Source organism: Tamandua tetradactyla, chromosome 18, assembly GCF_023851605.1.
Source record: "Tamandua tetradactyla isolate mTamTet1 chromosome 18, mTamTet1.pri, whole genome shotgun sequence".
Classification (NCBI taxonomy): domain Eukaryota; kingdom Metazoa; phylum Chordata; class Mammalia; order Pilosa; family Myrmecophagidae; genus Tamandua; species Tamandua tetradactyla.
In genome coordinates this window covers 54,101,671-54,173,759 of record NC_135344.1, presented here as the reverse complement: position 1 = coordinate 54,173,759, position 72,089 = coordinate 54,101,671, and the positions used below count along the sequence as shown (strand labels likewise).

The 72,089-nt window shown below is 33.8% G+C and overlaps 1 long non-coding RNA gene across 1 annotated transcript; it reads left to right on the top strand.

The window, feature by feature from the left end:
* The first annotated feature begins 52,025 nt into the window (after positions 1–52,025).
* On the top strand, positions 52,026–56,204 carry LOC143662654 (uncharacterized). The gene is made up of 3 exons (XR_013165518.1): positions 52,026–52,147; positions 53,432–53,562; positions 56,053–56,204. It is a non-coding gene; the product is annotated as an uncharacterized LOC143662654 (long non-coding RNA).
* Positions 56,205–72,089: the final 15,885 nt, after the last annotated feature.

Here is a 72,089-nt window from a genome sequence, read left to right as displayed (position 1 = left end):
AGGTGTGGTGGAAGAGAAAAGACAAAATCCTTTGAAATAAAAGAACTGAGATTTTTTAAAAATCAAATTCTTTGCATTTCTTTAAAATGTCCAAAAAGAAAAATGAAAAAGCAATCACTTTACCCTAAATATGTTTATTTAACATCATTAATTCAGGTGTCTTGCTTTCAAAGGTGTGTCAGAGAAGTCAGAGAAAGACCAAATGTACCAGTGGGTAAAAGAGGAAAAAACTAAGTGGGAGGCACTCACTAATTTTTGACAATCTGATAGATATACAACGGAATCTCATAGTTACTTTTAATAAGCAATCCCCTGCTTACTACTTAGATTGAGCAGTTTTTTTAATAGTTTTTTTTTTGCAATGTGTGCTCATTTTTTTTCTGTGAATTTCTTTCTTATTATCATTTTATTATTACTATTGAGTTGTTTGTCATTTTCCTTATTGATGCAACTTTATTTTGCATACTAATTCATTCCCTATTACATGAACATATACATCGGCATCTGTATGTAAAGATGAGGTGTAAAAAATGCATGGTATTTGTGACTGCAAATTTAGGATGATGAGTAGCCATGGGAAAGAAGAAAGGGAATTGGTTGGGGAAGGTTATAGCATCAACTCTATAACATTTTAATTTGTTAAAAACCTTTGAAGTAAATATGGCAAAATGATGAGATCCATCTAATTTGGGTGGCAAGTATACTGATGTAGATTTTCTTATTCCATTATCTTTTTTATTCATTTGAGGTAGCAAATAATAAAATTTTCTTAACAAAAATAGAACGGAGAATTATATTAGATATAGAATACTTTCATCTACTACATTTTCATTTTTATTTTGTAAAAAAGTGGAGCATTTTTATTCACCCATAATGGCAGTGGGATGGGGGTAGGGGTGATAGGGTAATTAAAAGAAAATGGTCTTGGAATAACTGGATAAATATTTCAAAAGCAAAATGACCCTAGATCTTATCTCAAACCATATCAAGAGATATTCCAATATGTATCATACACATAAAGGTAAAAGCTAAAATTATAAAGCTTTTAGAAGAAAAAGAAGGGGCATCTCCTCCCCAACTTGGCCACAATTTTTTGTGACAACGTAAAAATAGCTGGTTATAAAAATTTGATAAATCTGATTTTATCAAAATTTAAAATGCCAGTTAATCAAATAAAACTATTAAGAAAATGAAAGGGCAAGCCACAGACTTGGAGAAAATATTTGCAATACATATACCTGATAAAGCAGTTATATCCAGAATGTAAAAGAACTTTTACAAATCAGTGTTAAAAAATGATAACCTAATTGGGCGGGCCGCGGTGGCTCAGCGGGCAAAGTGCTTGCCTGCCATGCCGGAGGACCTCGGTTCGATTCCCGGCCCCAGCCCATGTAAAAAACAAGCAAAAACAAACAAAATACAATAAAACAAGAAAATGTTTAAAGATGTTTCCCTTTCTTCCTTCCTTCCATCCATCCTTCCTTCCTTCTCTCTGTCTTTCCTTCCCTTCCTCCCTCTCTCTTTAAAAAAAAAAAAAAAAAAAAAAAATGATAACCTAATTAAAAAGGGCAGAGTACTTGTACTAGTGACAAAATAAGATATATGAGTAACCAGTAAGTCTATGAAAAAGTTCTCAGCACTGTTAGTTACCAAAGGAATTAAGTTAAAGTAAAACCACAATAAGATACCATTTCATGTTAAAATTAAAAAAAGATTCACGACAGTAGATGTTGCTGAAGATTTGGAGCAACTGAAACTTTCTTACATTGCGCATGGGAATGCATGATATAACCACCTTGGAAGACTGTGGGAGTTTCTTTCTCATAAAGTTAGAAATGTAACTATTTTTATGACCCCAAAATTCTGTGTTAGTATTATAAGAGAAATTAAACAAGCTTCCACAAAAAAACTAATAAAAAATGTTTATAACAGCTTTACTAATAATAGCCTATCATTGGTAATCCATTAAGAGGTGAATGGATTAGCAAAATGTGATATATTCATAAAATGGACTTCTACTAAGCAAAAAAAAAGGGTTAAAGACCCGATGTGGGCGGGCCGCGGTGGCTCAGCGGGCAAAGTGCTTGCCTGCTATGCCGGAGGACCTCGGTTCGATTCCCGGCCCCAGCCCATGTAACAAAAACGGAGAAACAAAATACAATAAAACAAGAAAATGTTTAAAAGATGTTTCCCTTTCTTCCTCCCTTCCTTCCTTCTATCCTTCCTTCCTTCTCTCTGTCTTTCCTTTAAAAAAAAAAAAAAAAAAAAAAAAAAAGACCCGATGTACTCAACAACATGAGTAATTTTCCAAACATAATTTTGAGCGGAAAACCTTAGTCATGAAAGAGAAAATCAATCATGAGGGGTGGAGACTGATTCCAGCAAGGCTCGAAATACACTCAATTGAGAAGATACACTCAGATGAGAGATCACCAACAACAAGCAACACTGAGTAGCTCAGAAGTGATCATCCTTTGCAGGATGAGTTGTTTGATAATAAAGGGAATTGAAAGGATCCTGAAATGATGGGGGGCCACATGACAGAAGTTACCCAATGAAGTATGATGGGCAAAATTATCATAATATTCACTAAGATTGAAGTAGTAGCCTGGATACTGACCTATAGAAAGCCAAAGAGATAGGTCCTAAGGTCAATAGTCTTGCTATATCTACACAGTCAACAGAAATCATAGGTGGAGTGTAAGGGAAGATCATTCCCCACTAAAAGTCGTGATCTAGAATCCACAGGAAGAAGAACCTTTCAGTATCACGGGAAGGGTATGCAGCAATGATTTCCCTAATCTTTTCTCAAAGGGATCTTTGGTCATTTACTCTGGCAATCTTTTACTAGGTTAAGGGAAATACCCAGACATTTCAAGACCAGATGACTTAAGAGCCAAGTTAACGTTCACATCTGAAGACCTGAGGCATCATTTTAGTCCTGCTGTAAGCATAGGAGTATTTTAGTATATGAAGCTGTGGCTCCAGACTATCTTAGGATAAGTGCAGTTGATCCTTGCCCACATAGAAACCATTTCTCCAACCATGAGTATATAAATAGAATAAACACATTTGGTAGTTCACAGACCCCATTATTGATTCTTGGCTTGAAGGGTAAGAGTTGTTATCTTGAGGAAGGTCAAATGGTAGCCTCTGATTCTGCCTTACCCATCCCAGCCAAGATGTAAATCAAATACAGTATCACATCTCAGGGGAAATGGCAGATTTGTTCCATCCTAAAGATACAAAGGATGCAGTGGTACTGACTCCTACCACAAAAAAGAAGATGGTTCCTGGGTTTGATTCCCGGTACTTGTCCATGCAAAAAAACTGGACTGCTGATGTGCAGGCACCTGAATCTCTGGAGGGTTTATGTTCAACCTTTTGATGTTCATGTTAATTTCCTCTTATTCTTCTCATGAAATTAACATGATAATTGACTTAGAGGAACAATGTGATATTTTATGGCATGCCATGGTCCATGGTATTGTCATCTTCCCTTCCTCTCACCCTTTGGCCTCATTGGGATGGAGGGCTCCCTTATGAACATCTAACAGAGGAGATGGGCAAGTTGGTGTGTGATGCAAACACAAACATGACTGTTGCTGTGTTCTAGCCCCAATAAAAGTAGGCTTTTAGATAGTGGTGAGGGCAACAGGAAGTGGCTGAAGGCTTAAATATGAATGGACTCATGAGTAGAAGAGTGAATGTTATGACTTGTTGTTCAGGAACCTTTAAGGAGAAAGCCTGGAAGATCAAGGACAAAGAAGTTGCAGGATGAAGCATAAGAACTGACCTTTGGGAATGGGTATTAAATTAAAAAGGATCTTGGTATCAAATATTAATACCGACAAAGAGTGAGCAATATGGAAGAGACATAATCAAGTATGCAGAATGGCATGACAGTTGATATTAGTCAGCCTCTCTGCCAGCCCAGTTCTGGCACAAGGGGCTCATTAGGCAATAGTCTTGGTGAAAGGGTTAGAGGATATGTGAGGTGTAATAGCATGGACTCCCTCTAACCAAGTCTGATCCAGCTGCTGCTACTGCCAATTGTCCACACTGCCAGCAAAAGAGACCAATGTTGAACCCTGGATATGGCATCATCCCTCAAGGAGACCAAGCAGCCACACCATGACCAGTAATTTGCTCTGAACCTCTACTACCCTGGAAGGGTCAATGATTCACCTTGACTGGAATTGACAAATACTGTGGGTATAGGATAGTGTCTCCTGCCCACAGTGCCCTGCTCTACCACTATTGGTAGGCTTACAGGAAGTATAATACCCTGACATATCACCATGTATACCATCAAGTTGTACTTAAGAAATCCTCTTTCTGGCAAAGAAGTGTGGCAGAAGGCATACCAAAAGGAAGCACTGGTCTTTTCAGCTAACACACCATCCAGAAACTTCTGTACTGATGGAGTGATAGAACAGCTTTCTGAAGATACAATCCTAGGTGTCAATTTGAAGAAAAGACCTTATGAGGATGGGGTGTCATCAATGAATAGTGTAGGGTACTGTGTCCCCAGTAGGTGAAATATAAGGGTCTGAGAACAAGAAGTAAAAGTAGGAGTAGCTCTACTTACCATCACTCTTAGTGACCCACTTGAGGGAATTAAGCTTCCTCTCCACACAATTCTAGGTTCTGTAGTTAGAAATACTGGTTCCCAAAGAAGGAACCCTTCCAGCTAGAGACACAGCAAGTGTCCCATTAAATTTTTGCCTGTGGCTACCTCCTAGTCACTTCCCTCTTCTTTCATGGGGAGCATGGCAGTAAAGAAAAGGAGTGACCAGATCCTCTGATAACCTAAAAGCAATCTGCCATCCCCCATAGGGATAGAGACAAAAATATCGGGTGCCAGATGATCCACTTGAGTAGTCTTTGTAAATCCCTCATTCAATTTAAGTGGTCAGTGATCATGTGCCGCAGTCCCAATCTGCATGTGGTAATTTGACCATGGGCCCAGACTCCTCAGAATCAAAATGTGGATTTTGGTGGTTCATCAGGTCAGCCTAGATTGGAATACTTTCTAGTCGAGGGTGAGTGGAATCTGAAATGGGGTAGAGGAGGAAATACCACTTTCAAATTTGAGTTCAGCTGTAGCAGCAGAAAAATTGCACATCTCACAAACCTTCATTTTTTAAAAAAAGCATTCCATGGACAAGAAACCAATCTAAAGGGGGTTCTCCTGGATAGGCATAAACTGTTCTTATGAAGCGGGTAGATCCAAGCATCACAAGAGATGGATTGAAGTTGTTGTGCTCATGATCCGAATCTCCCTTCAAGATGTGGGCCCTCCATTCCCGCACTTCAGGGGGGTTGGCTGTGACAGCACAGAGCTGCATCTTTATGTGGAAGTTATTACCCATCAAAAAAAAATTTTCTATACAAGGTTACCCTTCATTACCTTGGCAGTTTGCTACCAGTGACTGGACAACACAGGAGGAAAGGGGCTGGTTTCCTTGCCTTGATTTGAAAGTTTCTGAAGGACCATCCCAGGTTCATAATTCCCTAGGAAAGAAAAACTGAAGCTATTTTTGCTTCTATACCACAATTTAATCTCACCTTGCACCCAATCTTGCTGTGCTTGCTCCCTCACTGTTATCTTTGCTGAAATAAATTCTCAGCAAACCTCCTGCACACAAACCTCAGTGCTTCAGAGCCTGTTTCTTGGGGAATTCTACCTATGACCAGGCTCCAGGATTTCAAAAATAAAGATAGAGGGGAATTATTTTTAGTTTTCATTTAAATTGTCAGCCTAATTCAATATGTAGGAGAAAAAGATGAAAATTCAGGGTAGAATCTATTCATAAATATGAACAGTGCTTCAGGATGTAGTATGACTGTACTTGACTTCTGAGGAATCTGGGCAAAATGGAACCTAGAAGTGTTCAGGATCCTTGAGTTTGATGTCTATTCATGAAGTTCAGGAAGGAGGATTAGTTCATTTTCATATAGTTAGGTTTACAAGCAATATACTAGCAATAAATGTTTTCATTTACTCAGCATCTACTAAGCTGTTCTTGTATGACAGCCACTGTGCTAAGCAAAATAATTCAGATAAGACACAATTCCCCAAAGCAAGGAATTTCTAAGTAATTGGGGACGTAGATAAGTAAACTAATAGCACTGAAATTGATGCTATAGTAGGCATGCATGCAGATTTTATGTGTACTGAGAAAAAAGTAAATGGGATGATGTGAGAGTCAGCTGAAGGCTTCTACCTGGGCAAGTCAAATTGAGTTGACCTTGGGAGGACAAGAAGAAATAATTAGGGCAGGGACAGGGGAAGTCAGACTTGAAGACATTTATATAGGACTGACAACATATTTCTGTGGCAGTTTGGATAATGAATTAGATATAATTTGGAATAGTTAATACAAGATACATTAAAAAATAAGGCTACAGAGGTTGGTAGTAGTATGTTGCGATGTTTCCTGGATATGAAGGAAATGGGCTTGGAGTCAAACTATCAGAGTTAAGAGGGTACTGTGAAAAAGTTAAAAATGGAGGAGTCACACGAAGAGACTTATGTTTTGAAGAGATCACTCTGAATGCAAGCTACTATGCTTCCTTCCTTCACTTTAAGCTAAAAAAAGTTATCTTCAAGGCTATACAATGGCATACAGAGCAGCCCTACCTCTTTTCTAAGATTTAAAATAACATGGTACAAATAATTCAGATCCATGTTGGTCAGGGTGATGCCCAAGGATATATGCAGAGTTGAGGGAACTACCAAGGAATGATGAAGCATCCATGGCTTTGCACCACTGAGAATCCATTAGTACAAATGAAATTGAATGGTTACTGAAATCTAGTTTCTCATAATTGAAACTGTGGCCAAAGAAATAAATTAAGCTTTAAATTACATTAAAATTTAATGGGAGGGGACATGATTAGGAATAAAAGTTTTAAAAAGGATCCCAGGGCAGAAAGGGGGACAGACAATTTTAAAAATTTTGATATAAACTGTCTTATTGGAACTTCCTAGGGGCCAAACTCAACAGGAAGTCAGAGTACAATGGAGTCTAAGTGATAAAAGCGATAGAAGTCAGTCCAGAGTTCAAAGGAACTAATGGCATCCACACAGATAAGGCTTAGGGCAAGCAGCAGGATGGAGAAGGTTGGAGAAAGCATGGGAAATGGAAACAGAGGCTATTCATCACCCTACATGATGAAGCACACTGTCCATACTTCCCTTTCTTCATCTCTTGTTATTTTTCTCTTTCCTTCCTCCTTCTCTCTTTCCCTTTGTTTTTCCTTTTTCTTTCCCTCCTTTCTTCCCTCCCTCCCTTCCTTTTTTTTTTCCTTCCTTTCTTTTTGAATCTGTAATCCTGGGGCAAATTATTTCAGAAGTTAAATTATATGGTACCTTGTGTAGAAAAGAATCTTAGAGGATTCAGTTGTTGCTACTCTTCCCCAGGGAGAATTTCTTCCTTCTTCTGTTAGGCAGATTGGATGGATGAGTGGCTGACAGTTCAGTCTGGAATTGTGCTGAGTTGGGACTGGATTGTAGCTTTGGTAAGACTCATTGTGGTGATTTGGAGCTACATACCCCAGAAGAAACATGTTGTTAAGCTTAATCCATTCCTATGGGTGTGAATTCTTGTAAATGGGACTTTTGATGAGGTTACTTCAGCCAAAAGGTGGCCCAACTCCATCAAGATGGATCTTAATCCTATTAACAAAGCTTTTTAGTGATGGTCACATAGAAAGGAAAGATCCACAGTGAGCAGCCAGAGCTAAATGTCAATGGAACCCAGAAGAGAAAGGAGAAGCCGTAAGAGGCTGCTCTGTTCATTGTCACATGACAGAAAAGCCAAGGATAAGTAAGGTTCTCCCTCAGCCAGCCACAGAACTGCACAGTCTTCTGGGAAAAAGAAGACATTGCCTCAATGACCTCTTGGTTTTGAACTTCTCCAAGCCTCAACCATGAGCCAATGAATTCCTGTCATTTAAGCAAAATCCATAGCATGCTATTTGACTTGGCAGGTAGGAACCTAAAAGTTGGCTCCTGTTTTTACATCACGGCTTACCCAGGTGTTTTAGTACTTCATCTTGAAAATATTACAGGTGATTTAAGTGCCCATTCAGAGGTTTCCAGCTTAGCTCTCTAACCTCTTACCTTACACAATTCAAAAAATTTGGTAAATATCTTGTGGCAGAAGCCAACTACATATTGAAATACACACCTCTCAACCTTGTACCAGTTTGAAAGGATTATGTACCCTAGAAAATCCATGTTTTAATTCTGATCCATCTTCTGGAGGCAGTCATTTGTTTTAATCCCTATTCAGCACTGTAAGTTGGAATTTTGATTAATATATCTCCACAGACATGTGACATGCCTAATTGTGGGTATTAAACTTTGATTAGAGGGAGATGTAACTCCATCCATTCCAGGTGGGTCTTGATTAATTTACTGGAATCCTTTAAAAGTAGAAACAATTTGGAGAGAGCTTACGCAGCCAGAGACCTTTGGAGATGATGAAGGAAAATGCCCCTTGGGGAGCTTCATGAAAAAAGAAGCCTGGAGAAAAATCTAGCAGATGTCACATATTCACCATGTGCCTTTCCAGTTAAACTTCATTGGCCTGTCTTGAGTGAAGGTAACCTCTTATTGGTGCCTTAATTTGGACATTTTTATAGACTTGCTTTAATTTGGACATTTTCATGGTTTAAGAACTGTAAACTTACAACTTAATAAATTCCCCCTTATAAAAACCATTCCATTTCTGGTATATCACATTCCGACAGCTTTCAAACTAGAACACACCATAGTGTATTTTTGTTTCCTGATCTTTTTGAGACTGAAGAAGATTATTTTGTCTTAAATAGGCATTTGGGTAAGCTATCAAGACTACTCCAGTGCACCAGAAGTCAGCAAAGGTCCATGTATTTGAGTCTCCTCAAATGTCAGTTCGATCGCTCCAGTTGTAAATGAGAATAAACAGCTTTTCAGGTTTCTTTTTCTCCCTACTTTCTGTGTATGCCAAACCTGAATCTTAGTTCAGGTTCATTTATCCAGAATCTGCAAATGTCCCCAGGGATAGAATCACTGGCAATCTTCAGCTCAGTTCGATTGATTCTCTCTTCTCTATAATTATAGTTCATCTAGCCTTCATTGCTTTCACAGTTCTTTGGTGCCTTTAAAAATTTTATTTCATTTTGTAATTTTATGGTTGTTTTCAAGATCTTGCAGTAAAAACGTTGGCCTTTCTAACCTACTATGGCACCAAATTTTTGATGTCAATAAAATTAACAGGCATTTTTTTCTCCTGGCATGATAATGATTTTACTTTAATCATTCATAGATATAAAAATGTAAAATGAAGAAAGGTATTATAAATTTAGTAATTCTTTTAGATAAATTTTAATTGTACTGATTACTCTGGAATTTATAAGCATTTGAAAAATACTCCCATACATAGTTTATATTACATTTTCAGACTGCTCATAAAACATTGTGCCATGTAGAGTCACAAAATTCATGCATGATCAGAGTTTATAGACTGACAAACATGGGATTAGGTGTTTTATCCAAACATACTCAAAATCACTAGCCTGGACAGGAATTTATCAAATTCTGCCAACTCTAAATCCAGACCCTTAAATCCTGCAGGCTCCTAGTTTTAAGGTGAACTCATGAGCAAATTAAATATTGGTATATGTCTTCTGTAAAAAAGCATATTTTAGGTCTGTAAAATTTTGGTTTTGTAACATACTTTTATATAAACTGGATCACACCATATTAGCTGTTATATGGCATTATCATTAATATTAAGAAATGTTTGCTTATTTTTAAAAATGACAATGATGCAAGACAAGATGGTTCTTGAAAGAGCAATTTGTGCATGTTCTACAAGTAATCCAATAAGTAAGTAATCCAGGTTTTTTGTCCATCCATGGCTCAAAGGATTTTTGTTGTTAGGCTGAAGCACTAGTTGCTCATGATCTATTATCTAGACTTTGTTTTCTGGATGTCTGATTTCTGAATGGGGTAATACTAAAGGAGACTGATTGAGGGCATCAAAGATGAGAGTAGAAACAGATGGAGTTTGGTGGATCCTACTCCTGGGTGAATCATAAAGAAATGGTTAGACCTGTAAGAAGAGTGGCTGTTGACCCAAGGCAGAGGTATTTCGAAGCCCGAGGACACCTATCATCATAGTGATGTACTTTTAAGTGAACCATTAAGTGAACTCGTGGGCTTAGAAAAAGAGGATGTCACAGAAGAGTCAATGATCAGAGGCTTTCCTCTAGCTCTCCAAAATCAAATTGTCCTAGATTCTTTCCTAGGGAAGTAGAAAGAACTACAGTAAAAAAAAGACTGTAGATGGATGGATCTGGGTGGATTTTCTTGCAGACCTGTTGGATAGGCTCTTTAGAGATACATTTAAGTGTATTTTAAAAATTGACAGGTTTGCTTCTCCGGTTTTGTGACTCCAAATTTTACACGCAAAGATATATAAAATAAAGAGTCAAAATCAACATTAATGCCGGAGGCCTTAGTTCAATTCCCAGTGCCTACCCATGCAAAAGAAACAAAAAACAAAAACAAAACAAAATAAACAAACAAAAAAACTCATTAAACAAATCAATTTGTTGGTGATAATATGGAAGTAAAACCATCGACCTTGATTTGATACTTGGACTCCAAATCAAACCCTTTCCCCAAGAAAATTGCAGAAACAAATGTCAGAATCCTGAACCAAACATTAATCAGCCATAATTTAAAACATTTGGAGTATTTTATGTATGCACACATGGCTAATGAAGCGTTATTCAATTCTTTAGGCACTTTGTAATGATAACTGTGGAAATTTATTAAAAAGAGTTTCTGAATTGGCCTAGTGAAGAGCTGAATGAGAGGAAAATGGTTCAACGTCTGCTTTAGAATGAAAAGGCAGTATCAGATATGAGCATCTTTCTAAATGAAAGCCTTTGAGGGGAGTTTGAGAGGGCTTGAGAGGCGTCATTCACATGGCTTTCAAGCGAGGTGAGGACCCTGCTTCTTCCCAGCACATGATACTCCCTCGTTGAAAACTTTTACATTACTCAGTGTAATGGAAGTTCCTGAAGAATAAATATTCCCAAAGAAAGAAAAGAGGATCGAGGAGGCTTCTTACAGAAATTATTTGCAAAAATAAGTCTCATTGTGAAATGTAAGGATTAATGTCTTAATCCCAACTTTATGAACTCATATTAAGAGGCTTTGCTATGCCAAATCAGTGGTAAATAATGAATGAACTGATTCACCCATTATTGAATATCATTCTTAAAGGTCCGATTTAGCAAAATAAAGATGGCCTTTATGCTTGCAAATGATGGTAAGTTTTGGATCAGGGGTCCATTTTTATAAAAAAAGGTCCTTTTTTATTTTTTCCAGATTGCTACATGTCCATTAGGTTTTATATTTAGTGTTATCCAACCCATGAAATTTATTTTAGAGTATCTGCTCAGGAAATAAAACACATAAAAGGCTTTGTGAATTTGTTTCTTTACAATTTCCCGTGAAAAGACAGATGTATTGCAACACAGGTAATATCTCAGTGCATCTACACCAGTGGTCAAAATTGATGGCCTGGGAGTTATATATTCAAAAGAAGCACTTTGTTTACTCTGTAGTGCTTTGCTTTCCTTTTCAATATTTAGTTTTTTTTTTATAAATATTTAAAAATTGAGAAATTGTCTAGCAAAATCCCGACTACTGGATTTTTGTGGGGAAAATTAGATGTGATAATACTGGACCAGCACTCCCACCTGACAAACCTTAAATTAAAAGGCAGCTATTGCTGTTAAATGGACAACTCTGCAATTCATGCCAATTTTTAGATGCTGTATATTCATGTTTGTGCTGTTGTTTTTCTTATAATAGGATTGAGGAAAAAGTGATCTATTATAATTTATCCCTATCAAAACTGGGAAAATAAAAGCTTATCTCAGAGAGCAATTTTCAAGAAAAATATTGGAGAATATATTTTATGAAAAAATAATATAATTTGTTCAATATAGAAGAATCTTCCTGCTTTAAAATATATTGCAAAGATATATAATGAAATGTAATACATGGTTGAGAATGGAAATCAACATAAGAGGGCTGATGAAAAACTTAATGAACTGTTAAAGAACTGAATTTCATCAGGGTTCATTTTTCTCTTTTTTTTTGTTTCTGAGGACTTGTATGTAAGTCACATGCTATTATAAAATGGGTTATTTATTATATAAAATTATCCTTCAGGTGTTAAAGCCTTTGCTGATTTAATTGATAATTGAGGATCTATTCAACTTAGCACAGAGTAAGCACTGCAATCATTTGCAAGCGTAAATCTATCTCAAAATATTGTCACTCAACTTGTTATAGGTGTGGCTGGATAGTGATAGAACAAGATGTTAGGGAAAAAAAACATTCCAGTGAAAATCTTCACATTTCTGCCCTGTAGTGAATACATAGTAAACATTTAGGGCATGGAACTTTTGAGAAGTATGATCTCAAGCAATGAGTTATTTTTTGTCCGTTGATAATCTTTAATTATAAATAGGTTAAAATGAATAAGCAAGGATACAGATATTACTCTGATATTTAGTGAGTAACAACATGGATGTGAAAATTAAAATCAGTGTGGCAATGTTTTCCAAGGTTATGGTGCTTAAATTGGAAACTCCTTTGCCCTCAGAAAACCCTTTAAGACAAAAAATTAAAATGGAATGGATTAGGTCTTGGCAGTTGATATAAACTGAATAATCAAACAATTATTCATTATTCTTCTTGTTTAATTAGCTGCACAATAGAATGATTTGCAGTAATATGTGGAGTTTGGATGAGTTGGCCTTGACCAGAATAAAGAAATCAGCTGCTTTATATTATTCAAGGAAAAGCATTCACCTTATCTCTTCATCAAATATTTGCTCAGAAATTTAGACTTTTTGGTTAATATAATTTAATTTTGGATACATTTTAGCCAGATTAGCATGTTAGTTATAAAATTCCATGATTCCTAGTTAAAATGTATCTTTGAAAAAATCATTTAATAAGAAATATAGAAATCATTTTGTTTGCTAAAATCTGCCTCCAGAAATAGCAATGATGGCCCAACTACATTCCAATATCCTGGATCTCAAGATTAAAATCCAATAAAGGTTTTTCTCATTTCTGACTTTGTGAAAATTAATGTACATTGTTTAATTAGCCTTTCATAATTAATACTGACAGTTTGGATAAAGAGCTAGAAATAGAAGTCATTAATATGTAGCATAATGGAGTCCCGAAACTAAATATGACAAAATTAAAATAGAGTGCTACAACTATTTCTAGAGTAGTTGAATATATATACACACTCACAGAAAATACCTGTGTTTGTGGACAGCTGCTTCTCATTATGAAAACAGATAACACTCCAAATTTAAAAAAAATTAAAGATGAATTCTTAAATCTACCCATACAAATTATTGCAAGTAACAATGATATGATTTCTAGGTACAAAAGGAAAGATGTTAGCACTCCAATTCCCACTTAAGAATGAAAACTTGAAAATGAATAATTAACTATAGTTTTTTTCTATGTTGAATTTGAGCACAAAATTCCATTGCATTCATATTTTGTTATATTATGAATCTTTCATGACTCTTTTTGTTGTGCTATTCTATTCAATTCTGTATAATGCAATTTTACTGAATGTAATAAATTAATCAATTCAATTACTATTTAATAATAGTTCCCAAACAGTTATACATTTGTGTTTGGCTTTATATGTTACTTTTTAGTGTAAAATAAACCACTCTAAAGCAATGACTTATAAAACTAACTAATTTTTTCATGTGAGCATAGGTCGTAGGAGGTTAAGGTTGGTCTTGGTTATTTGCAACTGGATTTTCACTTATGTATTTGCAGGATGACTATACACTATGTGCCACTCAGTCTTATCCTTGGATAAGCATAGAAATCTGGGCTATAACAGAGGTCACCTTGGTTATAACAGAGACATAGGAGGTAAGTCTCAATGTACAAACTCACTGCCATCAGTATCTGCTTCTATTATGTCTTGTTAACCTTCCATTGGCCAAAGCAAGTCAAGTGACCAAGCCCATAGTCAAATGTTAGGTAAGTTCAGCCTAACCATGTGGGAAAGCACACAAATAATACAGCTTTTTTTTTTTTTGTCTGCTGTATGGTGGGGTCATATTTCATTATTTTTCCATGTGAGTATCCCGTTATTGTAGCACCATTCAGTGAATTTTGTTTGTTTGTTTTGTTTGGGGGAAGTGCTTGGACTGGCAATTGAACTTGGGTCTCCCGTATGGCAGGCAAGAGTTCTACCACTGAACTATCCTTGAATTTCCTATCTAATTCAAATTTTGAATGCATTTTTTCTTTTTTTAACATGTGCAGGCACCGGGAAGTGAACCCGGGTCTCTGGCATGGCAGGTGTGAACTCTGCCACTGAGCCATCCTTGCCTACTTTAAAAATGGTTTTATAATTTAAATATTTGAATTGGGCAAAGACTTAATAGAGACATTTCAGTTCCACTCTAGACATTATAATTTTTAAAGTTAGTTTCTTGCAATCTTATTAACAATGACTTTACATAGACTAGCTAAGAAAACATCAATAATTCATTAAAGTGAATATTATTCTTTAGACAAATTATCAATGAAATTATTTTTGCTCTTTATCCATTATTAAAAGCTTTCCAAACAATGTCCTTATTTATGAATTTAACAGGGAAGTGTTTCAGAGCATAAAATGGAGCCAGAGTGCTTTGGTTTTGAACCTCACTCTACCACTTAGAAACTGTATGATACTGGGGAAATCACTCTACTTTGCTATACACAATTTCGTTAGTCATCATGAGAAAATAACTATGGTATTAAATTTATATGTTTTTTGTAAGGATTAAATTAGCTTTCATACATAAAGCCTTTAGAAGTGTGCAAATAGCAAACGCTATATAAGTATTAGCTATGATTAGTAACAAACTTTCAGACACACTGTATTTTTCTACTTTCCACCTTAAATATATATTCATTAAGTTAATAATATCTGTTTTAATTCTCAGCATTTTACTGACTGCATCTGTAACATGCATAAATGATAAATTGACTATAGAATAAATAATAATTTTCCCCTCTATACCTCCATTCATCCAATATATATACCTTTAGTAATCAAATATTTATTAAATTTTTCCTTTTCCAGGTTATGTACATAAATAATTACATCAGATTTTCCCATTAAAAATATTGTAAAATCATACTTAAATATGTTTGAGGGAAATAGCAAAAGCTTGTCGAATAGACAATCTTTTAGTTGAAACATGAGGTATGATTAAAATATGTCAGGCTACCAAGGAACTATGGCAAGATACACATGAAAAGCAGAAGGAAACGTGAAAATACAACCCTTTCCCTAACCACAAGACACACTTGAGAAATTGGATGTCTGGGGTACCCTGAAGGTAACCATGGCAACAACCAACTTCAAACCCAGCCCAACTGCTGACTAGATTAGCTCAATCACCCACAGTAATATCTAATAGAAGGAAGGGCCATTTACCACTGTAAAAGTCATTTATCTCAAAAACTACTGATCTACACTAGTTGCATTCAAAATCTACGAGACGTAGAAAAAGACAAGAAAAAAAATCAACACACTGCCAGGAAAAAAATCAATCAACAGAATAAGACTTAAGTAAGAGTCAGATGTTGGAACTATCTAACAGGGAATTTAAAATAATTATGATTAATATGTTAAAGGAGTAATGGAAAAGATGCACAGCATGCAAAATCAGATGGATGCAAAAGCATGCAAGAGCAGACAGATGGAAACTATAAAAAAGAATCACTAGAAATTCTATAAATTAAAAAAATAAAAACCTGCAGTAACATAGAGGAAGGATGTTTCCAACAAGCTCATTTGTACACTTGACAGAGCCAAGAGAAGAATCACTGAACTTGATAGACAAATCCAAAATTATAGTTGGATACTTCAACACTCCTCTCTCAGTAATTAAAAGAAGTAGACATAAAATCAATAAAGACATAAAAGACCTGAACAAAACTACCACTTAACTTTACATAATTGACATTTATGGACCGCTCCATTCAACAAAAGCAGAATAAAAATTATTTTCAAGTACACGTGGAACATTCTGAAGGAGGGGCCATAAAAGAAAATTTAATAATTTTAAAACAGTACAAATTGCATGAAGGATGTTCTCGGACCAAAATAGAATTAAACCACAAAGAGAGATGTCTAGAAAATGCCCAATTACTTGAAAATTAAGCAACACATTTCTGAACAATCCATGCATCAGTACAAAGTCTCAAGGGAGATTAAAAGTATTTTAAAATGGATGTAAGTGAAAATATAACATTTCAAAATTTTTATTATGCAGCTAATTGATCAGAGAGGAATTTATAAGCACTCATACAAGAAACATGTCTCAAGTTAATATCCTAATCTTTTATCTTAAGAATAGAAGAACAAATTCAATTTTAAACAAGTATAAGGAAATAAGTATAAAAAAAATCAATGAAATGGAAAACAGGAAAATCAATATAACCAAAAGTTGGTTATTAGAAAGATTGATACAATTGATAAACCTCTAGCTAGAATGAACACTAAAATCAGAAAAGGACACAAATTACCAATAGGAATAAAAGCAGGGACATCGAAATAGACATACTACTTGATAGTCACCCTCAGTACAACATATTCAAAATGAAAATAATCAACCGAACTGTCTTACAGCTATAAGAGACACTGAAGTTGTAGTTTAAATCATTCCATTAAAGAAAATTCCAAGCCCAGATAATTTCATTGGTAGTTTTGCTCAGGTCTTTCATGTCCTTATTGATTTTACATCTACTTCTTCTTTTAATTACTGAGAGAAGAGTGTTGAAGTGTCCAACTATAATTTTGGATTTGTCTATCAAGTTCAGTTATTCTTCATGGGCATTTATGGAAGGAATAATACCAATTCTTTAAAATGTTGTTAACATTAGGAAAAGCTAAGTGAAAGGTGTCTAGAAACTTTCTTAGGATTTTTGGCATTTTGCTGCTATTCCAAAATTATTTCAAATTTAAAAAGTATTTTAAAAAGTAAGGGGAAATAATGCATTAGGAACCTAAAAACAATTCATTAAATTTTGTCACTGAGAGTATTTTGTAACCCAAGTTATTAAAGTTTCAGAGAAGTGTTGAATCTTCCAACTTTGATTATCTAACTCAGGGTTTTCTTCCAATGATAATCTTGTCTATTCAAAACTTACTAGGAACAAATGGTAGTAGAGACAGAGGTATCACTGAAGCCATAGACAAATAGATCAAAAGAGTAGAATATAGAGCCTAGGAAGAGAACGACATCCTTGATTTTGGTTAGAACCACACAGTTGACAAAGGAGCTAAAAGCAAGGTCTTTTTCATAAAGAGTGCTGTAGCAATTGGATATGTGAATGGAAAAAATTAGCCTTGATCCCTATACCACACCAAAAACACAAATTGTTGACAAATTGTTAGCAATAACACAAATATCTAAAATGATATTGTTTTAGAAGAAAACAGAATGCTTTCAAAACCTTAAGGTACTAAAAAGATAGAAAAAAAAGAGCCCTAACTATTTAAAAATTGATAAAATTTAAGTTACGATAAGAATTTTATATGTTTGCAAATATACCTTTAAGAAAGTTACAAGGCAAACCACAAACTGGGTGGGAATATTTGCAACAAATATATCTGTCAGACTTGTGCATAGAATATATTTAACAACAACAACAACAAAAGCTTAGAATGCAAGAAGAAGTAGACAAAACATCTCAATAAAAAATGAGCAGAGATTTTTTTATTTCTATCTCTTTTTTTTGGCATGGGCATGCTCTGAGACTCGAACCCAGGTCTCCAGCATGGCAGGTGAGAATTCTGCCACTGAGTCACCATTGCACTGCCCAAGCAGAGATTTTTAACAGACATGTCACATAGTAATATTTACAAATGACCAATAAATACATAAAAACTTTAGTCATCAAAGAAATGCCAATTAAGGCCACAGTGAGAAATAGTGTGGCCCATTATTTAATAAATAATGTGGCCCATTATTTAATAAATAATAAACCCATTTATTAGACTATCTAAAAGTAAACAGATGGAAAAAATCTAAATGATAACATGTGAAACAACTCTGTTACTTTTCAGGTGTGAGTGCAAAATAGTAAAACAATTTGGGAAAACTTTCAGCAATTTATATTAAAGTTAAACATATGCCTTTTCTATAACTTGGCAATTCTACTCCTTTCAATCTTGAAATTCCTGAGATGAACAAAACACACTTGTATCAGGATTTTCATGACATTCTTAAACAGTGTTTTCATGGCATGTTCAAACAACCCATATGTCCATCAACAAAAGAATGGCTAAGAAAATGTGGTATATCATACAATGGAATATTACAAAGGAATGGTGAAGGCTGTAGCCAGATGCACTGTGTTGAGAAATCAATGAAAAAAGAAAATATAGTGAAAATTTCACCTTTTGTGCAATTGGTTCTTGGTGGGACATTGCTCTCCAGGTTGGACTTTGGATACATATGTGTATAGATGTAGTTTCACATTAATTGGAAGTTATTTCTTCTATTTAGTTGACAAGTGGTTTGAGGAAGCTAGAGGAGAATTTGGCAATTGATAGAACAGTCACAGAAAAAAGGGAATTTCCTACATCCCAAACAGCTTTTGAAATATATGTTGGATATTCATATAGTTCCAAACAACTGTGAAAACTTATGCCTAAAATTCCATTCTAATACCATGTAGCTAAAATTATTTTTGCCTATCTCTAATGCACACTGCTTTTCCCAGGAAACAACTACCACGTAAATCAATAGAAGATTTTACTTGCGTGCCAAATGATATTCCCAATTTCCGAAAATCCCAACACTAGTAGTGATGATGTTGTTACAATCTGAGACTCCAATACAACACATTGTGTCAGTGTCCATTGCAGCCGTTGCATTAACAAAGATTTTACATAACCGGTGCAAGTATCTTATTATTTTGTCTTCTGTGTGTAGCCATGCCAAGAATTTTAATACTGAGATGCACATTATTTTATTATAAATAATTTTATCATCTGCCTTTATAATACATTTTAGGATTTGTATGTATGCTATGTGTTGAGTTATTATCTATGCATTCTGTTTTAGGAAAGACATTTGAGTGTTAGAATTATTTGTAATAAAAAGAACACAAGAGGCTTGCTAAGGTCTAGCCTAGTACTGCTGTTTTAGAATTTGCTGTGAAAAGAAAAAGAATGTGATAGTAACTGTTATAATTTCCTTGGCTTCTTAAGCAAATACTTTGTAATGGGTTGGCTTAAACAATGAGAATTTAACAACTTATGGTTTTGAGGCCAGGACATGTCTAAATCAAGTTCCAGTCAAGACCTCATCAAGACCTTGCTTTTTTCTGAAAACTGGTATTCTGGGACTGCTGACGGTGGTCTTTGGTCCTGGGCGCCTCTATCACATGGCGACGTGCCTGGTGACATCTCCCTTCTCTCTGGGGTTCCCTTAACTTTCAGCTTTCTGCCTTCCAGAGCATTCACTCTCTCTGTGTCTGAATTTCATTCTGCTTATAAAGGACTCCAGTAATAGGATTAAGGACCATTCTGATTGAGGTGGGCTATACTTTCACTGAAGCAACCTCATCAAAAGTTTTTCCTTACAATGGGTTCACATCCATAGGAATGGATTAAGTTTAAGATAACATCTCAGTCCATAATTTTCTGTGGTACATGGCTCCATCACAGTTACTATAGGTATATATATTTTTATTATTTTAATTCAATGTAAGACTTTAAAATTTGAGAAGGTCTTAATTGTATAGGATAACAACAAGAAAGTAATGGAGATGATACCAGAATTACAGAGGGGCAATTTTAGTACTCAAATTGATTGAATAATATGGTTAGATAATTTTCCTTATATATAATAACAGGATCTACCTGATAACACCTAAATACTTAGCTAGAATCAGAGGATCTGAGTGTGTATTTCTGTGGGTAATTTGAGGCTGTTTCTCACTTACTACCTCCTCTCAGATTTGACTATAAGTTCCCTAAGTAAAGGGGCCATGTACTACAACCATGTACATTGTCCATCACTTAAGTCAATTTTTATTAAATGCTTTCATAACTAATTGCTCATTTGAGTATGGAGCTTGGCATAGAAGCTGGATGCAGAAAAGGGTCTGGGGAAGATAAAATGAATAGCCAAGTTTGTTACCAATGATGCAGTTATACTCTCCTCTACCAACTTATTTCTAGCTCTGACTTGAAAATTTCAGAGAATGGGTAAGTGTGGAATTCCCACAGAGCATAACAAATTATTTGAAGAGGTCAAGCTTTAAGTGAAGGTTGTGATTTGTGGGAGATGAAGTGAATACCCCATATGCCAGATCAGGTTAAAGTCTTATACTGTCTAATCATGGCTTGATACTGCTGTACACCAATGCTTTAGAGCGATTCACATTTTGATCATAAGGATAAAAACAAGAAACCATTCTTATCGCTGCTTTTCACATGAGGAATCATAAGCAGGAGGTTATGAGACTTGGGTAAGATCAGTCAAGAAATCAGCAAGTTGTAAATGGACATCAGATCTCCTAAGGTCAAAACTTCTGTTCCAAAAAGATATGTTACCAAACCAAGTAGAAATATAATAATTGAAAGGAAACATGCTGGATTCATTCTCCCATATTTTGTTCACTTGAACTCAGGTTAAGTGAAACAGCATACTCTGTACAAACATTTTTGTGTGTACAAACTTTTATAACTTGAAAAATATTACTTCATAATACTGAATGGCATGTGCAGTATTCAAAAAGCACTCCCCACCCCCTCATTTATGTGCAGGTACAGAAGGCAAGGAAGCTGTCTCAGAAATATAGGCTACAACCCTTTATAACGAGAAATATGTTCAGTATTTTATAATTTACTATATATTTTATTGTACTCACATTGTAAGAACTTACAATGTTAAATCACAAAAACCATTTTCAATACCATCATCATCTTCATCATTGTCCTCCCTTGACACTCTATGTTTCATTTGCCATATTTATTTTACCCATAACAGTTGTCATAATCTGATATCTTCACAATTTAAAATTGTAACCTTCAGGAGTGAAGAGATTTTTGCATGTATTTTTTTTTCCCTGTTGTTAATGTATCCAGCAAAAAGCACACATTCAATTAATATTGATTATGTATAATGAATTTAAGAGATTCTGAGACAGATTAACTTAACTAAGACTTCTCTGGGTTCAGACTTTTAAAAGCACTCCATATAAATCATCATCTACCTACATACTTATTGAATGTTTACAATATGCTTAGAAGCTATGCCTGCCAAGTTAGTCGCTAGAAAAGATAAGATTTGGTCTTTACCTTGTCCTCAAGGAGTTACAATTCTAGATATGAAACAAATTAATAATTGAACCAAAATATGATTATCAAAACATGTAAGCCATTCATTATCAATTAATTATTTTTGAGGAATAAATGGATACTTATTGGAATAAGAGTTAACCTCCATGGAAAAGGGAAAAGAGAAAGGGTGGAAGGAAATAGAGAAAAGCTACATACAGTTTTAGGGCTAACGTGTTCTAAAGATATATGGGGTATTTAGCATTTCCACATAGCTATGAACAAATGCATTGATATTTGAACATAATCTATACAGTATATAAAGTATCAATTAAAATCTTTGCAGCTAGTTGTGAACAGTTATTGTTATGCATTCTTTTCACGAAGAAGGTCTATTTTACATTTTTTTCCTGAAATCACAGATAAGGTTATAAATCCTAGAATCTGTTTCAAATACTCTCTGCTAATCTGAGGGTTATATCCCATGAATAAGCACAACATATGATTGCTAAATATCATAATGCAACCTTCCCACGTAAATCCATTAGAAGCATCCAAAGAAAAGGAAAGTTAGAGAATTTTTCCAAACATTATTTAAGAATGCAATTATATATTTGTTTCATTTTTAACTGCTGTTTCTACATTATCTTAGTCCATATGGTTACCATAATCAGAAGCATCAATTACATTTAATATGTTACACTAGAAGCATTAACCCTGCCATTCCTTCATTCAGCCAAGATTTTCTGAGTAACTGGCCAAACATGGCATTATATCAACCTTCAAAGAGCTGTCAGTGGAGAAAAGGAGAAAACACCTTTGAAATAGATACAATACAGATTGATAAGCAATATGGAAGGAGAACAAAGATGCTTTTGGTACTCAAACATTTCTTTGGAAGTCTGGGTATTAATCAAAATAAGCACAATATAATGACATATCAAACACCCTCCAACTCTCAAGATTTACTTTGTAAACATGCATTTCTCACTGACACAAAGCTCATAGCAGGTTGCCAGGGGAGCTTTACTTCACATATCATTCAGGGAATAGTGAAAAAGATGCTGGGCCAACAGAAACCTGGCTTGTCTCCTAGGCAGAAGAAGAGAGGGGCTAGAGAATCACTCAGGGTGTTTTATTGTCTCAGCCTAAGATCTACTACCCCTCACATTCATTTGACCAGAGATATCCAAGAGCTGGGAAGTATCATTTCCCAGGTTCTCCCAGTATCAGAAGAGACTTTATTATTTCCTAGCGGAATAGGCTCTCCTGAGTAAGTGATATCAAAGGTGAGACCTGAAAATTGGGATGGGTTGCTTCTAGTTAATTATGGCCAATGAATTACAAAGAGCTAGCTCTGCTCTATATCAAAATCTTACACAATTTTCTATTATGAATTAAGAATTTAAAAGACATAAACCAAAGGAAACAAACACAGCTATAAAATCATTTGAAAACAAACGTGAAATAGAGATGCTTTTAGATATACAAAAGCTGAAGGAATTCATCACTCCACAGTCCCACATTACAACAAATGTTAAAGTAGGGCCGTAGGGTAGAAGTAAATTATATTAGATGGAAACATGGGGGCACACCAGGGAAAAAAGAACATTAGAAATGGTAATTATATTGGTGAATATAGAAAATATTTTCTTTATTTAAAAAATTTCCTTAAAAGATTGCTGTTTATAGAAAAAGTATAATTATTTGTTCAGTTTGCAAGCTGCAAGAAAGCAACAGATGAGAAATGAAATATTTTTTAAAAAGGGGAATTTATTAAGTTGCAAGATTACAGTTCTAAGACTGTGAAAATGTCCACATTAAGCAAGTCTATAGAAATGTCCAATCTAAGGCATCCAGGGAAAGATACCTTGGTTCAAAAAGACCGATGACATTCAGGGTTTCTCTCTCAGTTGGAAAGGCGCATGGCAAGATCTGCTAGCAGTCTCTTCAATGCTTTCCCTGGGGCTCTGTCAGTTCTGGTGGCTCTGGTTGCTCTAAAACTTTTTCCAAAATGGTTCCCTCTTAAAGGCAACCCCATCTTGAATGGGTGGAGACACACCTCCATGGAAACCATCTAATAAAAAGTTACCACCCACAATTGGGTGGGTCACGTTTTTATGGAAACAAGCAATAAGCTCCCAACACAGAAATATTGAATGAAGATTAAAGAACTTAGCTTTTCTGGGGTACACAATGGATTCAAACCAGCACATTATCTGATAAAAAGTTTATAACATGGGTTAAAATAAAGTCCATAACAACAGTAGCACAAAAATTTAGAGTGTGGGTATGAAAGAAAAGCATTGTAAATTTCTTACATTAGCTATGAAGTGTTATAGCATCACTTGAAGATGAAGAGATATACTCAAAACCACACAGTAGCTACTAAAATAGCACAACAAAAAGTTATAGTTAATAAGTCAAGAAAGAGGAGAAAACAAAAGAATAAAATATTCAATTAATCCAAGAAAAGGTAGAAAAAGAGGGAAAGGGAACGATAAATATATGGGACAAATAGAAAAAAAAATGGCAAGATGATAAATTTCAACCTAACCATATCAGTAAACTACTGTAATTAAAAGGTAGAGATAGAGGTGAGTAGATAAATAAATTGTTGTATGTCATATAACGAAGTATTTCTCAGGGACAAGAAGGAATTAGCTATAAATACACACTGCAATATGGAAGGATCTCAGAATAATTATGCTGCGTGAGAGAAGCCAGAAAAAGGAGTTTATATTGCATGGTTTCTTTTCCATAAATACCCAAGAAAAGCAAACTAATGCACAAAAAGTAGATCAGTATTGGCCCTGGGTGGAGCAGGGAGAGGGAGAGAGGCATGAAGGACAGGAGAGAAGATTTAAAAATAGGTGATTGATATGTTCACTCGTGGTGATAATTTCACAGAGAACACACACATCAAAATAAATTTTATATTTTAAATACCTGTATCTTATGGTGTGTCACTTGCACTTCAATGAAACTAATAAAAGTATGAGAAATGAAATAAATTACAAATTACAAGTGTTGGAGGGCATATGAGCACTCATTCCTTATTGATGGGAATATAGAATGGTGTAGCTGCTGTGGCAGACAGTTCGGTAGTTCCTGAGAAAATTAAGTATGCCATTACCATATGACCCAGCAGCCACACTTCTATGTATATACTCAAAAGAATTGAAGGCAGGGACTTCAACAGATATTTGCACACTGAATGAAAAACAAAACAAAACATAGAACTGTACAACACAAACAGTGCACCCTAATGTAAATAATGGATTTTAGTTAATAATTCAATTATAAAGATGTCCTTTCATCAATTTTAATAAATAAACTGCGCTAATGCTAGATGTTAATAATGGGGTGATATATGGGAACTTGGTATCTAATGCATGATTTTTCTGTAAACTTACAACATCTCTAATATAAATTAAAAAAAACAAAAATAGAATAAAAATTTAAATGAGTCAAAATTTTAGTTTTTTTTAAACAAAATTACTAGTAAATGAAAAAATAGATGAGAATAATGGAAATAAGAAAAGATAAAAATATTGCAATATTAATCTAAGAGCTTCAAAATCTAATCATAAGAGTCCTAGATAAGGAGTAATAGAGTAAAAAAAAGTAAGAATATTTCAACTACCTAAAAACATGAATGTTCATTTTGAAAGAATTTGGTGTACCCAGCAAAATGAATAAAAAAGCCAACCAAAAAAAGTCATTTTGAGAAAGTAGGGAACAAAACCAACTAACCAACCACAAAACCTTTGCTGCTAAACAGAGAGAAAAAGAAATGGTTACATACGAACAGCGGATTTTAAGAAAAATGTATTTCTAACTGTAACATCTGAAGATAAAAGGTAATGAAAGATTTCCTTCAATGTTCTGATAAAAAAATGATTCCCAATTTTGAATTCTTTATCCAAATTACCACTTGTGAGGGTAGGAGAAAGATATTTTCAGCCATGCAAGGTCCCCCAAATTTTACCTCACATGTTCCAATTCTACTCAGGAACTGGTCAGTGGATACATTCCACCAGAATCCAAGAAAGGGGGAGGGGTTGGGACCTGAGAAAGAGAGGATTCAATATAGGAGAGAGGAGAATTCCAAGATAATGTTAGTAGAAAACCTGGAGAACATGTACAGCAAGTCTAGAGACCTGTAAATCCAGGTGGGAATAAAGGGTCAGAGAACTCAGCGGGAGCAGCTCCAATTAAAAATAAATAAATACTGATAGATTACCTTCCAAATTAGGGAGAAATTATATAGGAGATTTTGGAGTTAAATTAAAGGAAAACAAAACAAAGAAAGCAATTATGAGCTCTGGTTAATATAATCATGTTGTATTACCTGGCTCACTTGTAAGTAAGATTTAAAGTCATTATAATATGAACACTGATTATTAATTTAGCAAAATTGTTATAAAATTACAGTGGGACGATATAAGTAATTATATATGTGTGCAGTGTAAGAATGTCAAATCCTTGCCTTTTATAGTAGAAAATCAATTGATTATTTTTAACACTAAGAAAAATGGTTTATTACACTTGCTACTTGTGTATTGCACACAAAGGACGGCTTAAAGAGTTGAAAATAGCTGCTTCTTTGGCTGTCTGGCTTCATGGACATATGATCTATGCATTTACACAGCCATTTTCTGAAGGAAATTAGCATGGGACAATTCACGAAGAGTCTTATAATCCATGTGTGATGGTTAGGTCTGATGTCAACTTGGCCAAGTGATGATGTCCAGGTGTCTATTGGAAGGATATTTCATGGCTCCTTGGTAAACCGGAAGTCTAGTGTATTAAATCATCAGTCAGTTGATTGCATCTGTGGCTGACTACAGCTGAGATCAACTAAGGTGCATCTCACAAAAGATAATCCAATTACTTGAATGCTTTTAAGGGAGAAGCGACACTTTCTCACTGCTTCTTCAGCCAGCGAGACCCTTCATCTGAGCTGCCAGCTTCACCAGCCTGCCTTAAAGATTTTGGATGCTTCCATTTCGATGGTTGCATGAGACACACTTATAAATCTCATATTTACAGATATCTCCTGTTGGTTCTATTTCTCTAGAGAACCCTTAGTAAGACATCATGTTAAGGGACTTGAGCTTGATTCTTCGGGTGATGGGGAATCACTTAAGGGTTAAGTCAGTCATATTTTACATAGAACAGACTCAGTGAAGAAGAAGCAAAAAAGACCCTGTAGGTGACAGTTATTCTTCTTTGATGCTGGACATTCTTTAGTAATTGTAACAACTGCAAATAATTAGTAAGTGAGATGCTTGGAAGAACGATGAAAGTTATGTAAATTAATCTATCAGGATTTATTTTAAAATGAATTGGGAGAACTTCCCAAAGATTTACTGCAATGCCTTCAGCCTCAAAATAGAAAAAAAAGCACTCTAGTTTTTTCTTCTTTAATATCTAAAGGGGTATCTTTTCTTTAAAAGTTATTATTTTTACTTTCCCAATGCAGCACAGTGTTTTATTATAGTTATTTTATAGAAAAGTGGTCAAAAGAGCTTTCAGGTCTTTTTGCTCTATTGCTTTTTTTAGGGGGGTGGCATGGCCAGGCATTGGAAATCGAACCCGGGTCTCTGGCATAGTAGGCGAATATTCTGCCTGCTGAGCCACCATCACACCACCCTCACACTTTTTATATGTTTAAGTTCGACTACAGAAGAGAGGTTTTATTTCCATTGTGTAAATGTCTTAGGATTTTCTTAAAACAGACTGATTTTTGCCTAAATGTAATGACATTTTTGCTTCGGAGGTAAAGGATTAAGCAGAGTGTTACTCAACTCTAGTGAGTAAATTTCTAAACATGATGAATAGCTAGAAAAAGCTAGAAATTTAGGCAACACTAAATTTCCTTTGGGGGAATAAGCAATGAAAATCATTAATGAGCCTCTACAGAACAGAAAAAAATTCAAATGTCCCCAATGTTCTCTCAAACATGTGCCAACAGTTTATTTTATTTAAAATGTTGAACTACTGTTACAATTAGAAAACATGAAAACTGTATAAACTGCAAACAGATAATGGAAGAGATAACATAGAATCACAAATTTGTGTATTTCCCCTCTTTTAATAATTGACAAAAATTATTTGTATGAAATATATTCTGTTGATGGATATGTTTATTCAGCAGATGGAAGCTTTTATCTTGAAGCTATGAAACATAAAAACGTCATAGCAATCTCTTTGAATGTCAGTTACTCTGCATTATTTAAGTTTAGGGATTCGAGACACAAAAATGCATGAGATAAAAAGTCCAATGCAACGTGTATTCTAATACATGGTGATTAACTGCCATTATCACCATTAAATAGAACATTCTTATAGCAAACAGTGCTCTCCATTCAGAAGTTATGCTACAGATTCTAAAGTGACGTTAAAAAAGCAACTTTTTGCCCAGCAAGTACTCACCAGCTTTCAGGGAATCACCAGTTATGGAAGGGGATTAATATGGTACATGATCTTAACTTAACCAGATGAACACAGAGAGTAGCAGATACCGACCAGTCACTTGGTCACCAGGTCTTTGTGGGGAAAGTCTAGGGTGGAGAAATCCGACAGGATACCATACTCCACTCTCCATCCTCTCAGCAACGGCTTCATTTCTTTTCTTTAAATCTTGTCTTTAAAGCTTCCATTTCTCTTTAGCTTATGATTAAATCTCTCATTGAAAGCTATTTATTTTACTTTAGAAGACAGATTGCTTGTGGAACAAAATTGGACGGCATTAATATATCTACTCTTCCATGTTTTGGGAAACTCATGTAATCTACAAGAAAATGTCACAGATATCAAAGAAACACTATAATATCTACTGTGAAAACATCTCCACGCCTAAAGTTTACTGTAAAGTCAGACCTTAAAATAACAATATTTCATTTTATTGACAAGCTCACAAAAACATGAAGATGTGTTAATATATGCTCTACTTACATGATCTACACTATACATATGGAGAAATTCTCTATTTCTAAAGCCTAGTCTTTTTCACTGGCAATAAGCCATAGTTTAGTGGGGGAGGGGAGCCTGCCATGGAGAATCTATTGATCATATAAGCAATTATGTGTAGAACTGCATGCTGTCATGTAAGATCTCGAGAGAACGATGTGCCATTGCCCTCCACAATATTAACATACGCTATTAGCTTATTTATTTTTTAAATAAAAATAAGTCATTGTTATTTTAAGAAAGCAGTGGCTTCATTAATAACCCAAATCTTCTATTTGTGACCTTGTGCCACTAAGAGTTGAAACCTTTTAGGCTATGCTATTGCCATTATAACAGCTAATATTAACTGAATTCCTGCTACTTGCCAGGTGCTTCACCCAGGTGAGCACATTTAATCTTCACAACATACTAGAAGCAGCATTGTCATTCCCATTATAGAGATGAGAAATTGAGGCAAAAAGAACTTTGGTAAATGTTCCAAGGTGACACAAGAAATTGTGGAGCTGATATCCAAGGAAGGGGATCTAAGTCCAAAGCCTATGCTCCTAACCACTTGGCTACAATTTACCCTTTTGCCTATGACTGAAACTAACCTTGCTGATGGCTCACTCAGTCCCTATCAGTTTCTTAATGAGCAGGGGCTATTTTATCTTTTTTGTATATTATGTTTGGTACTGTATCTTACCAGGGTCTTTCTGAGCTCATACATCTTGTTTTTTGTTGTCTGTCCTATTGAATATTTCTAGTATTTGGATATATGGACATAGACTTTCAGGCTTTCTTAAATCATACTTTTTTCCTCTCTAAAATAGAGAAGCATTTTAAAAAATACAGTTCTTAATGAATTTACACATAAATATGGGGGAAACGTTTTTGAAAAATTTTAGAGTATAGAGTGATCTTGATTTATATGTAGATACTCAAAGATAATTTTGAAAGAATTTTGCACAATAATAGCCCAGTAAAATCAAGGATGGCAAATATATGCTTAGGCAGAACCTGGAGAGTTGCAATTACATGTTGGAAGAGCAAAAATTCAAGTCTCAGTCCTCCCTTTTTATGTTCAGATATTTGATTGTGTCAGTGTGCTCGTCTATGGATTCCAAAGACTCCAGAGGCAATTGTATGAAGTAAAATGCTAATGAACTAATTGATAATGAGAATTATAATTACCAAATTAACTAGATTTTTCATGTTTAGTGGTCAGAACTTTCCTTCCTTGTCAGCCAATTTCCCTCTGAAGATAAATTACAAACTGAAAGTGCTCACTGAATATAAAAGGAAAGCAAGGACCTCCAAAACTGATGTGACTTTACTGTCAAATTTTCCATGTGTTCATTCCTTGAAAAGAGAGAGCTAGGTTATAAGGAGAATTTTTTCCCCTGATCCCCTTAAGTAATATTTTGAGATAGAGTGGTTACTAATGTATTTTGTTAATTTTTATTAGTTAAGTTGTAGGTTCACAGCTGAAACACGCAGTAAGTACAGAGTTAAATATTTCAGACCCTGCTTATTAACTAAAAAGAGTATTTTTAAAACAAAATAATTTTTATTTTTAACCATTTTATGAATATTATTACTAGTATACATATAGGAATATTTCTGAAATTATTGTTCATGCTTGCTCTGGTAATTTTAATCCTTCTACACAAGACATCATGCAAAATCTCTCCCATGGATATATGAGAAAACCCTTTCTATGCCTGCAAAATGTTTCAATTACATTCTAGTGCAGAGCTAGACAATAAAAATGATATGGATCAACAACAATGTCCAGGACTCCTTTTTATTTTCCTATCACTTTCGTTTTTGTCTTTCTACATTTCAATTTTGTTAAAATTGTCATGCAATGGCCATTTGAAAATTATTAGAGGCTTCAAAGCTTTATTGGATTTGGAGTGAATGTGATGCCAAAACATAACTGACAATTGCTCTGAGTATTCATTTCTCTTCCAATTCACAATCAAATTCATTCCCTCCTTGTGAGACCCAGCTGACATCAGCCACCTTGGTCTATCAGAACAATCAATCTACATAATGGGAAAAATGTAAAAATCCCAGGGTCAGAAAAGAGCTCTTGCTACCTGAAAGCTACAGAATATTTTATTAACATATAGTGATTTTAGCTGTGCATTCAGCATTGGTTGGAAAAATATCTCCAAATAAGGTAGAAAATAGATTTTTTAGGTTATACTATCTTTTTCCTGAAAACTTACTTGAAAAAACATTAGATTTCTCTCCTTCTGACTTTTTGATCTATAACCTGAGTATATTTTTCTTAATCTATTCTTGAAAAATGGTAAAATAAAGTATCATAAGTTGATCCTATATTTAAATATTCATCTTATTTTGGTCCCCAAATCAGTACAGAAAACAAAATGTCAGTTAGTATTTGGTATTCAGACAGTAAGATTCTTTTAATTCATCCATACTTGGCAACAGTTACTGAGGCATAGGATTAGTTCATCTTCTAAAGGAATTTTTCTGTATTTGTTTTGTAATGATCCCTAGCAGGTAGCCTAACTTTCAAAATAAGTAAATTTTTTGAGGATCTGCACAGGGAAAAACTGTAGAGGGAAACGATCTTAAACTAATTGAGTTTGGATTTTAAGGGAAAATTATAAAGCAGCTAAAATAAAACATCCAATTACAAAAATATGTTAGTGCTCTTAGCCTGCGTGACTCATAAGTGATCTGAAAAAAATTATGTATCGATTCCTTTATGATCATGATTAAAGTTAACTTGCTCTCAATGTTTCATGTCATAATAAATCCATATTTTGAAATAAATTTGGAGTCATTTCTAATTTGCGATATAACAGCTTATCTGGTCTTTTGATATAGAAAGGACAATCTCAGTGAGGTTAAGACAACAAAGCCAAACCAAGTTGAAATATAAGTAAAACTGTAAGGAAGAGCATTTTAGTTTGGGAATGAAGCCACAGAGAGCATTTAATAAAGTTGCTAACGAGAGGCAAAAACAAACAAACAAAAAAACTGTAGCACAGAACTCCTCATTAAGAAGGTATTTAGACTCACTAAAGCAAAGGAGACTTATCTCTCAAAAGCCTAAAATAAAATGGTCTGAAAACTTCATGATGGTGTGGTTCTCAGCAACAATAGAAAATAGAGTTGGGGAAGAAGTGAAAATGAACCTGCAGTTCTAAACGAAGTTCAGCAACCGCAATTTTTTTCAAAGAGGTTTACAACTGATTCACAGCAGTTTTTAAGGCTAGCTTAAAGCAAGACCATTCTTAAAAGTGGGAGAGATATGATGAATGACTCATCAAATATGAGAAACACAGACATGCAGTACCAAGCAAAATAGAGCTGAAGGCTGTGTCCTTGACACCTACCAACACAACCACTCCTTAGATATCCTGGGGAAGTGTTTGCTTTCTTCCCGCAGGAGGTCCTCTCCTTTCTCCATTTAGTTCTCTTCTCTTCTTTTAGTTTTCCTTAGTTTAGCTCTGTTTGGCTTTGTGTGATTCATTCACTTAAATATTTATTAGACATCAACTGCATGTTAGGACTCATGCTAAAAAGAGTGGAAGATACAGTCATGGTCATTGAAGAACTCATGCAGTGAACAAACTTCAAAAAAAACAAAATAAAACAAATGAAGCAAACCCCAAGCCCCAATTGCAGATGCTCTGATGTCTTATGACTCGGGACTCTTCTCCATAAGCTCACTGGCCTTTCATATGAAGTGACTGTTCAGGACTTTTGCCACTTTTTATTGAATTTTTTCTCATTTCATTAATGCATTGTAGATATTTTTATTTATTGCAAATACAAGTTCCACGTCGCTTATTTGTGTTGTGAATATTTTCTCCAGTCTCTCATTTGCCAGTTTATTTCCTTAATGGCATCTTTTGACACTGTTTATTTATTTATTTTTTCCCATTTGCTCATTGTTCCTCAGTTTCTCTGTTCCTTTTGGGGTGTTAATCAAGAATATTGTCATATTTCATTTGCCATCCTTTGCTGATATTTTAGTTATGCCTCTTTGTCCATTTTTTGTGTTTGCTAAACATGCAACTTTAAGTTACCTGCTTTCAAAAATGATCCCAGTATTTCATGGGCATTATGCGCACTGTACAATAGCATGTGTCTAATAGTACCCTTTTATCATTTATGTTCTGGTTCGTGTATCACAATTTTACTTGTGATGCCACATTGTATTGCTACTATTTTTATTTCAGTTGAAATGTATGTATTATATATATATGTATTTTAAGGATATATATATATGTAAAATTTGCAAAAGAGTCATATTAAAAAACATCTGTACACTTTCTTGAGTTCTGTCATATAGAATCAAATTCCTCTCTTGTGTCATATCCCTTCAGTCTTAAGAACTCTTATCTGTTAACACATATCTGGTAGATACAAATTATTCCAGCTTGTTATCTATCTGAAAATGTCTTATTTCATCTTCATTTTAAAAAATGAAGATAACCTTTTAACTCAGTAAATTTCACCGTTTTTAATGTTCAGTTCTGTAAGTTTGACAAGCCCACACAATCACATAACCACAATGACTACCCAGATACTCATGAAACAGAACGTTTCTGTTATCCCCCAAATTCTTCATTGCTTTTTTGTGTCAACTTTTCTTGCCACTTGCAGGTCTTGACAGCCGTGCTGTTTTCTGTAACCGAGATTTTTCCTTCTCCAAAATGATATATAAATGGAATTATTCAGTATCCAGCATTTGAGTCCTGTCTGTTTCACTTAATACAACTTATTTGGGATTCATTCATGTTGCTGGCATGGATCTATATAGTTCATTCCTTTTTATTGCTCAGTAATATTCCAACTACAGATCTATCAGATTTATTTATTTATTCATTTCCCAGCAGAGAGGCATTTGGCTTATTTCCAGTTTTTACAAATAAAAGTGCTATGAACATATGCATACATGTTTTGGTGTGAACATAGATTTTCAGTTTTTTGGGGGTGAATAAATAGGAGTAGTATTGTTGGGTTGTATGTTGACTGTACATTTAATTTTATTAAAAAAAAGAATGAACTGTCTTCTAAAGTGGATGTACCATATTGCCCTTCCATTAGCAATGTATGGAAATTCCAGTTACTCCATATCTTTAACAGCTTTGTATTGGCTGTATGCATTTTTGTTTAAAAGGAAGCCTTCTGATAAGTATATTGCAGTATTTTATTATAATTTTAATTTCCATTTACCTAATCACTAATGATGTAAACATCTTTTTATGTGCTTCTTTGCCATGCATACACCTTCTTTGGTGAAGTGTTTGTTCAAATATTTGGTTTATGTTAAATCGTTTTTTGGTTCCTTATTGCTATATTTTGAGAATTCTATTCTAAAAGCAAGTGCTTTATCAGATATGTGATTTGAGACTATGTTCTTGAAATCTTTGGCTTGATTTTTCATTTTCTAAGCATATTCTTTTAAAGAGCAGAAGTTCATCATTTTTTTATGTCCAATTTATCAACATTTTATTTTATGGATCATGCTTTTGATGCTACTTATGAGAAATTGTTGATTAACTCAATATCACAAAATTTTTCTCTACTGTTTTGTATAGAAAGTTATATAGTTCTAGGTTTTACATATAGGTCTATATGATCTATTTTCTGTTAGTTTTTATAGGGTTGCAATATGTGGATCAAGGTTCGTTTTTCCCTATATTGAGTCAATTGTTCCAATACCATTTATTGAAAAAAATATGTTCTATCTGCTAAATTGCCTTTGCACTTTTGTTGAAAATAAATTGAGTGTTTTATGTGCATGTCTATTTTTGGATGCTTTGTTCTGTGATATATTCGTTTTTATTTCCATATACATTTTGGAATCTGATTGTCAACTTATATAGAAAACTCTGCAGTGAGTTTTACTGGAATTGCATTAAAAGTATTATTTAGTTTGGGGAGAATTTTAACAATATTGAGTCTTCTATCCCATGGATATGGTATGTCCTGTCATTCATTTAGATCTTTTTTTATTCCTTTCATCAGTGTTTGCAGTATGCATATGATATTTCTTCTGCCTGAATGAATATTATCATTTCATGTAGTATGGGTGAGTCTGCTGACAATGGGCTCTCCTAAGTTTTTAATTTAACTGTAAAATTTTTTATATGTCCTATATTTGTGAGAGATATTTTCATTTGGTATTGAATTTGAGGTTTGCAGTATTTTTTAATTTCAGCATTTCACATTTTCTGACTTGCATAGCTATATTTTCTGTATTTCACTCTTGATTCCTGTGTATACAATATAATGTGTTTTGTTTGTTTTTGCTCTGGCTGACTTCAATATGTCTGCTATGTGTCTTTGTGTATATGTGTGTGTGTATTTAAAATACATAGTATTTTCTTAGATTCTTGAATCTGTGATTTGGTGTCTGACTTTAATTTTGATCACTTTCATCCATTAAGTTTTCAAATATTTTATCCTTTCTGTTGTCTCTCTCATCTCATTTTGGGATTCCAATTATAACATATTTTATTGTTTTATACTGTTCAAACACACTTGGATGCCCTGTTTTGTATTGTTTGTTTTAAACTCTTTAGCCTAATTTAATTCTTCTAATATTTATTGACCTATCCTTTAGTTTAACTATTCTTACCTTGGCTGTTTTAAGTCAATTGACCAGCCCATTGAAGACATTCTTTATCTTTGTTATCGTGGTTTTCATTTCTAGCTTTTCTACTGATGCTTTTTAATTCTTTGTTTCTTCTAAAGTTTTTGTTGTATTGATTCATACTACCAGACCTTTAACTTGTTAATAATAACTCCCCTGTCTGATAATAACTGACTGCTGTATCACATCCAACTTTAGTTCTGTTATTTTTTTCTTTTTGTCATTCAACAATGTCTTGTTTTTTAATGGCTTGTCTTATTTTCATCATTTATATTTTAAAACATGGTATATTGTGCAGATCTCATAATATTTTGGCTGGAAATGGACATCATTTCCTAGGGCTTTAGCATGGAGATGGGGGTTGACAGTTGAATCAGTCTAAGCAAGAGTTGAGATCTGTTTGGATTTAGTTGTTGTTTTTATTACCCATAGTTTATCACAGTCCACAAATATATCTAGGATTAACATATATTTATATTGAACTTTAGTTTGCCAGATGTTTTTTCTGTCCTGTCTTTCCTTACGTTTTCGATTTTTAGTTTTCTTAATAACTAAGTTTTCTTTTGGGGATGAATACAATTACAATTTAATGGCTTATCAAGATTTGATTTGCTGTTTCATTAAGAATGTGAGCAAAGTCCTTTAGAAATTCTTCATTTTAAACAGAAACTAGAAGTCCTTTCGCTTTCTTTTCTTTTCTTTTTTCTTTTTGTATGCTGTATGGTGGAGGTCACATTTCATTTTTTTCCTATGTGACTGTCCCATTATGGCAGCACCATTTGTTGATTTATTCTTGGTTGGGAGGTGGGGAAGTGCATGGGTCAGGAATCGAACCCGAGTCTCCCACATGGCAGGCGGGAATTCTAACACTGAACTACCTTGCACCCCTTTCACTTTCATTTTTGAAGGCTAATTTCTCTACATATAAAATTCTAGAAGAGCCTTTGCATTGTCTTCCATCTTCTTTTTTTTTTTTCCTAATGAAAAGCCAGCCACTTTTTAATTGACGTTTCCTTACATGTAATGTGTTTTCTTTAGCTGATCTCAAGAGCTTATCTTTATCTTTGGTTTCATCAGTTTGATTGTAATCTATCTAGATAAGCTTTTATTTTTAATTATACTTCTTGGATCTGTGGGTTAATATCTGTTTATAGAGCTGGAGAGTTTTTTTCTAGTGATTTTTAAATATTCTTTTGAATCATTCTCTTTTTCCTCCTTCTGTGACTCCAATTGCATGTATGTTGAATCACTTGAGATTGTACCACAGATTTCTGATGGTATATTCTGATTTTCCCTTTTTACCTCTTTTATATACATTAATTTTCACCTTTTCAATATGTCAGTGGAATTTTCCTCAGCTTTTTTATCAGTCCAGTCTTTTGATGAGCCCACCCGAAGATTTTTCATCTTTGATATTGTAATTTCGCTTTTAATATTTGGTTTATTTTAATAATTTTCCTTTCTCTGCTGAAATTTCCCATCAGTGAATGAATACTGTCCACCTTTTCCATTAGAACCTTTTATATAGTTATTATTATGTTTTAATGTCTTTGAGTGGTAATTCCAACATTTGGTTGGTTCATCTCTGGGTCTACTGCTATTGATGATTTCCTCTATTGTCACTTTTTCTTGCTTCTGTGCATACTTCCTAATTTTTTGTTGAATATTAGACAATGTGTATAAAAAAAGAATAGATACTACATCAAATGATTTCTCCATGAAAGGGGTATACTTCTTTTCCTATCACACTGACAGTTTGGGGGACTGAATAGATCTAATCTGTAATAAACCTCCACCTAGGCTTGGTTTTCTCTTTAGTTTGTTTCAACTCATCATTGGCTTCAGATGGTCTGAAACTAGAATTAGAACCTTTCCTTTGGCTGTGTTTGAGATCTTGATTTTAGTGTGTGTTTTCAGGATTGGCATATTGTTAAGTGAAGGAAGCAAATCTGAGAAGCACATGTCCTATAGTTGAAATACGATTCCTACTATAGGACATTTTTGGAAATGCAAACCTATAGAGACAGTATAAAGATCAGCAATTGCCAGGGTTTCAGCTGAAGGGGATAAGATGAATAGGTGGAGGACATAGTGTTTTGGGGGCTGTGAAGTTTGGTGAAACTGTTTTATATGGTACTACAAAGGTGGATACATGACATTACACATTTATCAAAATCCATAAGACTGCTCAACACAAAGAGTGAGCTCTGTGTGAACAATGGACCTATAATTTATTAATAATAATGGCAATAATGTACCACATATTAATCAGGTATCTGTATTAGTAAGTATAATGAATCATAATAAGTCAATATTGGTACATCAATTGTAAAAAATGCACCACACTAATGAAAGATATTAATAATAGAGAAAATTGTATGATAGGAGCAGAAGAAAAGAGATTTCTATAGTTTCCAAACTATAGTTTATGGGATTTCTATAGTTTCTGTGTAATTTCTCTGTAACCTAATCTGCTCTAAAATAAAGCTTATTAAAAATAATAATGGAATATGACAAACTGCTGTGTACCAATAAATTTAACAACTTAGGAAAATGGAAAAAAAAATTAGAGACACATGCAAAAGCTCTCTCAAAAAGAAAACCTGAATCATACTATATATTTTTTTTAATTTTTGGATTCGTAGTTAATAACTTTACAACAAATAAAACTCCAGGCCCACATAGCTCCACTAGTGAATTATATCAAATTTTTAAGTGATAAATTATTAAAATTCTACATGAATTTTTCCAGGAGAAAGAAAAGTAAGAACATGTTTCACCTAATTTTATGAATTCAAGATTACTCTGATCCCCAAGCCAGAGAAAGGCATTGTAAGAAACAAGACTATAGACCAACAAATCTTTCAAATATAACTATGAAATTTTAGTAAATTAATTTCAGCAATATATATATAAATCGTGACCAAATAGGATTATCTTGATAAAGCAAGGTTGGCTTAACATTGGAAAATCAATGTAGTAGTTTTAATATTTCAATGAAAAATATTTAAGTGGAAAAAAATATGATCATCTCAATAAGTCCAATCTATCTATTTGGTAAAATCCAACATACATACCTAAATAAAACCTTCAGACAACTAGAAATTGTAGGGAACTTTCTCAACTTGAAAACAAAACAAAAACTCTGCAACTAACATCATATTTAATGGTAGAAAACATAATTCTTCCCCGTGAAGATCAGAAACAAAGCAAGGGTATGCATTTTCACTACTCCTCTTCTCCTCATACTAGAAATTCTAGCTAGTACATCAATGAAAGATAAATAAATAAAATGCCATGCAGTTTTAACAAAAGAAATAACACTGTCTTCATCTGTATGTAACATGATTGCTTATATAGAAAATCCAAAAAAAAATCTATCAAATATTCTGCTAGAGCTAAGAAGTGAGTCAAGTATGGGTACAAAATGTCAAGTCAACGTTAAACAAAAATCAATAGTATTTCTATGTACTAGTTAAGAACAATTGGAATTTGAAAAAAATTTTTTTTGAGTAGCTTTGTGTTAAAGGGTTAACATAGCAGACTTGAGGGTCTTATCCTTTTAAATATCAGCTTATAAGCCCTTGGATGGCTTGTGGGAACTTGGATTCCAAGAGGGTTCCCATTTTTTCCAGATGGGAATGGCTCACCATGACCAAACTACTTATGCTAACAATATGGTCTATGGTGAGCATCTGCTTCCTTCTAGGTGTCTGGAATTTTGCTGTGCACTAGCAGAGAGTACCTATAGTTAACCCCCATGAAAACTCTAGGTACTTGGTCTGCAATGCGCTCTCTTGGTAGACAACCTTTCACACATGTTGTCACAACTCACTGTTGGAGAAATTAAACATGTTCTGTGCGATTCTTGGAAGCTTGCTGCTGATTTCCTATGGAATTCACCCCATGAACCTTTTTTTCTGAGTTTGCAAATAGAACCATGTGCTGAGTACTGTGAGCTTCCTGATGAATCACTGACCCTGGGAGGAGTACTGGGGTCTCCAAACCAAACTACCATAACATCAACTATGAAAACTCACAGATAAGTCTAACATATATATTTAGGCTTTTGTTCTGTAAATTACAAAACGTGGTGAGAGAAGGCAAATGATTAGGTAGATGGAAATGTGTACTGTGTCATGGATTGGAAAATTAAGTATTGTTAAATGGGTATTCTCCCCCAATTGATCTATATTAGCTGTAAACCCAATAAAAATTTCAACAACCTTTTTAGTTGACATTAAAAAGCTGATTCTAAAATTCCATAGAATCTAGATTCACTTAAGCAATTCTTAAAATGAAGAATGGAAATAATACAGTATGTAATTAGAACAAGAATAGCCATGTAGTCAGTGAAACAAAAGAGTTCAGAAAGAGTTCTACACATATATTACCTATTGATTTTCAACAGCAGTGCCAAGACAATTCAATAAGCAAAAGCCAAGCTTAAATAACTGGATATCCATAAGGAAAAAAATGTAGTTCAACACTTACCTGTTACCACAAAGAAAAATTAAATGCAAAATGTGTCAAGAACCTAAAAATATAAAACTCCTTGAAGAAAATATAGAAGAAAAAATCCCATAAGATAAAAAAAATGATAATTTGATTTTTTCAAAAGACATCCTTAAGAAAATGAAACAAATAAAAATGGGAGAAAATATTTATACACACCACACCTATATATGTATGTATGTATATATATATATATAATCATGAAGAACTTTCATTCAGTGTATTTAAGAAATTCTGAAAAGTCAGTGATAATGAGGAAAATGACATCATTAAAAATGTGGACAAATGATTTGAACAGACAGTCCACAAAAGGAGATATACAAAAGGCCAATAAGCACATGAAAAGATGCTCAACATATTTAGCCATCAGGAGCATGCAAACTAAAACAAGATGAGATACCACTATCTACCTATTACAGTGATTCAAATGAAAAATAATAATAATAACTGAATATAGTAGCTTAGCTATATTCAGTTGTAGTTAGAACTCATGCACTGATGATGACAACATAAAATGGTAAGACCCATCTGAGAAACTATTTGGCTTTTTTTAAAAAAGTTAAACATTTGCTTACCATATGACATAACTATGGCATTACTAGGTATCATCAAAAAAGAAGTGAAAACATATATTCGCAATGACTTATATTATGAAGACTCATTTGCAAATGAAGGAAATATTCTGTATCTTGTTTGTGGTTGTGAATTCATGGTTGTATACAACTCCCAAGCTTTATCAAATGCATTCTTTAAGTAGATGCAGTTCATTGGAAGTATATTATCCCTTAATAAAATTAATAAGGAAAATGCTGGGAAAAAATTGACTTGTTTCTGTGCATGTAAAATTTTGGTAACAACCAAGGAATGTAGAAATAATTGATTCAAGGGGAATGGATATGAGATGTAATTTAAAAAGAGATATCACAGAAAGAATGTAGCAATAAATCCTATTGTCTCTCTTCTCTTCTAAGGACAGTCTTCCAAAGGATGTACAAAACAAGTATTCTTAAGAGAAAATTCAGTAATAAGGTATGCTTCATAAGGAAACAGTTAAAAATAACTTCAAGTCTTTGAACTCAGATACATGGGATCAAAATATACTGAAAGCATTTGAATATGTTAGTAGAAAACATTTTTAATCTTGTGGAATGCTTGGAGAAAAGAAGAAAAAAATGATTAAAATAAATTAATACTACAAAACCAATCAGCTAAAATTATTAACTAATCCTAATGCAGAAAACAAAGTTTCTGACACTAGGGAAACATGAACTGTGCAAAATACTCACAAAATTTAAGAATAAATTACTATAGTGATTATTTATGAGCGTTTTTAGAAAATAAAGCATAGTTTACCTCTAGTCACTAAGTAAAAGTCAGGAGTAATATAAACTTCACTCTTCAATATGGGTCAACACCACACAATGAAGGCAAACATCTAAGAATATATTTCTTCAATAAAATAACAATTCTTTTTTTTTTTGCATGGGCAGGCACTGGGAATTGAACCTGGGTCTCCGGCATGGCAGGCGAGAACTTTGCCTGCTGAGCCACCATGACAGGCCCAAAATGACAATTCTTGAGCTCAAAAAATAAATGTAGATTGTGATAATTACTATACCAGTAACATATATGAAAATAATACTTTCTGCCAAAAACAGTCACTGAGCTTTCCATTTTCCTGTGATGACTTCTGGTTGATGACCAAAGTGATGTCAACCTGAATGGATGTTTCTATGGCATCAAGTAGATAAAGGTTAAACATCAAATATCAGTCATGAATTTTGAGATTTTAGCTGTATGCCTTCTAATGTATTTACAAGCACCTTGTTTAAACTTATTTCCACTTAATATCATACCTCCTGTCTAATTTATACAGGAGGTATAATATCACCCAATATATAATGTTATTAGAATTTATAATAGGTGAATAAATAAATTTATATTCATCTAAAGAGGATTAGCATGAATTCTGAAGTGTTCAATTTCTTTATTAACATAATTATATTTGATACCATCTAGAATTACCCTATCTTTCCCATGATATTACTTGAAGGTACAAAATTAGAATATCATCTTGAAGTTTCCTTGATGCAGAGTATAAATATAAAATATCATAATATTTTTCCCTATTGCAACTTATTATTTTGGCTTGGACAGGCCCTGGGAATCAAACTTGGGTCTCCGGCATGGCAGACGAGAACTGTGGCCCGCCCTCCTGTAACTTTCTAATACAGAGAATTTTCTATCTGATAAGCTAGAATGTGTTTTAAAAAGCACGTTGATTTTAGGAGAATGCAAGGGTAGTTCAGTGATAGAATTGTCACCAGCCATGCAGGAGACTCGGGTTCAATTCTAGACCTGTGTACTTTCCAAAAGAAAGAAAAAAAGGTAAGCTAACTTCAGAAGAGGAATTAATATTTATTGTAAATAAAAGTTTTATAATGTATTTTCTTTTGAATAAAAATGCAAAATCTGAGTCAGTCTTTTTTTGTTTTCCTCTTCTGATAGCACAAATAGGGACACTTATCCTTATTTTCATAATATATGCACCTTTTCTCTCAGCCATTCAGATATTTGAAAATATCTTTTGCAAGTGAAAAGCAAACCATGGTCCTTAATGTTTTATTCAAAATCCATTTGCTGATATATACAAATCAATTCATATTCCAATATAGAAATTCACTATAGACGTGTTTCAGGTTTGCTATAATTCCTGAGAGAAAATGGTATAGAAAGCAAGAAAAATACTCGAATGACACATGGTAATAACAGTCACAAACACATGTGTGGTTCCTTACAGAATACAAGCACTATCATAGCTAGAGCACTTTCTAGTCCAAGAATATAGGTCTGCTTATGGTGCATAATTTCTGCTTTGTTCTTTAATTATAGCTATAACCTCATTTCTGATACATATCCTTCTATGATTACAAGTATGAAGATACATGAGGGGCCATTTATCTCGATCATGCTCTGATAACATCCTTGCCTGTTGCTACAAAAGCTCAGATCATAGCTCTGCGTTTCTATGAAAATAGCAATGTATATGAGACCAAGCCTTGCTTCATTCTTTGATTCTTGCTTCATTTGAACATAAAATCTGATCCTTACTTAATCTGATTGCCTTACTTACATCACTGATATCTGATAGCCCACCTTCATTCACCTTGGGCTCTAAAAATGTATACCTTGGTAATTTCCACATCAGTAAAGAGTTAAGCATACAGTGTTGAATTTTCTTCTAAAAATATATGCTTGATGGATTCATATCTTTCTAATGGCTATGCTGTTATATTGTTAAAATTATACTGACTCCATCTCTGATATATTAACTCTGTATAATCATTCAAAGCTATCAGTTGAGCAGTTTTTTTAACACTTCATTGACTATACCTACAAAAAGACTAAACTCATTTTACTCCCCCAGCAATAGTGTGCTATGTAGGTCATAACGACTAGATACATTTTTTTTAGTTAATTTTATCGTAACTCATATAACTAAAAAATATGAAAATGAGGCCATGTTCTGGTTTGCTTCATATTTTAGAGAAATTTGTATTTGTCAGCAAAAATCATTTTACAGTTCATTGTTTGAAGTCTAGAACTATAAATGTTTCAACAAAAATAAGAACTACTTACAAGTGTGTTCCCATTTACTTTGTTTCCAGTGAGATAAAAGCTGGTGAAAATTAGCAATTAAGAGAGGCTGCATAAAAGTGAGTATGTCATACTATAATATTTTTGATTATCCAAAAACACTTTGATCATCCTAAAACATTGTCTTTATTCTACATTTTGACTGTGGAAACTTGTAACTTCAAACTAAAACAACAAGAAAAACTTTACTCAAGTTCTTCATGTTACAGTTTTTCAGTAAGGGAAAAAACAGATATATAAACGGTAGAAATTACACATTTTTTTGTTGTTTCTTAAAGCCTCATTTACCTAATCTGATTTGGTCAGATCACTTTTTCAAATTTTTATTTTTTAATTGTGATAAAATCATATACAGTAAAATGAATACATAGTAAGTGTAGAATTTGATGAGTTTTGCATTTGACTGACACCTAATCAAAATATTGAACTCTGCTGTCACAGTGTCCAGTAAGTTTTCATCCACACTCTCTGTCCAGACTCAGCCACTATTCTTATTTCTATTTCAAAAGATTAATTTTGCCTCTTCTATAACTTTACATAAACTGAATAATACAGCATACACTCTTGTGACCTGTTTCTCTGCTGAACATATTTTTCAGATTCACATATGTTGTGGGGTATCATCTTTTCTTTGGTCCTGCATAGCGTGCTTTTGTGGAAATATAGCACATTGTGTTTATCTAATCTTCTGTTAGTGTACATTTGGGTTGTTTCCATATTTTTCTTTTTGGGTGTCATGAATAAAGATTAGGAATACCCTCTGTAAAAAGCTTTTATAAGGAATGTAAGTTTTGCTTCTTTTTGGTAGATACCTGAGAGTGGGTGCCACCTATTAATTTCAAAATCCTAAATTTTTGCCTAATCTGTGAAAATGGATCTGGACCTTTTAAACATTTTCCTTTGTCAGCACAATGCTAAATGTTGTCAGTAGAGAGTGCTAGACATACATTCAAGGAGGAAGAGGACTGGTTTGCTGCTTTTATTGTGCTTCTCTGCAGGATCCTGCCAGGCATGTAGCTTCCCTAGGGCCCAGCTCTGCAGGGAGGGTGACTTTTCCAACCCCCAGCTCCTGCAATCCATGCAGCTTCTGTAGCATCCAGCTCCTACGGTGCATGGCAGGTAGCAGCACCCAGCAGAAATTTGGCTTCCCCTGGCAGACCACCTGCCTTGGCAGTTTTTAGCATAATGCCTTGAGTGAGATTCCTTTCCATGATTAGTTTCCCCCTGCACCCTTGAGGGTAGATTTGCAACAAATTCCAAAGCTCAGATTGCCAGCAAGTTCTGCCGGCACAGCACCACAGAACTTCTTTGCCATCCAGTTAGTCATAGCCACAGCTTCCCCAATAAGATCATGCTGGGGGTGTGGACCTCTTCTTTGGGGGTCCTAGGGGTAATGGCTGCTCCCAAGTATGCCATTTTGGTATCCTTTAGAGTTTTCTTTACTTTAAGCCAAGTCCTAATTACTCCAGTCTCTATTATACTTAATCATTTTTATATTAAACTTGACCTGTTCAAATTACCATATGTTTTCCCTCTCTTGATTAAACCTAGACTGATAGAGAGTGGAATTGCTAGATCTTATGGTACATGCATGCTTAACTTTATTAGAAATTGCCAGTTTCCCAAACTGAAATATGATTTTATACTTCTGCCCCCAATTTAAGACTTTTCTCTATACCCCGCATCTTCTCGAGCTTTGGATATTGTTTGCCTTTTTCATGTTAGCCATTCTAATGTCTGTAATGGTGTCTGTGGGTTTTAATACGCATTTTTCTAGAGACCAGTCATATTGAACATTGCTTCATGTACTTACTGTCCATTTATATGATCTCCTTTGCATAATGTCTTTTCAATTCCTTTGCCCATTTTTTTAAAGGGTTAGCTTCTTACGGGCTTAGGAGAATTCAGGAGTCCCAACCAGATCAACGTCATTCGTATCTCTAATTGAAGCCTGATCTCTTTTTCAGTTTCTTTAACAGTTACTGTATGTAGCAATGGTGGCTTTCAGAGCTACAGATCTCCAACTCTGAGTCTCAGGTGTCACACAGATACCCAGAGTTCCCAGGAAATAGCAGGTTATACACATATAGCACATCTCAGAATCTAGAAATATTTATAACTCCAGATGAAATGTGACTGCTATACGAACTTACAATCTACGCCCCAATTTTCTTATAAATATATTAAAAAAGAGACTATACAATATTTGCTGTTTTGTTTCTGGCTTATTTTGCAGCACATAATATCCCCAAGATTCACTCACCTTTTTGCATGTCACATGACTCCGTTCATTTTTGTAGCTGCACATTATTCCATCATACATATAGAACACAGTTTGCCTTTGTGCTTTGCAGTCAATGTATCCTTCAGCCACCTCCATCTTTTGGCATCATGGATAATGTCCAAAATAAACAATTGATGTCTCACATTATCCTTACTTAGTTGTACAATTATCAATTTTAGACAATTTTCATTTCTCCAAAGAGAAAAATGACACATAAACACACCCCCACCAAATAGAAAATCCAAACCTCCCCTTAACTCTTGTCCCTCCCCTTCCCAATCATTTGCCCTTGGTATTGCTGTGGTACTGTTGATGTCTTCCTGTTAAATATAGGCCATAGCATGCAATAGTATGTTTTCCTCCATACCCCTTTATTGTTGACTCTTTGTACAAGATTCATACTTTTGAATTAGTTCATGCCAGAACTTATTTATATTTGTAATGTTAATCGGTGGGCTACATAAGCTCTCTATAACCCCTTTCAATCATATTCATTTTCAATATGAAAATATTACTTATAGACCCACTAATGAACTGCTCTTTGCTTCTATCCATCCCTTACATTTAAATTCAACTTCATTAGCTAAATGTTCACCCATCTCCAGCTTCTTAGTATCTTTAGGTCCCCTATAATCTACATTATAAGCCTTTGAGTTTACCTCTACCAAGTTCATAAAAGTGAAATCATACAGTATCCAGCCTTTTGTGTGTCTGGCTTATTTCACTCAGCATTATGTCCTCAAGATTCATCCTCATTGTTGTATGATTCAGGATGTCATTTCATCGTACCACTGCATAATATTCCATTGTATGTGTGTATGTGTGTGTGTATCACATTTTGTTTCTTCATTAGTGTGTGGATTGTTTTCATCTTTTGGCAAATGTGAATAACGCTACCATGAATATCGGCGTGCAAAATTCTGTTTGTATCACTGCTTTCAGGTCTTCTGGATATATAACCAGTAGTGGTATTAGTATGGCAACTTGATATTTAGTTTTCTAAGAAACTGTCAAGCTGTCTTCCACAGTGCTATGACATTATACATTCCCACTGGCTGTTATCCACTCATCTATTGATGATATCTGGGTTGTCCCCATTTTTTGCCTATTATAAACAAAGTATAAACACTCATGTACAGGTTTTATGTGAGTGTATGCTTTCATTTAGGTAAATGCCTAGTTGGTAAAGGGTCATATGGTAGGTGTATTTTTGAAAAATCATAAAAACCATAATTACCACTTCAAAGTGGTAATTATGAAGTGAGTTGCTATATAGCATGTCATGGGAACCCAGGCTCCAACACAACAGAAACTTTCAGCACGTGACTGCTTTATTACTTACATAGCACAAAGGGTCAAAAAAAAGCAGGAGAACAGGTAGCACTATAGCTGGTCCTCTGAGAAAGCCAACTGCTGGTCTGTGTCAGTGGAAAATTTATACAGAAGAACAAATGATACGATATAGCCAAAATGCTCTTGACAAAGAAGAAAAGGTGAGTGACTTACCCTATCGGATATCCAGACTCACTATAAAGCCTAAAATGACGAAGAGATTGTGCACTGGGGAAAAGTTAGACAAATAGACCAATCGTGACAGTACAGGGCAAAGAAACATACTCATACATATATGGATAACTGTATATGACAAAGATAGTAATGCAGATTAGTTGTAGTATGGATAGACCATTAAATGAATGATGTTAGTATTTTATTACCACTTGTAAAAATGCTTAAGATTTCAACTGAAATGTTTAACAATAAAGCCTACAGAAGCCAACACAGGAGCCTATATAATTTTGGAGTGGAAAACTAATTTCCTTACACAAGATACGAAGAACATAAAACATAAGTTAAAAATTTGGGCATTTCATTTGCATTAAAAATAAGAATATCTATTAATCAGAAACCAAAAGTTAGCCATAAAATGAGAGAAGATATTTGCACTAAATATATATGTATATATATGTATGTGTGTGTGTATGTCCCATGAGTGTGTATATGTATGTACACACATGTATATATTTATAATGCATCATTATAGAAGATATAAAAATAACTTATACAAATAGTAAAGAAAGATATAAATAAATGCCTGTCTATAAATAATTAGGCATTTCTAGGAACACAATATATGAATGTCCCCTTCCCTACAAAATAAAGGTGAAAAAGAATTAGCTGGTAATGTGAAATTTAAAAACCAATAATTCAATATAATTTCTTCCATCAGATAAGCTAAAAAAGTCGAGAAATATAAAATATTGAGGATATGTGACAACAAAACCCTGCTGATAGAAATGTAAGTTAGTACAATTGCTTTGAAAAATTGCTTGGCACTGTCTGGTAAAGTTGAAGATGTGCATATACTATGAACCCACAATCTAAGTTAGACATTTTTCCTATAGAAAACTTAGAATTTTGCACCAGAAGATAAGCTCAAGAATATTCATGAAAGCTTTGTATAAACAAACAAATCCTGACAGCAATATGTTATCAACCAGAGAAGGAATAGATACACTTAATAGCACTTATACAATGAATATTGCATAGTATAGTAATGAGTCTTATAAGAATCAAGATGAATGATTCTTAGGACTATAAAGTGGAATGAAAATATAAGTCATACAATTTGTACAGCTAATACCATCTATATGAATTTCAAAAAAAGAAGAAAATTAAATATATTATTGAACATGGGTATATGTGGTAAATGCCAAAAATTTAAAAATAAAGGTAATGAGGAATATGAAAGTCAAGATTGTGTATCACTTGGATGGGCAGAGAATGGGGCTTTAATCACACTTAAATTTCTATTTCTTAAACAGTAGTAGATGCATTCATATTCATAACATTTTCAGTCCTTTTATGTGACACATACGTATCACCTTTTCATGTGTGCTTAATATATATAATATGTATATACTATATAATCTATATTCAATTTATTATAGAAATAATTAAATAATTAAAATAAAAACAATTAGATGATTTTTCAAATTTTCAAGAAAAAATTTAAATACGTATTGCTATACAGATGTAAATATAAGGGTGATATAAATATTCTCTCAGTAAAAAGCCTTCAAAAATTTTATTACACAAAGGCCGGTTATGACAGTAGCAAACTTGAAGGAAATATCACAGCCAAATACAAGAATTTTCACTTCGATGATAATGAGCTAGAGAAAATGGGTGAAGGAAAAACAGTGAATTTTGTTGTGAAATTAATGAAGTAGAATCATACATGGAACGGTGAAAAAAAAATCAAGTTCTTAACCTTAAGTGAAACAAATTAATGTGATAGAACATTTTGCTCTATCACAAAAAGAGCAAATGATTTTTAAGTATTCACATATATTATCATACAAGTCAGATGAAATAGAAAGACTTACATTGAACTTAATGTAAATGAGTGTCGACTTTAGAATGAGGAGAGATGAAGCATAAGGTTGAGGCTGGGGGGCGGATGGGGGAAATACAGAGGTAGAGAACACAGAAAAACAAAGAAAAGGCATCTTGGATATACAGGAGATGGACAATATGATTAAAATACAGGCCTTGAGGTAGAAAAAGTCAATGCAATAATGGAAGGAAAGACGGACAGTGAATTGAGCAGTATAATGATCTCAATTCTGTGATAACATTTAGTGTTTGGGAGTAGAGAATTTGATCAATTTTAGATATTTTGAAAATGTACTTTAATTGCATATTAAATATAATAAGGCAACCATGATTTAGGGATGAAAAGGGGATAAACATTACAATAAAAGGGCCATACAATACAAGGAAGAATTTTGGTGTTGGTACAGTTAATTATTTTGATTGTGGTTCCACATGCAATATTTGTGGCTACAAACACACACACATATACACACGGATGTGCATATATAATTGGTGAAATAAGTCCTATGGATTTTACCAATGTCAATTTCTTAGATTTGATTTTTATTAAAGTTTTGAAAGATGTTATCACTGGGGAGGCAGGCAGAAAGGTGCATTGCCTTGTATCTAGAGTTATTTCAAATAAAAAGTTAAAAAATATATAAGGCAACTAAACATGATTAGAAGTAGAATGCAAATCTCTAAAGTAGTAGAAGGAAGAAGAATAGCTTATTGGATATTAAACAACAAGACTGCAATTTACTAAGGTAAGCTTTCAAATAAAAAAGCAAATAACAACAAAACAAAAAATAAATAATTAAAAAAATGAATTAGCAGAAATTAATAAAATAATAGTGTAAAATAGAAATTATCACAAAACTCAGTGCAGTTTCTTTGAAATGACTAATAAAATAAAAATGTCACCAAAAAGAATGATAAAGAAATGAATGAAAGAATGCAGAAACAATATCAGGATAAAAAACAGGCAAAAATAGAGATAGAGTGTTTTTTCCCTTAATTTCTCACATAATTATGAAAAAAATTTTGGCAATAAATCCAAATATTTTGCTGGAAACATGTTTTATTATGGTTTCCCAGCAAGTTTTATTTATTGTTTAAATAAAAGATAATCCTTATCTTGTCTAAAGTTTCCCAGAAAATATTAAAAAATATTAAGCTACCCAAATGGTTTAATGAGACTCATTAGTCATAGTACCAACACTGAACAAATAAAAAAGAAGGAAAGAAAGAGAAAAACTGATATGGGCATATATTTTTTTAAATTAATACTAGCATACAATCAAGTGAAGAAAAAAGTCAAAATAATTTATCCAACGGTAAAGTCAACAAATGTGAAGGTCACTCAAATTAGAAAAATCTGTTTTTTTTTCTATTTTGTGCATTAACACAATCATATTACCACACTGAAGGGGTGTATGATTATTTCAGTAGCTGCTGAGAAAACATTTTAAAAATATAACACACATTCATAATAAAGTCTCTAAGAAAAATAGATTTAGAAGAAAATTTCTTTCACTTAATATACAATACCTATCAAGAAACAGTAACAAAAATCATATTAATGCTAAAATTTCAGAAGTATTACTATTAAAATTTGGAACAGTCTTAGGATACCTATTATACCTTTTGCCTACCATAGCATATTGTTAATTAAAGTTAGTATTGTAAGTCATAAATAAATCAAAAAGAGGAGAAAAGTAAACATACAATATGAGAGAGCTATAAAGAGATTAAATTGCTATTACTTACAAATAATTTGATTGTCTGCCAGTGATGCCCAAAATAATCTACAGGCAAACTATTAAAATAATAAGAAACTTCAGCAAATTACAGGACAAAGCCTGGTATTAAAAATAGTGTTTCTATATATACTAACAACTAGCTAGAGTATATAATCTGAAGAAAAATTACAAAAATATAGCATGAATAAACATGAAAGAGCATATCTACTCAAAAGAAATGTGTAAAAACTTAAAAAAAAATCGAAATAGTATGATAAGGCTTAAAAGTAAGTGTGAATATATGAAGTATATAATGTTTGTTGATGAAAAGACTCAATATTTTAAGATCCAAAATTCTCTCAAATTAATTTAAAGTTAACTTTAATTTTGGTCCAAGTCACTATATGATTACTTGTAGAACTGAACACCCGTTTCCAAACTTTACATGGATGAGTAAATGAGCAGAGCGAGCACCTAGAGGCTTCCGATAATCTTAACCCGTTCTCGAGAGCCACGTAGGAAAAGAGCAAAGTCCTCAATTATAGTGAAAACCACATTCACCTGTTGGAGGAGCTTTTTTGATGGTCTCGAGTGCTTTCCTACTTGTTTTTCTTCTGCTCAGTGCGCAGTGAGGTCATGTGTCTTGTGGTTTTTGGGGGGAGGGTGCAGGTCAGAATTCACAGCTGCTTCTATGTTGAGCATTGATCATTGAGCAGAAGTGATAGTTATCTATTCCCCACGCTTGTGCCCAGGGTGATTCCTTGAGTGAGACACACTTACTTTATCAGTTGGAGCAACCACAAACTGGGCCTTCTTCATGGGCATTTGCTCAAGGTCACTCTGGTTGCATGTGGCAGAATTTCTTAGAAAACTTTTTAAAGGGAAGTTAATCTTTGAGCTGAGCAGTTATTTGATGGGGCTCTTATAGAAGGATGAGCTGATAAAAGGTACAGAGGTATTGTCCTTTTGAGAACTAGAGAATGTTGAATTTTGTTCTCTAGGGGAAAAACAAAACCAAACATATTCTGAATCCTAATCCATTTCTGTGGCTGTGAACCCACCGTAAATAAGACATTTTCAAGACATTATTTTTAATTAAACCATGGCGTACGGGAATCAAGATGGATCTTATTCCTATACTAGAGGCCCTATACAGAGAAAGCCATAGAGAAGGGCCAGAAGCTGGAAGTCAAAGAAACCCAAACAGGAAGGAGAGAACTTAGCCTTGTGAGGGAAGAACCAAGGAACGAAGGATTGCCAGCCAACCACAATTTTATTGACCTGGAAGAGAGCAAGCCATTTAGCCTCTGAAATGTGAGCCAATAAAATACTGCTCTTGACCAACCCAGTGTTTGCCTTAGCAACCTGGAAACTAAGACAAGGATCAACAGATAATTTATTTCAGCAAGTATGATTGGAGCTTACGTGCCGCATTCAGAAGGGACAGTAAAAAGGTCTGCAAGAGAACAAATGTGATCTTAGAATCTAAACGATGAAAAGTCTTGCTTGCCTTTATTCAACTGGGATTCAATGGAAGTTTTTGGTGGTGAGTAATATCAATAGACTTGAATTTTAATCCTTATCACCCCTTCATGGTGGGGAGAATGGCTTGGTAAGGTAAGAGAAGAAGGCCAAGGCCAAAACTCTGGTAATTTAAAGACTAGATGCAGGAAGAAGAGGGCTTTGCAACAACAGAACTTGGTGAAGCCAAAGGTCAAAGGGAGTGGGAGAAGAACTGGAGAGAATGGGTCCACCCAAACCAAAATGGGTGAGTGCAGAGCAGAGAATGAGGAGCAACAACCTCAGACCCTTGGGTTTGCAATTAGGAGGTCAGGAGTGAATTTCCCACTGCCATTTTTAGTGGCATGTTTGAAGTGGAAGCAATTTATTTTTCTTCGGATGTAAATGGGATTGGAAGAAGGGGACGCAGAAGAGTAAATTTGGTTTTATCTGATGCCAGAAGACAGAGGGGGAAGTAACTGGAGGTGAATATACTGGCTTTTGCTTTTTGTTTTTGTTGTTAGAATCTCCTATGCCAATTTCTCAAAGGACATATTTCTAAAAATTCTTCTGTAGACCCATTTACTGTTTGCCTTGTTAAATGATAAAGTGAAGTATTTATCTATGACTATAATGTCAACTACCTGTGATGAACTCTTGGAGGACAGAGATTATATTTTATTCATTATTTTAATCCCCATGGCATGTAATTTCTAGATGCATAAGAAGTGATACTTTAATAATATTCAATTAATCCATATGTAGTATATTATCTTTCAAATGTTTCTCATACTTATTATCTTGAGCTGCAAATCTTGTCCACCTTAAAATGTAAACTACCTCAAATGATACTAAATTTTTCTAACGGGAGGCTACATGTTATAGAATATACAATATTGAGCAGTTGTCCTTAAAGTGTGGTTTCCAGGCCAGTAGCATCAACAAGACCTAGGAACTCGTGAGAAATACAAATTCTAGAACCCCATCCCAAACCCACGAAATCACAAACCCTGAGGCTGGGACCCAGCAATCTGCTAGCTTTCCAGGTGATTTTGATTCACCCTGGCAGTTAAGACCCCTTGATGTAGAGAAACAATCCTTGGATTTAACTGTATCTATTTTCAAATCTCACTTCTGTCACTTATCAGGTGTGTGCAGTCAGTATGATATTATTAACTCCAGAATGCAGTTTCCTCAAGCAAGCAAGGTAGGGCTACCTTGAAGAATTGTGAGAATTGAATGAATGATATGAAGCTGACACAATGTTGATATTAAAGCAATGCTAATTTTCCTATTTAATATGCAATGTGTTGCTTTTGTGGAATTATAGTTTTGCAGAGAAATCTAGGAATCAAATTAGCAAAGCCGAAGGAAGGGGGATGGGAATCTACGAAGACTGAACATTTCCTATTGGCTGTTGGCCACTGTACTTTCACCTGTGTCATCTGGATTTGAGCCAAGGTTTGTCTCCCTTAAAGGTCTATTTATTTTTAGCATTACTTCAGTTACCTTTGTGTCAATAATAATTTCATTAATTGCAGAAAATTAAACCAAAAACAGACGTTTCTATAAAGATCTCAGTTTTTCACTTCACAGACATAGATCTTTTTTTTTTTAATGGGGGAAAAGAAAATATTATGCTCCAGTGAATGCTTTAATAGCAAAATTATAAATAAGGAAGATTTCTCACATCTGAGGAAAATAAAGGCACGGATGCTTTTTTGCCCAGTAGATGCTTTTTATTATCTGGCAGGAATGGAAAGATAAAAGGATCAATCACAGAGAAAGGCATGCATTTTTCAGAGCTTTGTCTCTTACTATTGTTCAGCTTTAGCAAGGGTTTTAAAACAGCATCCAATAAAGATGCACTTATTCATACTATTCACCCTTTCATATAGCTTTCCCCCCATATTCTGTCTTTAAGTGCAAGGTCAGCTCAACACTTCCATGAAGAAAACAGTTTTGAAATCACACCTCCCCCTTTCTTTCATGCCTCAAATATATATCTCTGACCCTGTTCCTGAAATGACATACATTTAAAAACAATTCAATCATGGACTGATCAGCTGATCCAGTGACACACAGACCACAGATTGCTCTTGCCATTGTCTCTCTTTGCTGCTGGTGGACCTTTGTTTGAATCCTGCAGCCTCAGCCCTGATTGCAATAATTGATTGACTGAGCTCTGCTAGTGGGCACAAAATAACAGAGGAAGAAAATATCAGCAGTTACTGAAAGAAGCTCTGGGATAAGACATAAGTAAATGGAATGTACCCGAATATTGCAGTGTTGGTGGAATCCTAACCAGGGCAGGATAAACCAGTGGCTGTTTCTTCATTTTAACATTTGAGAGGTGAATTCAAGGAGAGACATTGTGTTTTGAGAAGCAAGTTAAACCTTCACCTGATCATTTCCTAGGTTCACGGTACAGACACACACACACAAATAATTCTGAACCCAAGTGGCCTTCATACTTTGAGCTCCTTAGATAATATGGTAATGAATATTTTAGGAAAGTTTACACAGATAATAGTCATCAAGTCAATAAATGCAGACCAGCTACATCTCTCCCACATTTGCATACAAATCCATTTGAGTGAAATGTTCAGAACACAGCACTTAGGCTTTTCCATGAATTTGAATAGGATCTAATAAAACTAAACTTTCCATGAGGTTTATAAATATGTGAGAGAAATCACGGCCTTTAAATTCTCAGGATTGGAAAGGACTTAAAGGTCAGACAATCCAGTTACCTTGTAATAAATTATTTGGAAAAAGCTACATTATCAAGTCCTCTCTGTTGTAAACACAGACAGTTGGTAATTTGTGCAGAAGCTCAGCATCTGGGCACTTTAATTGATAGCAATTCATATGGCAAGTTTCCGACAAAATTGTTTAATCAGTGAAAAAGATCATTTTGAACAAGATGACTTTTACAAGAAGGCACAACATTTATACTGTATTAAATGACGAGACTTCCTTCAAATGTCCTTGGTTACGTGTAAGTGGGCTTATTCCTTAAGACTTCCTTTCCCTTTCCTTCTCTCCTTCCCATCTCCTTTCCTTCTTCCCTCTCTCCCTCCCTTCCTTCTTTGCTTCCTTCTTTCTGTACAAAAAAAGCTAGTTAAGAATGAATCAGTAATTAGTAATTAATTTAGAAAGATACCTAATAAGTTCTTTAGTCAAGAATGCAAAGCTGAGGAAAGAGAGTGGGCTGGGAATGATGTGCTGTGCATAAGAATTTAATGGGTTGTTGTGGGGACAATCAGCTGGTAATTAGGGAATTAGATCCCCAGAACAATTGCTTTGGAATATCTACCTTTGAAAAATACCCCAGAGGCGAGAATAAAAGGAGCATCAGACACAAGGTTTTCACAATCACACGGTGACATTGTGAGAGCTATATCATTATACAATCATCTTCAAGAAACATGGCTACTGGAACACAGCTCTACATTTTCAGGCAGTTCCCTCTAGCCTCTCTGTTATGCAGTACATGTGTTTTTAAACATGGTCATTGATCTAACTCTCTATAAATTAACTGTTCTTACCTGATCTACACTTAGAGTGTGATTTAATAACTGATTTTATGTTACAGTTCTGATATGCTTCATTAGGAAGTAGTAATAAGCATAGAGGTCTTTTGCTTGCTGAGATGAACCCAAGGTATATGTTAGAGGGTTATGAAGCTTCTTCAATCTCTAGTCTATGCAAGTCCAAATAACTGAGTCCTAATCACAAATGTGACAATCTGCTTTTGTCTTGAAAGAATTTGATGCCCTGAACCAAATTACTGATTGCAAAGGGAATATAGACATTGCAAAGTTGTTCATTTATTGATTATAGTGTCTCTCAGAAGAGTCTCAATAAACTAAATCAAATTGCTTGTCCATTGACTTATTCACAGTTTTTAATTTTTGTTAACCTCTTTTATTTATTTTTTATTCCCAGGTGCTACACATATTGAAAGGCTTACATTTGTATAACTCTATGCACTTTCCTAAAGGAATAAAATAGTCTCCTTTAAGAATCTTCTCAGAAGAAAAATAAAAGTGAATAAAAATGATTTAGCTTCAAACAAATTTTATAAAAATTAAAAGAAGGATGAAAAAACCATATATAAAGGAGTTGCATTTTTGAAAAAATAAATATATTTAACTTCTGCTCCCAGTAAAGATGGAGTTACAATAATCTGGCTTATCTTCTTTCCTGAAATAACTAAACAACTGAAAATAAATTAAACAACAATTCTCAAGCAATTGGACATTAAGAGATGAAAGACAGTGATTCCTGAGAGAAAAGACACAAACAAGGTGAGTCCAATGGACCCCAACTTAATGCCTGGAAAAGTTACCAGGATGTAGATTGGGTGAAACTGGAGGAGGCCAATACGTCCCTGAGTTGCAAGGATTAAACTGGAAATTCCAACATGCTTAACAGGCTAGAGTTCACAGATCAGAAAATTGAAAGGACAAAGCTGAATAGAGAGAGAATTCTGGAGATTTGCAGAGGGTTCCCTCAAGTATTCAGTTGGGTACTGATTAGTGTTTACATGTGAAGATATTACACAGGCTGGGAAATAACCATATCAAGGTATTGAGAGAATGCTAATGAAAGTTCACACCAAACTGGGAATGGTGCCCGTATCCCACAGCCAGATTAGAAAGTCTTATAACTCATGGGACATTGATGAGAATTCTAGGAAGGATTTTGTCTTCCAGGAGAAAATTAGTCCTAGCTGAAATGTTTATTTGGTCATGACTAATAAGACCCCAAAAGATCAAACTGCTTCTAAGTAAATTAACTGCATCCCAGAACAAAGCTCAAGAATATTCTTATGCATGCACAAATTACCAGCACCCATCAATGCAAAATTCACAGCAGTTGGCCTGTAATAAAAATTTACCAGACATGCAAAAACAGACATTTAGAAAGATATTATAACTGTATTCCATATACATAATAATCTAGAGGACATATTAGACATATTCAGTAAAGACATAGGAATATAAAATTTTCTCAAATAAAATTTCTAGAGACAAAAGCATCAGTGTATGAGTTGAAAAAAATACAACGGGTGGGCTTAATGACAGGCTATCAATTGTAGAAGTACCTAGTGAGCTTGAAGACAGAACTTATCTACAAAGAAACACTGAATGAAGAGATAATTAAACAACAAGAAAAAGAAAGTGCAACAGTGAAGTGTGAAACAAATATATGTCCTGAACTAAAAACTCTTAGAGAAAGAAGGGGAGGCAGAAAAAATATTTGAAGAAATGGTAACTGTAACTTTTCCAAATTGATATAAACTATAAATCCACAGATTTGAGAGGTTCAAAGAACCTCCAGCTCCCCCCTCCCAAAAATGAAGAAAAATACATGGATACCGATCATAATAAAATTAATTAAAACCAGCGATAAAGACTATAAAAGGCAAACTCAAAAATAGTCAAGAAAAAAGAGACATATAAATTGGAACAAAGGTAAGAATGGCAGCAGATTTCTGATTGGAAACAATACAAGTGAGATGCGCAGCACAATTTTTAAAGCATTGAAAGAAAGAAAACAATCAACTTAGCACACAGGTCCTAGCAAAAATATCTTATATAACTTATGTGGAAGTAAAATAATGGCATGAGTAGCAGAAAGGATAGAAGAAGAAAAAGGGAAGCATAGTTCTGTGACATTCCTACTTCATATGTGAAGTTACAGAATATCACTTTTAAAGTAGATTCTGATAAGTTACAGATATATACAATAAATCCTACAGCAACAGCTAAAATAACAGGGAAAGTTATAGTCAGCAAAGGAGATAAAATGGAATCATCAAAAATGCACAGTTAATCCAAAGATAGGAAGAAAAAGAGAAACAAATAATAGACATGATACATAAAGAATAATTAGATTTAAACCCAATCATATCAATAACAATATTAAATGTAAATGTTTTAAACATCCCAAATAAAAGCCAGAGATAGTTGGATTGAATAAAAATGTGAGAGCCAACTCTTTATGAATCCTACAATAAACCTATTTTAATATAAAGGTACAAATAGGTGAAAAATAAGAGGAATAAAAAATATACCTTTTTCAAGTGTGTTCCAGTAGCCAGATTTCTTGAAGATGATTGTATAGTGATATAGCTTTTGCAAGGTGACTGTATGATTGTGAAAACTGTGTGTCTGATGCTCCTTCTATCTACCTTATCGACAGAGGAGTAAAACATATGGATTAAAAATAAATAAATAATAGGGGAAACAAATGTTAAAATAAATTTAGTAGATTGAATTGCTAGTAATCAATGAAAGTGAGGGGTAAGGGGTATGCTGTGTATGAATCTTTTTTCTGTTTTCTTTTTATTTCTTTTTCTAAATTGATGCATGAATCTTTTTTCTGTTTTCTTTTTATTTCTTTTTCTAAATTGATCATTTCTAAGAAATGATCATGATGACGCATATACTACTATGTGATTATGTCGTGCGTTACTGATTATATAAATAGGTTTATTATAGGATTCATAAAGAGTTGGAGCTCACATTTTTATTCAATCCAACTATCTCTGGCTTTTGTTTGGGGTGTTTAAAACATTTATATTTAATATGGGTATATATGTGGAATGTAATGATCATATGGTAAGAATGTTTGTGTTGGTATGTTGGTATGTTTAATAAATAAAATAAAAAATATATATCATGCTTACACTAATCAAAAGAATGCTGGAGTGTCTATATTAATATTAGGGAATGCACATTTCAGAGTAAAGAATATTCCTTGATTAAATAAAGTAATTTCATAATGCTAATGGGGTCAATCCCTTCAGAGTACATAAGAATCCTAACTATTTATGGACTATTTAACAGCTGCAAAATACTTGAAGCAAAATCTAATGGAACTGCAAGGATAAATAGAGAGATAGTCAATTGAAGTCAAAGATTGTAATATTCTTCCCTCTGTGACTGAGAAGTAAACAGATAACCAACAAGATTGTAGTAGATTTGAACATCACTATAAGCCACATTGACCTGATTGATATTTATGGAACATTTAGCCAACAACAGCAGAATAGACAGTCTTTTAAAGTTCCCCCAAAACATTTACTGTTGTCTTAGTTTGCTAGATCTGCTATGACAAATACTGCACAATTGGTTGGCTTGAATAACATGCATCTATTGTCTCATGGTTTTGTAGTTTAAAAAATCCAAGAGCCAGTTGTAAGCAAGGCCTTGCTTTCTCCCAGTTGGGTAGCTTTTGGTGATGACATATCTCTATCATATGGTGATCTCTCTGTCTTTTCTGACTTCTTCTGACTTTTGGCTTCCTCTGATTGACTTGTTCGAATTTCTTGTCTTTAGAGTGCCTCCAGGCATATGCATTAAGACCCACCCAGTTTCAGTTCTTCTCCAACTTAACTAATAACATCTTCAAAAGTTTCTATTTACAAATGAGTTCACGCCCACAGGAACTTGAGTTAAGACTTGAACTTGTCTTTTGTGAGACACATGATTCAATGCCCAACACTGAGCTGGATCATATTTAGAGCAGTAAAATACACCTCAATAGATTTTAAAAGAGTCAGGTTATACTAAGTCCTCTGACCATAATAGAATTAATGAAAACCGAAACAATCTCTGACAAATCCACACATATTTGGAAATATTTTCCATAACCATAGGACAAAGAATTAAAAAGGAGAAATTAGAAAATATTTTGAAGAAGATGAAAACGAAACGGCAACATATCAAAATGCAGGTGGCTCAGATAAAGCAGAACATAAAAGAAATTGAATACATTTGAACTCATTCAGTGTGGTATCTGCATTGCTCTGATACCATATCTTGATGGAGACATTCAAAAAAAGGGAAAAATACAGACCAAATATGCCTCATGAACATCAACACAAAAGGTTCTTAAAATTTTATCTTATCAAATTAAAGAAATATATAAAAGAGATTATATGTGATGGTTACAAGGATAACGCAATGTAACACACCATGTTAATATTTTTTAAAAAACACATGATCATCTCCACTGATGCAGCAAACATTGACTAAAAATGAACGAAAACCCCTTCATGATAAAAGCTTTTAGCCAACTAAGAATAGAAGAGAACTTTCTCAACCCAGTGAAGGCTGTGTATTAAAAAATCTACAACTATTATCATACTTAACATGGAAAGACTAATGTTTCCTCCTAAGATTAGTAGTAAAACAAGTATGCTCTCATATCTTTACAACATAGTACTGGATGCAGTGGTCCAATAAAACAAAAAGCATAAATAGAAGCCATTTAGATGGGAAAGAAATAAGTAACTTTTCTTTAATTACAGAAAAATAACCATATGTGTTGAAAGATTTTATGGGATCTACAAAAGTGCTCCTTGCATTAAGTGAGTTTAGTAAGGTTGCAGGATATGATATACAAATAGAAAAACCATATATGTTTATATTGCATTTGTAGCCATATATTGACTACAAAAGTTGGATATTGAAATAAGACTGAATAATATAAACAATAGTAAATAAAAAAAAACAACCATGAAGTGCATAGGAATAAATTTGTAAAAGAGAATATGATAAAAACTATAAATTAGGAAGATCTGAATAAATATAGTCCATGTCATGGATCAAAATAAACATAGATAGATTTTTTTAAACTTATTTAAGCAAAGATTTCTTACATGTGACTCCAAAAATGATCCATCAAAAAAAAAAAAAAGGAGAAATTGAACTTCGTCAGCCATAACATCTGCTCTTCCAATGACATTGGTAAGGGAAATAAAAAACTAGTAACTGTGGACTGGGAGAAAATAGTTGAAAATAACTTACCAAGTATAGGACTTGTATCTAGAACATGTAAAATTCTGCTTACAAGTATAAAAATTCAACAATAAGAAAACTAGCAATGCAATAAAAAACAGAAACAAAAAAGATTTTAGCTGACAGTTTACAGATACATCAAGAGCACAATAAGCACATGAAGAGATGCTCAATATCATCTACCATTTGGGAAATACAAATTAAAATCACAGTGAGCAGCACTACTTGCTTATAAGAATACCAAAAATTAAAAAAAAAAAACAGATGAAATTGTGGCAGAAAGTAATGTGGCAGCGGCTGGCTGTGAATGGGTTGATAAGGAGGAACAGAAGGTAGAAGCTATAAGGAACACAAGAAAACTTTGGGGGGTTTGTTTATTATCTTCACTGTAGCTATAGTTTCTCAGGTATATTCATACGCCGTCTTATCAAATTGTACGTTCTATGTACAAAGTGAGTTCAGAAGCAGCTTCCAGAATTAGAGGGAGAATTATAGAGTATATAACCCTGATTTGGCACTTTCATTAAAATTTTAGCAATGAGTAAGTAAGAATACATTTTTCACCTTAGCAAGGGTGATACATTTCTAATCCAGGCAAATATATCTGTAGATGGATGCACGCATTAATTTGTACATATTACCAGGAGACATACTTTTCTTATTTTTCAAATAGGTTCAACTTTTCTTATTTTTCAAATAGGTTCAAGCATAGTATCCATCTCACAAGGTTGCTGTGAAAATTAAATGAGTTAGTAAATTTAAAGTATTTAGAATCTTTGCTGGCCCAAGGTAAATACCCAAGTACTAGACATTACTGTGGTCAGAATTGATTCCTTTATTAACTCATAGTGAATTTTAAAAATATCTGCAATCAACATTTTAGAGAATGTTTCACCTTCCCTTCTTGATTGAACAATGAGCACTTGATTGATAGTGCTCCTAATTATCAGCTTCTCAAAATTAACTTTTTTAACATTCTAAAAATACTTAAATAACCTGAGGAAGGCATCTGTCACATTTTCTTTTATTAAATTAAGATCTTTTTATTGCTATATATTCTCTTTGTTATATTCTATTCCTTGCCTTTCAAGCTATATGTTTAAAACTACGCAATTTTTTTCCCCAAAACATAGCATGAGTGAAATTGACCTCTCAAGGTAGCACATAACTCTACCTGACTAGAGTTCACTTTTTTCCCATGGAGATATATCTATTTACAGTGGAGAGAGAAAATGAAAATTGATTTAGAAAAAGCAAACAAAACTATTAAAAATGCTATTTAATTATTTTTATTCTTATTTTATCTTAATTAACTTAGTAATTTTCACTTCCTGGTGTGGGAAGAGGTTGTCTAAAAATAAAACAAAACTGTATTTACGATATATAAGCAACCAGAAAGCAAGAGAATGAAATACACATCTTTGTCTTATTCAGTATGCATGAAATTTCTCTCTATATGTATGCAGACACACAAACTTATATGTGTATATATATATATACACATAAATGCACATACATCTGGATGTATGTTGTCTCTATATCTATTTTCCATATGTATATAAAATTCTGAATGCATTTATGTAAAAATTCTGATAAGGTTGTTATGTATATACTGACACACTTGAATATAAATAAATGTGTCTATGCATGCCATGGCTTGTTTAGTAATAAAACAGCTTTAATTTTACTGTCTACAGGCATGCAAACTGTATGTGAATGCTTTTTAACTACATGGGAAACTATAGAATTTAGGATTGGCTAGAAGGGATAAATGTGGTAACTATGAATTGGTAAATGTCAAATTGGCCAATGCAGATTTTGCAAGCTGTACATAAATTTTGTAGACCTAATGATTTCTGAAAACCATTTCCAAGGCTATTTAGGTCTCATGTGGAAATCTAAATGGAATCTTACAGGAAGTGGATTAAGGAATTTAGCCCTTGTTAAATATTGCTGGTCTCTGCTTTTTAATTTTTTTTTTTCCTCTTAGAGTTCTCTTGCCTTTAATACATGCTTAGCCTTAGTAGGCCAAAAGTAAATTTCTCTAGCTATTTTTTCCTATTGTGCAAAGGAATTCTTCTTTAATGCTTACACGGTTATTTCAGTTTTGCCATAGAATGCTGTGCACTGCAGTTTTGCTTTGAAATGAAGGATCTTTTTGTTTGTTTCAAGGTAAACAATTTTCTGCAGTGTTTTTGTTGCGCATTGTAAGGAGCCATTCTATTGCTTCGACGTAGAAGGGGATTTTTCTTAAAAAAAGAATTACTGCTGTGAACAACTAGCTGTTTGATCAGCAATGCTTCTTTTACTTCCCCTCCCTCCCTTTGCATTGGTCTCATTCCCTGTCTGTCCTCTATGACACATCAGGATATGACTAGCTGGCACCATTCACAGTGCATGCCATTTAATCTTTGTTCGAAAAGTACCCTGTTTCTCAGAAGTCAACATAAACATCTTAGAAAGAATGGCTGATTAAATTGTTTTTGCCAGCAGTTATTCTTACCTGACCACATATTTTCTTTGTATAGGATTTTTTTTTCTTTTTCCTTTTGGAGGGCATAATCAGGTTCAATTTCTACTTATATGTGATTTGTTCTTCCAGCATTTTCCATAGAGTGATTTCCACTAGCTCTGGGCTTATCTTTCAGTGTGAAAGCCTAGATTATTTAGTATTTTAAGAAGCAGAGCTAACATTCTATTTTTCAAACTTCTGATGGAGCTTTGTCTTCTGACCAGTCAATAAAATGGTTAATCTCATAAAACAACATTTCACCACATTGTATGTATCATCTATTCCATCAACCTAGAAGGGGGTCATTCATTAAAGCTGGGCGAAGGATTTGCTAAAAGATTGGTATGGATGAACTGAAAAACTATGCATTCCCCCTCTAAGGTTCTTTATAACCTTAAGGTGATTAAGGAAAATTCAGCAGCAACAGGTGTTCTCAAAATAAAATGCAGGAAAAAAAAATACAATGCAGGGACAGAACAAAAGAGACACAAAGCAGTTTGTTGGAGCAATGAAGGGTCAAAAGAGTGATAAAAAAATAAAAGAACAGTTCATTTTTATTAATACATTGAAAAAATAGGTGTATTTAGTCTATATGAATTGATAATTTGGAAAATATTTTTAAATGCTCAGTAAATATAAAACTTTTATATAAATTTTTAGCTATTTTTGAAGATAATTCACAGAACTCATAAATTAGATCTTTATACTTGTCTTTGAGGTTTCTCAATTATCTATAATGTTATTTTAAAACTGCAGGTGCAAGATCTTGAGCAGTGAAGGTCAGGTGCTGGCTTATTTTAAAACCAAAAGTAAAAAAAAAATCCAAAAGCAATATTCATAATTATTTGAAAATGGATACAGTTTTGAGTATTTTTGGAATATTTAAATCACTCTGAGTAATAGAGGGAATAAAATTTTATGTAAAAATAAGAATCTCATCATTATGAAAAATTCCTGAGTTCTCTTTTTGGTTGATCCCTCTAGAAAGATTTAAAACAGTATTTCATAATAAGATTTTGGAATAGAGTCTATAGATAGGGGACATTGAAACAAACATGGTTGGTAATTTGCAACCAATAAGATTTTTATTAAAGAAGATTTAAATATTTATAATGGAAATATATGTTACTGATAGTGCACAGATATCAATCCATTCTGTGTTTTTAATTCAACATGCTTGACCAGAAAATGATGACAATACTTTGGTATATGAGCCAGCCATGTTTAGATTTATTTGATTCAGGGCTCCTATAATGATTTTTTGCCAGCCATGTTTAAACATACTTGATTCAGTGCTTCTAAAATGAAAGACAATTTATTTTCTGATGAACAAGAAACATTTCTGGTTGCAGCCAAAGCATTTTCATTCCTTGCTTTGTGTAGACATCTATAATATTCCTTTAGATAAATATTCTCTGTCATAAGGCAATTTTGTTTTCCTTTTGGGAAGAATGCTTTGGAGCAAAAATGAAACAGGATTCACTGACTGGAAAATGTGAGAAGGTAATTTCTACCCCTATCCACTTGATATTCCTTTTTGCACATAATTTCTTATAAATCCAACTGCCTCCCATGCCTTTCCAATCCTGGGTTAATTTGTTTTAAACATCCATAGTCTATGTGCACCTGACATTTTTAGCAAATAAGCTCTTGATGATGTGCTTTTGCAATGTATAAGATAGTTAAAGGTTTTTATTAGCTACAGCTAAAAAAAAAGTAGGTAGAGCTAATTTACAAGAAAACCCATGAGACAGTAACATGCTTTTTCATATTGTAATCTCTTAGACAAAGTGTTTTCTGTCTGTTGTATTAATAAATGAAGTGGAGCTGATATCTAGACTTTGTATAATGAATTAGGAAATGAAAATAAGTGCTTTCAACCATATAGGCGAAAGAGAAGAATCATGTGTCTTCACAAATTTAGCTTTACGTTTTTCCTTTATAAAGGATTTAGGTATGGTTTCAAGTTGTGTTATTAATTAATTAATTAATTTTGAAATATAAAGTATATGCAAAAATTAATAAATTTCAAAGCTTATAGATCAGATTTCAGAGTTTGGTATGGGTTACAGCTCCACAGTTTTTTTTTCCTTCAAGCTGCTCCATGAAACTGGAGACTAAAATAAATACCAATATATTAATTCAGCAGTCATACTCATTTGTTAAATCCTATCTTCTCTATAACTCCACTTTCTCCTTTGATCTTTCAACCAATCTTTGGTATTATTTGGGATATGCTGATTCTACCTTTTTCATGATGTAAAGGCCTGTCAATAACATGGAATAAGGGATTGGAGCTAGTTGATGTTCTGGAAAAGCTGGCCTCTCTGAGTTTCAGGATTTATCTGGTCTAGGAACCCATCTGGAGGTTGTAGGTTTCTGAAAAGTAATAATAGTGCATGGAACTTTTGTAGAATCTCAAATAGAATCCTAGGTGTTCTTTAGAATTGGTAGGAATATTATTGGTTGGGGGTTGGCAAACCATGGTAAATAGCAATATCTATCTGAAACTTGTATAAAAGTAGCCTCCAGAATATTTAAGAGCCTCTCAACACTTTTTGACCTCTTTCAGCCTTATTTTGTACCTTATTTTGTTACAATTATTTTCCTACTTTTGGTCATGAAGGCATTGTTAATCCCACAGTGCCAGGACAAAATAAACCTCTCTTCCTTTGGTCTCATAATGTAGGTGAAGTTCTAAAGTAGCAACAATGACCTCCTTACCCATGTATTCTGATTTACCTTAATCCCAACCTGTCCAGCTTCATTCTAATCTCTAATTGAGGCCTGATCTCTTTTTCAATTTCTATAACTGTTGTTGTATGTGGCAATGCTGACTTTTGGAACTACAGAACTCCTACTCTGAGTATTAGGTGTCACACAGCTACCTAAAGTTTCAGCGAAATACCGGATTATACATATATAGCACAACAGCTCAAAATCTAGAAATAACAATTACAGTTCCAGATTAAACGTGACTATTATAAGAGTTTACAATCTAGGTCCCAATTTTCAAATAAGTATGTTCTTAAAGAGACCATACCATATTTGCTCTTTTGTTTCTGGCTCATTTTGCATCACATAATGTCCCTCAGTTTCATCCACTTCATTGCATGCCTCATGACTTCATTCCTTTTTGTAGCTACACGACTCGATCATGTGTATATACCACAGCTTGCCATTCTACTTCCCAGTCAGTGTATACTTTAGCCTCCTCCATCCATTGGACATTATGGATAATGTCCAAAGTCAACAGTCCATGCTTCACATTATCCTCACTCGGTTATATTATCAAAAACACTGCCAATTTTAGACAATTTTCATTGCTCCCAAGAGAAAAATAACAGATAAACATACCCCCACCAAACAGAAAATCCAAAAACTCCCCTTAACTCTCACCCTTCCCTCTCACTTATTTGCCCCTGGTATTGCTGTGCTACTGTTGGTGTCTTCCTGTCAAACATAGCCCATAACATGCAACAATAGTTTTCCCCCTATGCCCTGATATTGTTTAATCTTTGTATAAGACCCATACCTTTGAAGTAGTTCATGCAATAACTCATTTATGTTTGTAGTATTAATCAGCAGGATACATGGCTCTATACAACTGCACTCAATCATGTTCACTTTCAATATGGCAATATCACTTATAGATCCACTAATGAACTGCCTTCACGCCTATCCATATCCCTACATTTAAGTTCAATCTCATTTGCTAACCATTTACCCATCTCTAACTTCTGTGTATCTCTAGGTCCCCTATATTTCTATATTATAAGACTCTGAGTTTACTTTCACTAAGGTCAGAGAAGAGAAATCATACATTATGATGCTTTTATGTCTGGCTTATTTCACTCAGCATATGACCTCAAGGTTCTTCCTTGTTATTACATGCTTCAAGATGTCATTTCTTCTTACTGCTGCATAATGTTATGTCATACGTATATTTTAAATTTTGTTTATCCACTTATCTGTTGATGGGCACTTGGATTGTTTCCATTTTTTGGCAATTGTGAATAATGGCAATGAATAATGTGAACATTGGTGTGCAAATGTCTGTTTGTGTCAGTGCTTTCAGCAATTCTGAGTAGTGGTATTGCCAGGTCACAGACAACTCAACGTTTAGTTTTCTAAGGCATCACCAATCTGTTCTCTATAGCAACTGTACCATTACATAGTCCCACATACAGTGCATAAGTGTTCCATTTTCTCCAGATCCTTCACAACATTTGTAGTTTCCTGTTTGTTGAATAGCAGCCATTCTTATAGGAGCGAGTGACATCTCATTGTGGTTTTGATCTGCATTTCCCATACAGCTAAAGAAAATGATCATCTCTTCATGTTCATTTTAACCATCTGTATTTGCTCTTCAGAAAAATGCCTATTCAAATCATTAGCTCATTTTATAATTGGATTGTTCATTCTTTTGTTGTTGAGTTGTATGATTTCTTTATATATATAGGAAATCAAACCTTTGTCCAATAAGTGATTTCCAAATACTTTCTCCCATTGAGTTGACTGCCTCTTCACCTTTCGACAAAGTCTTTTGAGGTACAGAAGCATTTGATTTTTTAAAAAATTTATTTTATTCATTAAATTTGCCAACATACAAACACAAACATTCTTAGCATATGATCATTCCATTCTACATATATAATCAGTAATTCACAATATCATCACATAGCTGTATATTCATCATCATGATCATGTCTTAGAACATTTACATCAATTCAGAAAAAGAAATAAAGAGAAAACAGAAAAAAAATTCATACGTACCATACCCCTTACCCCTTCTTTTCATTGATCACTAGCATTTCAATCTACTAAATTTATTTTAACATTTGTTCCCTCATTATTTATTTATTTTTAATCCATATATTTTATTCCTCTGTCCGTAAGGTAGATAAAAGAAGCATCAGATAAAAGGTTTTCGCAATCACATAGTCACCTGGCGAAGGCTATATATCATTATATAATCATCTTCAAGAAACACGGCAAATTTCTCTTTCTCAGAAGGAAAGCTAGAGCATTTGATTTTGAAGAGTTCCCATTTATCTCCATTTTCTTTTGATGCTTGTGCTTTGGGTGTAAAGTTTAGGAAGCTACTTCCTATTACTAGGTTTTGAAGATGATTTCCTAAGTTTTCTTCTAGGAGTTTTATGGTACTGGCTCTTATCTTCTGGTCTTTGACCATTTTGAATTAATTATTGTATAGAGTGTAAGGTAAGGGTCATCTTTATTCTTTTGGCTATTGATAGCCGATTTCCATGCCCATTTATGGAAGACTATTTTGTCCCAGTTCAGTGGATTTGGGAGCCTTGTCAAAGATTGGTTGACCATCAATTTGGTGGTCTATTTCTGTACTTTCAATTCTATACCATTAGTCAATACTTCTATCTTTGTGCCAGTACCTTGCTGTTTTGACCACTGTGGCTTTATAATAAGTCTTAAAATCAGGGAGTGTTAATCCTCCCACTTTGATCTTCTTCTTAAGGGTATTTTAACTATTTGAGGTCCTTTCCCTTCCAAATTAATTAGCAACCAATTTTTTTTAAGTCTTCAAAGTAGTTTGTTGGAATTTTGATTGGTACTGCATTGAATCTTTAGATCAATTTGGGCAGAATTGACATCTTAACTGCATTTAACCTTCCTATTCATTAGCTGGGAATGTCTTTCCACCTATTTAGATCTTTGATTTCTTTTAGCAATGTTAAGTAGTTTTCTATGAACAGGTCCTTTACATTCTTGGTTAAGTTTATTTTAGATACTTGATCCTTTGAGTTGCTATTTTGAATGGGAGTATTTCCTTAATTATTAGCTCAGTTATGTCATTGCTTGTTTATAGAAACATTACAGATTTTCTGCACATTAATCTTATATCTCGCCACTTTAATGAATTTATTAGTTCAAGAAGCTTTGTCATATATTTCTCAGGATTTTCCGAGTATGGTATCATGTCATCTGCAAATAATGAAAATTTTACTTCTTCTTTTCCAATTTGGATGCCTTTTATTATTATGGCTATTGGTTTTTCACATATACTGTTTATCATATTGAGGAAGTTTTCTTCAATTCTTACCTTTTGAAGTGTTTTTATTAGAAAAGATGCTGAATTTTGTCAAATGCTTTTTCAGATCAATTGAGATGATCATGTGATTTTTCCTTTTTGATTTGTTAATGTGCTATATTTTATTGGTTGATTTTCCTGTGTTGAATCACTCTTGCATCCCTGGTTTAAACCCCAATTGGTTCTGGTGTATAATTCTTTGAATGTGTCATTGAATTTGATTTGCAGTGTTTTCTTGAGAATTTTCATTACAGAGCTTGGCCTCAAGTTTTCCTTTCTTATACCATCTTCATCCAGTTTTGGTATTAGAATAATTTTAGCTTCATAGAATTAGTTAAGCAGTGTTCTTTTTTCTCAATTTTTTGGAAGTATTTGAAAAGGATTGGTGTTAGTTCTTTTTGGAATGCTTGATAAAATTTCCCTCTGAAGCCATCTGGCCCTGGACTTTTCTTTATAGAAAGGTTTTTGATGATCTCTTTACTTGTAATTGGTTTGCTGACATCTTCTATTTCTTCTCAAGTCAGTGTAGCTTGCTCATGTGTTTCTAAGAATTTGTCCATTTCATCTAAGTTGTCTAGTTTGCTGGTATACAGTTTTTCATAGTATCCTCTTATGATATTTTTTATTTCTTCAGAGTCCATGGTGACAATCCACCTCTCATTTCTGATTTTGCTTATTTGCATCCCATTTCTTTTTTTTCTTTGTCAGCCTAGCTAAGGGTCCATTAATTTTATTGATATTCTCAAATAGCCAACTTCTGGTTTTATTGATTCTTTCCATTACTATTCTCTGATCCATTTCATATAGTTCTGCTTTGATCTTCATTATTTTTCTTCTCCTCTTTGCTTTGGGGTTAGTTTGCTATTCTTTCTCTAGTTCTTTCATATGAGCAGTTAAGTCCTTGATATTTGCTTTTTCTTCTTTGTCACATCCCATATGTTCTGCTTGTTTGTTTTTTTGGGGGGAAGTGCATGGATCAGGAATCGAACTTGGCTGTCCCCCGCCGCCATGGCGGGCAAGAATACTACCACTGAACTAAACTTGCAACCCCCGTATGTCATATACTCATTTTGATTCATATTCAGATTGTTACTGATTTCTCTTAACAATTTCCTCTTTGACCCACTGGTTGTTTAAGAGTCTGTTATATAATCTCCATATATTTGTGAAAGTTCCTGTTCTTTGTGATTATTGATTTCCAGCTTCATCCCATTGTGATCAGAGAAAGTGCTTTGAATAATTTCAATCTTTTTAAACATAAAAGACCTGTTTTTTTTTTCCCCAACATATGATCTATCCTGGAGAATGTAACATGAGCAGTAGAGAAGAGTATATATATTGGTGTTTTGAGAGTGTAATGATCTATATATGTCTGTTAGGTCTAATTCATTTATGAAATGGTGTAAATGCTCTTTTTCCTTGTTGAGTCTCTGTCTGATTGTTCTAGCTACAGAGGAGAGTGGTGTTTAGAAATCTGCCACTATTATTGTAGAAACATCTATTTCCTCCTTCCATTTTACCAATGTTTGCCTCATGCGCTTTGGAGATCCTTGATTGGAAGCATGAACATTTATGATTGCTATTTCTTTCTGGTGAGTTGTCCCTTTTATTAATAAGTAGTGTCTTTCTTTGTCTCTTATACCATCTTTACATTTAAAGTCTATTTTGTCTAATATTAGTTTAGCTACTCCTGCTTTCTTTTGGTTACAGCTTGCATAGAACATCTTCTATCCTTTCACTTTCAATCTATTTATATCCTTGAGCTAAGATGAATCTCTTATAAGCAGTATATAGATGCATCATATTTCTTAATCCATTCTGCCAATCTGTGTCTTTTAATTGAGTAAGTTTACCATTAACCTTCAAAGTTATTACTGTAAACACACTTATTGAATCTTATCCTTTGGCTTTTATTTGCCAGAGCTATATATTCTTTCCCTCCTTTCTCTCTTTATCCTTTAAGTTACCCTTACTGGTACGCTTCAATTTTGTGCCCTCCTCTAGACCTCCCTCGCCTGTCTTTTTTTTCAGCCAATATAAATTTCTTTAGTATCTCTTGTAGGGCTGGTCTCTTGTTTACAAATTCTATCAGTCATTGTCTGTGTTGAAAAGTTTAATCTCTCCCTCACTTTTGAAGGTTGATTTGGTTGGATACAGGCTTCTTGACTAGAAGTCTTTCTTTTTCATATGGCTGCCTTCTTGTCTCCATGGTGCCTGTTGAGCCATCCGAACTCAGTCTTATATGTTTTCTTTTCTATGTGGGAAGTCATTCTCTCTTTCCACTTTCAGGATTTTCTGCTTCACTTCAACATTAGATAGACTGACTAACATGTATTTTGGAGTAAGCTTATTTAGTGTTTGTTGGGCTTATTTGATTTGCATATTTATGCCTTTTATACATATACTATACAGGTTGGGAAGTTTCCCTCCATTACCTCCTCAACTGATCTTCCTAGACCTTTACTCTTCTCTTTTCCTTCTGGGACACAGATGATTCTTTATTTGTGCACTTTGTGTTGTCCATCATTTCCCTGAGATCCAATTAATTTTTTTCTATCTTTTTTGCCATTTCTTCTATTGTGTGTTTGAAATC